A 72,089-nucleotide genomic window follows, 5' to 3' on the forward strand; every position below is an offset into this window, starting at 1 on the left:
TTCCCCCCCCCCTAACAGCTGATCTGTAGTCAGTGTACCCCTTTACCTTCATTAAAATGGTTTAAGAACTGACCTGGGATCAGGGAGATGGGGGTAAGTGTTACCAGGACTGAGCTCAATTCAGTTTCAGTTCAGCCAGTTTTGAAGTGAGCTTTTCCGTGATTAAATCAATCAATATGAAAAGAGTTATATATACAATATGTATAGAAAATAAAAACTAGTGCCACAAATGTGCTGCCATAAATGGACAAACTGCATCTTCAATTTATATTTTGAATCTAGCTGAAAGGAAAATGAATCAATCCCTATCCTGAGGTGTTAACTTCCGCACTTTTAAATAGTATCGTAATCAGAGAAGCAGCCTGGAGCTCTAAGGCTGCTCCCTGCACTAATCCAACTCTGCTGCTACCCAAAAGGTCAGGAGGACAGAGGTCAAAAGGTCAAAGATCACACAGAGTCTCTCACCTCTTTCCTCTTCTCCTTTAGTTCACATTATTTTCATTTTTTTTTTTTTTTTTAGGAGAAGTTGCCCCAAACAGGACACCGCTTACGATATGCTTTTAAACTTGGGTCAATCCCGTTTTCCCCTTGAAAAAGCCAGAAAGTCAATTTATGAACACAGATGAACATAAATTGAATGTGCCTTCGTATGTAAGGAGTTACAGGTACAACTACAGTGATATGTGGTAAAGTGGATTTGGGAACAACTTCTCCATCAAAACCGACCCTGCTACACACACTGAAACTCTCACAGGGCTCAGGATTCACAGTTCAAAGGCTAAAAGTTCACAGTTCACAGTCAAAGTTTATCAAACCCCCTTTCCCTCCCGGTAACCCTGTGTGTCCCCTGCTTTTGTTTGAACTCCCCCTGTATTTCTCATCATCCTTCTCTTTATATACTCTGATTGGGCGATATCTGCAGCCAGCACCTCTCAGACGGGCGTGGTCCTGCGGTTGGGGTCCTTGCTGTAGTCTTTAGTGAGCGTGCTGCTCTGGAGGAACTCCCTCTCTGAGTTGAGCAGCCCGCCCATGCCGCCGCCAGATTTGGTGCCGGCGTTGCCCGCCTCACGTGGGTTCAGCGTGTACATGGGCATCTCGGAGGCGGCGGGCCCTGTGTAGCCGCCTTTCCCCAATGGTGAGGTGTCGCGGCTGGGGGCCTCAGAAGAACGCACGCTGGAGCGACGCCGGAAACGGTAGCGATAGGAGGGGATGCGGCTGAAGGCGGACTTTTTGATGAGCTCAGTGCGGGACTTGGCTCGTAGCTTGCGGTGCTTCTCGATGAACATGTGCACGGCCAGCACGCCCACCATTTCTGCCATGATGAAGGAGAGGGCGCCAAAGTAGAAGGACCAGCCATAGGAGTAGGACTTTTTGCTGTCGCTCTGGCCCGGGTCACCCGAGTTGGCCGAGATATAAACTATAATTCCTATGATGTTACTGAGCCCTGTGAGTGGAAGAGGAAAGAAAGAGAAAAATTTAAAAATATGTATACTCATCCAGACAGAAACAATGCAAAAAATTGCACACGATGTCAAAAACTGTAAGCACAAGAAACATAAACACAAGACTATGTGTCTATATCTGTGCTAGTGGCTATGTGACTTTGGCAAAGCAGTGCTAGAGCTAAATGCTAACAAACCACATGCTAACATGACAATATTTACAGGAATAATGTCACCATAATAAACATAGTTTAGTTCTGTCACAACTAATGTCGTTAGTTTTGCAGGTATTTGCTCATAAACCAAAGTAATGGACAAATTAAACCTTTGGACTACTGATGGTGTTATATGGGTAGCTGAGAGATCTGCACCAAATTTCATGACATCTAGTAGATATTTCAGTCCAAAGTGGTGGACAAACTGAGGGACCAGCATTACCATCCCAGGTGCCACTCTGCTTTTCACAAAGTTAAAGACACATAAAATGGAAAATCTGAGAAAGGACAAATATTAGAGCAAAGATTTGCGAGAAACGGGCGGAGAAGCGGAGTGACGGGGACGGAGCCAAATGAAATAAAGCAACCCAACGGGAGGAAAGCATTTGAGAGGGGGAGTGGAGCTTGACGGAAACGTTGGACCGAGTCGCTGCACACAGCTGGGCACTCTTATTCCATATCATTAGTCCAGAATACAGTGCTTATGTAGTGTGGTGGAATGCACAGAATGGGGACAATTAGCCAGCTGTAATTAACCAGAATAAGCCCCACACTATTGTGGTAAATAATGACCAATTTGGCTCCATGAATTTACTACAAAACCAAATGGGACCCTACACATCCCACTAAACAGCAATTACAACCCTTTGTGTTTGTCAGGGGCAAGAGTGTAAGTGTGTGTGTTTATGAAAGACTGACTATCAGCATCCATGTGACAGATTATGTATGTGAGTATGCGTGCATGTTTACACTCTCACACCCGTACAGTGCATCACAGCGGCATCGTGGTATTCTTGCTGATTGATTAATCAGCTGCTGTGCCCAATTTCCACACTCAGGCTTCTCACACAGGCACTTCTGTGTGCTTTAGATGCCTAAAGGGCTTCTTCTGCAAATATTTGAGAGCTGCACCTCCTCTGTTGGCTCCACAGTAGCACAGCTACACACTCTCACAGACACATACACGCACATACCCCCTCGTTGCTATCTCAAATGCAGTGGGCATCCTCATGGTTGAATTTAAAGTTATAGAAAATTCCTCAAGGTCAGACATATTTGAACCGGCTGCACTCCTCCTATCAGGGTTTGGCTGGTGCTGCAGCTAAGATGGCTGCTATAGCGTGTTTAACAGTGTTGTCATGGAGATGGAGATCGGTGCACTTAAATATTACAACGCACTGCACCTCATGCTCACAAATGAAACAATTCTCATTTTCACTACAACAATGTAGGAAGGAAGGAGATTAAATAGAGTTCATTACTTTTTTTTCCTTCATTTTTTCGTCAATACTTTATAAATAAATATTAAAAATAAAAATCACATTGGACAGAGGTTTTTTTTGCCACCGGAGGATGCTAGCGAGAAAGCCCACATCTTTATGAAGGTTTTATTTCTGAGTGATGCTCCAAAAAACCAGGACGAATCCATGACATCCAATATGAAGTATTGATAGATCTTTTAGGATGCACACTATATGGATTTTCTTCACTGCTCTACAGCAGGGTCAGTCTGTAAAAGAAGAGCCTTTTACCAAGGAACAACACCTCCCTGATCTAAACAGAGGACCTACTTTATCTACACTGGTGCTCTGATGACCGATGACCACTGTACCTCCACTCTGGAAAGAAAGAGGACCTGCACAGTGCAGACTAACCTGCTGAGACAAAGAAGATTCCCGCACTGAGGATAACGTTGTGTCGGCTCCGGTAAAACTCACTGGCGGCGACACAGAGCCCCCCCAGGAAGAGCAGACCCACGCTCATGATGGGGAAGATACTGGAGGCGCGCACAGCACCTGTACACACACAAACAGACACACACACACATGCACGAAGAAGAGTGGGAACACATGTAACTGAAAGGTACAAACATTTTTGAACGTTTCAATTCATTGTTGACCGAGTCTCTCAGTTTTCTATGTGCCTCTTATTTGTACCAATTTATTAATTTGCTTTTTACTTTCTACACTATGTTTATGTTCCCAGTGACCCAGAAATGATGTAAAGATCTACCTTTTCTATAAAATCAAAATGTTGCCTGCAATCAGTACTGTTCTATTGCCGTACTGTAACTACAATACAAAAGCAAGATCATTAAAATGGATGTGAACACCCTACAACACTCTTGAAATTTAGCATCTTAACGTCATAGTCGTCGTTTCATTTCACATGCACTGTGCTGCAGGACAGAGCTAAAACAATGAAAGATATGTCACTACACACACACACACACACACACACACATACATACACGCACGCACACACACACACACACACACACACAGAGACACACGAACATGGGCTAGTGTGCTGCTACATGCTTGACTGAGTCTGAATCCAGAACATGTTAAAGCATTCAGAGGCCTTGCTGGAGAGGGAGAGATGGACAAAAACCAAGACAGATGGAGAGTCACGCTGACACATATGCAAGGCGAAATAATGAATAGCAGAGATAAAGAAAACGAATGCAAGGCTGCAGTGGGAGTGAGATATTTGTCAGAACCCCATATGTGTACATGATGTGACAGCACACCGAAGGATATTTGCAAACAGCCTGTCATGCAGAACTGAGCTGTGAGGTATTTTTAGATATGATGAAAAGCAGATGCGCACCCTTACATCACAGGTGTATCATTCCAAAAAAAAAAGTGAAATCGCCCAGCGAGTAACGTATTTGTGTGTCTGAATGTGATTCTGTTTTCTTTTGCGCATCAGTCTTCTTGTGTTCCCAAACATTTCCAGCATGACTGACAGCCGCAGTGACCAGTGGCGTTGCGCGGCTAAGCGTATAAGCCCCGCCCCTGTGGCCCACACCCCTGGGCTGTACGAAATGCCGGTCACTAGGTCCCAGCTCCCCATTGGCTGGCCAGCTCTGAGGCCTGAGACCTAATTGGCTGCCTCTGGGGATGTTGCTCTGTGTTCAGTGGAGCAATGAAAAAGAAGCGCAGGCTGAATCCATTTTCCCTTTTTTTTTCTTTTGCTGTTGCTGTTTTCTCGCTCCGTCCATCTTTACTCTGTGTTTAATGTGGGAGGAAGAACAGACAGAGCCCCCTCCTCTCCACTAACCCATCCACTCTCTATCTATGTGGCCGCATCCTTCTTACCTCTGTCCTATTACTCTCTCTGGAAATAACAAGGTGCTCCCTCCCTTCTCATCGTGGCAATGTTTTTTTTCTCATTTTTCATATGTATTTGCTGATAAAACCCTGACATCTGTTTATATTGCTTGTTCTTTCCATTATACTCTCTCTCTGTTCATCTGTCTCCTTGTTTTTTTGCAGGTGCTACTCATTGTTCTCAGCCAGTGTTGCACAAGACATTTCTATCTATCTATCTATCTATCTATCTATCTATCTATCTATCTATCTATCTATCTATCTATCTATCTATCTATCTATCTATCTATCTATCGCATCTGCAGCAAGTTCTTCTCAAAAATACAAGAATATGTAAGCTAAGCAGCATAAACAAGTTTATGTTGGAATGAAGTAAGAGTCTGGTATTAACACGAAGCTAATAACATGAAGAATAAGTAGCTGTACATGCCAACTGGAAGTTTTTTTTAAGTCTGACAGAGACAGACACTAACTCAGCTTAATTAACTTGGCACAAACAGTCTATAAAATCTATTTGTGACTGTTACATTTTAGCCAGCAAATAGATGGCCGCCAGGGACAAATGAGGAGCCTGCTGTCTGAAATCAATGACCCGTTCCTTTAAAAAATTACTGTAAGGTTTCAATCGTTAATTTTCCTCTATTATCACTGTAAATTGCAGAAGTGCTGAAGGGGAAAATTTGACAGGTGTAGCAACAATAACTAAGGGGGGGGGGGGGGGGGACGGGGACGGAGCTTAGGGGACGTTTAATTCAATTCAAGTTTCAACCTCTTTTAATGGGAGGGATTTTATATACATAAGATATTTTTAGATTTTACCTAAAAATGGGGTCAGAGCCCAGTAAAAGCTGAGGCAGCATGCATCATACTCGTGTTGGTATTAAACTTACGGAGGAGGTATTCAGCTGCATCTGCTTCATAGTCAGCGTCCTCTGGGAAGTGATCAATCTTCTTACATACACCTCTGAATGTCCCTGCAGAGGAGAAACACACATCGGGTCAGTTCAGTTCAGATCTTCACTGTTCCACAAGAGAAGTTAAATACTATTTGTTGTACTTAAAAAAAAATGGATTACTACTGGGCATGCTGGCATGAGATAGATAGATAGATAGATAGATAGATAGATAGATAGATAGATAGATAGATAGATAGATAGATAGATATCAATCATATAGAATCAGTCAATTGTGTTTTTGATTAAACGATTCATCACTTAGTCATGAAAATGTCAAATACAATAGCAAAACAAACACGGTACTGGATCTGGATTTAAGTACTTTTTTTTTAGGCAATTAATGATCTGCATCAGATCACATTTTCAGGAGAGTGATGTACACATCTTGTATGCTGACATGAATATACATCAAGACAGAGAGAGAAAGAGAGAGAGCGAGAGAGGGAGAGAGACGGAAAGAGAGAGATGACAGATGATGCAGGACAGAGCTGTAGCCTTGAGGGCATGTGTGGGAAACACCAATGAAAAGCCTTATCACATCCAGCACACACACACACACGCGCGCACACACACGCACACACACACACACACACACACGCAGCCACTAAAATACAGACATCAGTGTATACACACGTCAACCAAGCTCATTAAACTGATACATGAACACTATCAATCATGCATGTAAGTAAAAGCTTTTATATCAGTGTATGTCAGTTGGTGTCTCTCTTTGTGTGTGTGTGTGTGTGTGTGTGTGTGTGTATTTGTGTTGTATTGACTAGGATGCAGTCTCTTACGAGTGTGCCGTGTGTCAAGCAGAGAGTGACTCATCCTCCTTAGTACAAGTCCTCCTCAAACACACACACACACACACACACACACACACATATGCACCCTCATTCCCACCCATCATTCAGACCCATTCACACATGGTCAACGCCACGGGGGATGTGAGAGAGAGATGGGGGCAGACTGAAGAGGGATGAAGGGGAAGAGGAGAGAAAGGGAGATGAAGGAGGATGGAGAGCGAGGAAGTGCTGGCTGAAAGGGGTTTGGTGGTAAAACTGCACGGTAGAATCAGAGAGAAATGGGGGGGTAGAGGCTGGCGATGAACAACGAACGACTCAGCCCAATTGCTTATTTGCATATGAAGAGGTTCTTTCCAGTACCCACACTCAGAAAATCATTCAGAAATTGATTCATCCGGCTGATGCAGTCAGGGATAGTGAGTCTGATTGACAGAAAATACATTTATAAAGTGTTTAATATATCAATTTAATAAAGTAGTTATTTGTAAAATGGTCATATGAATCATAATTTGTTTGTACATTCAACAAATACACACAACTATATATGGAATCCTCTTCGCACACCCTCTTTACTGCTGTAATCCTCTCCTTTTCATGCTTTCATTAATGATTTTCGGCTTCTTTTTTTTTTAAGCTTTGATTTTCTCACTCTACACTCACACATCATTTCAAAATGGCTGCATATACGAAATCTGTGTCTGTATTTCTTTTTCCTGCTCTCCCTCCAGCGTGAGTTTTCGTGTTTCCGGACAAACTTTCTGAGGAAAAATCATTCCAGATCTGTCACGATTTGTTAATTAATAGAACGACAGAGGATTAATCATACCTATTTTGACATTCTTGTGAAAAAATACAGATGTTCTCTAGTTCCAGCTTGTCATATGTGAACATTAGCTGGGTTATTTAGTCTTGCATGATCGTAAACTTAATATATTTGGAGTTTTGGAGCTGTTTATTGTCAATATTCTTGACCAAAATCAAGAATTCATTACTGTGTTTCTTAAACCTTTCTCACTTTCCTACCTTGTTGGTGGCTCTCAACTCTACACTAATGAAGATGTACATCTTTAAAAACAAATGACAAGTATATAGATTCATTTCAAAAGAGGCACCATAGTTTTCATTTTACAAAACTACTTACTCAAACAGGAGAGAATAGCAGAGGTGTTGGGGATTACTTGCTGCCGAGGATTCATGCATGTTTGGTGAGCTTTGGCGAGTATTTTATAGCAGGAAACTACATGTGTGACTCAAAATAAACTACAGTGCCCATGTTCATTGTAATGAACAAAAAAACATGTCAGCCAGAGCAACAGTATGTCTCACTGATGTCTCACTGTGCTTTTGGTCAACACTGGAGCTCCACGGCACTGAGGAATAAGATATATCAGACTTTGGCTACACTGACAACACTTGTTGTTAGTGCTTAGGATCAATTCATTGGTGTTTTTGGTCTTTTCATGGGACTTATTACTAAAAAAACACAATGCCGAGTGCTTCTCTCTTTATTCATTAATGTGGCTTGGTTTGACTGGAGCCACACAAGTTAATTGTAGCCTTCGCTGTTCCTGTTAGACGCAGTGAAGCAGAAAGCATTATCAGTCAGAGCCAGTCTGCCGGCCGGGAAATTTATTATACCTCCTGCCTTTTAATGTATCGAACCATTCTGATGTATAGAGCGCCAAATGACAATGACAACTGCTAGTGAAGCGACGCTCACATGTACACACACACATTCATGAACACGGAGGACGGTGTGACAGGACCAGAGAGATAGATGGCTGCTTTTATTTCTCTCTCAGTGGCCGAGAATCTAGATCACAACTGAGCAAAACACAGTTAAAGCAGTAACACACACACACAAACACACACACACACACACACACATGTGCGCGTATGTGCTAATTAACACATACTTCTGTTAGTGTACCTGATGACATCACACTATTACTTTCTGGAAAGTAAAGACGGTCTGCTAAAAATAACCTTAACACACGCACACACACACACACACACACACACACAAACACACACAGACATACGGACACACACACAGGGAGAGTCATTCTGTTGTGCTGGACCTCCACGTCAGCGTGTTCATCATGATGACTTCTGAGTAACAAACAGTGCACTAGGAGTCCTTAAAACAATAAGACATGGACAGACAGACACACACACACTCATACACAAACAGAGAAGGAAGGTTATATGGAAATATGTGGTAAGTAGTATAAGCTAAAATATTGCACCTTTACTTTTGTGGCAACAATCTTACAGCACATGCGACTGACTGTATTTAAAGCTTAAAAATTAGAAATGAAAGACATTAAAAATTTGACGATCTCATACAAAGCACTGTTAGTGTGTCATTTGGTCATTTCAACTACCGACTGTCATTTCTTTTGACCTTGAAAACAAAACTTGAAATTGTTTCAGGAAAACAAACAAGCTCCTGAGCCTCCGTGAAGCTCCTTCTTCATGCAGAGTACCCAGGTGAGATTCAGTGCAGGAGAAGTGCACTTGATTCTTTATATGACCTAATCTGCCGGAAACCTCTCAGTTTATTTTCGATTTCCAAGGGGCCTCTGGACGCAGCTGGATATATCTACAACCATTCAGAGCAATGAAACGTGTGACTTTGAGCAAGCGTGAATTAGACTTTTACCAATTCCTTATCCTGTCAGACGGTAAATACATCTGTCTTATCGACTAAAACTTTAAGTGCAGGTGTTTGTTCTTCTGTTGAGTCAACAGAACGTTTCACATCAACGGCAGCCATCTTGTTTTTTTTTTGACAAAAAAGCTTCCATATTAGTTTGAGACTGGCCTGACGCAGGGCATGATGGCTGTAAATCTGTCTGACCGAGAGGGGACTAGACGCATCTGCCGGAGCAAATAAAGCGTGAGTTTGCAGTTTTGTCTGGTTCCCAGCCTAAATCTGATCCCTGTGCAAGTTTTAAATATATTTTTGGAGCTAACATTCAACTGCTATTAGAGGAACTGCTTTTTCTGAGATGTTTCCACTTGGTGGTTTATCAAACCTCTTTTAAAGGATGACCTTGGTGATATATGTTTTGTTATAAAAACTCTGCATTGCCAAGCTTTTCTGTGATGTTATTTAGCATCATGTAGACACAAGTTTTTAAAGTATATGTTTTTTTAATCAAGTATATCTTCTGTAGGAATTAATAGATTAGTGAGATGAATGAACGTAAATGCAGAATGTTGATTTTGAGATTTGCTGATATAAATATAGAAGATCAGCCTTATCCTTTAATGTGTTTCCCTGTTTGAACTTGTATTGCACCACCAAAGAAGTTGTGTTTCTAAATTGGGTACAGTACAGCTCAAATACTTTTACATTGTTCGCTATTTTTAATGAAATTTAGTTTGAAATTAGGCCTCAGCTGGACAAAATGGTGAATTGTTTTTTGTGTTGATCCACAATTTGTTTCAACGGATTTCAAGGTCATCAATGGAGCATTTGAAATATGAAATATTGCACTTTAGATTTCCATTAGTATTCAGCACTACATGATTCAACATTTAACATTTAACACATTAACATTTATTGTCATTGAGTATATTCTACTATAGACTGGGCTTTTGGTGGGAGTAAAGAAACAACACGGACATGTTGCCAGCCTATCAAAGGATAAATATGGTTTATAGATCACTCTAAACAAATTGGCAAAAAAAGGGGCAGGTAGCATCAACTGGACAGACAAATTGTACACTGTGACCACATCCCACCTATCCAGCCAAATGTGTGTGTGTGTGTGTGCATGTGTCACACATTTCTAAGCCCACACTGAGATTTTGGAGAGCTACCTCCAAATGCTGTGTATCAAATCAGTGAGTGATTCAGTAGCTGTCACACAAGCTTATGTCAAGTGTCACAACCAGCCTATCAAAGAGAAAGCCGTGCAACGCACACACAGTTACACGCACACAGGACCCAAACGATGTATGTAAATGAGCAACAATTTACGAATGAATTAATCATACAGACTGCCTTGAAGAAGGTGGATAATTTCGTATTATGAATTGAAAAGCAAACCCAGGATACAACAGACTCTAAGTTTGATCTAAGGTTTTTTTTCCTGTGGAGTTTTGTCTTACTTTCAGCCTTTTTTCTTTGACATCTGCTTACTCAACATCTCCATTTCCCATTCATCTTCTCAATCCGCTTTCCTTTCTCTCGCTCTCTCTCTCTTTCTCTGTGTGTTTCTGTGTGTCCCAGCCATCGTACTATGTGAACGAATGTTAATTCAGATTGATTATGCTGTAAACCTCAACCTCAATGATATTAGCCCTCCAGGTTGCAATGGCTTATTTGAATATCACTAAGCTTTACAGCTCAGAACAACACCTCCAGAGGAGACAGAGGGAGGCAGAGATAGAGAAAGACTACCTAAACCTTTCAGAAAAAGTGAATGGATTATTTTAGTGGAAGTGTAGGTCTTAAATTCAATGTCGCCATTACACAAACGCTCCTCCTTGAAAGAAAATGCATCACCACTCAGTATAAAACAAATGCTAATAGCTAGTCCATAACACAACACATTTATCAAGAATCTTTCAAATGGAAAAATACGGTACATACAGGAGGGGGGGTGTGGCTTATACAGTAAAATCAACTGGAAGACACTCAAGTGGTAAAAATTAAGAGCCATCATTACATATGGGCCATAGTCACAAAATGTTACACGACATCATTAAAAGCATTGCCAACATTTCCCATTTAAGACATAAACAGATTCTAACATGACCAACAAAATAGACCCGCACAGGTTAATTATTCAATAGACAATTATTTACCATTCACATTTCATGGCTTTAAGTCTTTCAAGTCTTGAAATTTTACACATCCCAATCTTGCCGTGATGGGCCTTCAAATTAATATCTCAAATCAAAATGCAACACAAGTAGTAGATATTGACAAGCCGTTCACCGTAGCACAGGTTATTGCAACGATTAAGGACCTCTCCCATAGACTTCACCAAGCAATACATCTCATACTGAAGGACAAAGAACAATCATAGTGCAGTTCCTGATGAAAACTTCCATTATTAAATGTGCAGTTCTATTGGTTGGATGTGCCCCTTCTTAGTATTTTTTTCACCTGATCAGATGTGGTTCATGTAATAATGCGACTACTTGTAGAACATAAAGTTTTACATTATGTAGATGATATTCTTCTTTATGTCACAACCTACGTCTTCTCTGTCAAAGATCTTTTAACAAAGCATAAAGTACTAGGACCTCAAACTATCACTAATTGGCTGAACAAATACTATCAAGATTAACCTAAAACCAAAACTCCAAACTGTTTAGTCATCATTTTTTGCCGTCTAAAATAATGTCAACATGTGCTTTAAATGTATTGTTTCTTTTTTATTGATTTTAATGTAAATTTACGTTATGGTTTTGTATTACTAAAATGAAGAACAATGGAAAATATTTTTCCTACAAAATCAGGTCAGAGGGATACATGTCTGTAGACTGGCTTGACCTCCCATCTACACTCACTTTCTGTTCTGTTTGTCAGTTCCACAATAGTAAGGCTTCTATACATGTTCACGATCATGATCATGATCATGATCACAAGAAATTCACACAGTTACAGTCACACAATTAGCTTTGCAGTTAGCAAAGCTAATTTGTAATTGGATCTGACTACGTCACACTGCTGGTTTATTTCTCTAATTCAGAGCACCTTGAAGGTCATGTATGCGTGCGCTTGGTCATTCAAGTGTGTGTTTGTGTGAGTGTGCGTGTGGACGTGGGTGTGTGTGGTGGATACAGCATGAAACTGCAAATTTGCTGTTGGTTTGTTTTTTCCAGTTTAATTAACAGCAAACAAGAGAACACACACACACACATACACACACACAGAGGGAAACAAAACGACATACATACTAATATGGCAAAAACACACAAAAACTACTTTTTCACACACACACACACACATACACACACAAAGTCAGGAGACATTTGCCTCACAAAGGTCAACGTGGCCTGAGGGCAGCTGCAACCACAGCCACAGCAAGGCATTATGGGACACAGCGAATGGGGATGGGAGTCCAGTGTGTGTGCATGATTGCCTGCCCGTGTGTATCTCAGTGTGTTTCATGTGGTCTGTTTTCTCCTACTGGGCCCAGTAGTCTGCCGCTGTCACTTATGTATGAACACATGCACATACATATGAATATGGACATACACATATGCAGTCCCTCTTGTGTGCTATTGTTTCTTAGTAAGACATAAAACCATTACGCCATTATAAAGTTCATGGCATATTTAGAAAGCACAGACCCAGATAAAACACACAGCAAAGAGAGAGGAACACACACACACACACACACACACACACACATATACATATATGCATTAAGGAGTGTTTTCATATTGAAAACCTTTGTTTGAACACTATAAAGTCATACTGTAGTAAACAGCAATGTAGCAGCCTCCATATCTGAAAAAGGCTATTGAGATAAAACACACAGTTGAATAAAAGCACACATTTTAAAATTATGTATGAAAACAGTAGTACAGCAAGTCCAAGCGCTCAAAGATGAGAGGTAGAGGAAACACTTTCCATTTCACTGACTCCTTACTAACTGTTGGCTGTTCTTAAGAATTCAGAGCTACAAACACACTTCTATTATTTAGTTTTACCCCACATTTTACTGTTGCTTTTTTGCACCTCTACACCTCCTTTTCACTCTCTCCGCCCCGAAGTTATTCATTCCCTGCTATCCTAAACTTTCCCCCGCCTGTCTGCCTGCCATCTATTGAATTATCTTGTTTTACTTAACGTAGCTAAATCTTTCTCTCTGCACCTATTTCTATCCAATACTCTTATGTATGATTCTTCTCTTGGCCTTCTTCCTTTGGCTGAAACTGTATTTTAAACTTCTGAATAAAATCCAAGACAACTATTAAAATATTCTACAACAATGCTCATATTTGATGACCCATATCAAAATGTCACATTTGTAAGACAATTCTGGTTCAACCTTTTCTATATAGAAGCAGTGTTTATTGATCAATAACATCAACGTATATATTATATATATTGTCACATTAAACTTGAAAAACTTTGACTTCTTAGCATATTGTATGATTTTAAATAAAGCACAAGTATCTGCCTGCTGGATCAGTCTAAGTAAGTAATGCAGAATGCATACTAAACAGTAGGAATGTTCCACTAGAAAAAAAAAAAAATTGTGCCTCAGATCAAGGTTAAAAAAGGAGACAACACAAACAACACTGTGGGTCCAGATGCCCCCATGATTGTGACGAGCCGGCTATGAGGTGCCAGCTGTTTGTCCTTGATCTAACTTTCTCCTACACACACACACACACACACACACACAGTTACAGGTCAAACACCAAAACACCACAAATCATTGTAAATTACAAGACCCTGGCAAAAACACAGAGTGCTCTGATTTAAGCAAAGATTCAGGTTAGTAAAACATTTTCAGAGATAAAAGCAACAAATACAGTACAAGACGGACACATTTTTGATAGGTAGGGGGGATGAGTCAGTCAAATCTGAAATATTCCACTGACATGAGAGGTGTACATTTATTTTCGACTTCCAAAGGGAAGCATGACAGAAAACATAAGCTTAATTAACAACTATGCCAATCACAACCTGACCCCAGTGAAAAAAATGAAGGATTTAAAACACAGTTGGGGCACCGATTGCTTTCACAGCAACAAATCATTCATATAAGATGACAAAACAGGTCATTTGTCCACGCCTTCTAAAATGTAAAAAATGTATTCTGATCTGATGCTTCCAATGGCCAGTCATTTGTCAGTTCTTTTCAAAACCATTACGAAAGGCTGTTACAAAAATTATCAATATTTCCCGAGGTTAGAAAAAAGATCATGGTTATGCCTCTTGCTACAAATGCACAAGCTCTGCAAAGCTCAGTGAACAACTAAGTAATGTCAGTAAGATAAAACTACAAACAACTTTTTATTAGGTTGCCAGGGTCAACGAGCTAGACTATCACTTCCTCTTCCCATCCAAAATCTGATGTAATGTCAAATGTCGTGACGTACGTCCGTGCGTGACTGTCGGAGGCTGCGCAGCCATTGGCCACTACCTGGGCCAGGCTGCGCCGATAGAAATAGTTTGTGAAAAACCCTACTGGAATCGGCCAAACCGATTAATCTGTCGACCTCTAGTTTGGAATAAATCATAGTGTATCTGTAAGGCAGCGCTTTGAGCTAAATGTTAACATCAGCATACTAGATGTTTGCATGACTAAATGAACCCCATGTTTATCGTGGGCAGGAGTCGGTCTCATGCTCTTTGGGTACTCTACCCATCCAACATCACACTACTCCCTCCTTTGCTTCTGACAGAAATCATGTCTGTGTCAGTAAACACTGTTCGTTTTAGGCATTTAAACAAATGACCAATACTGTAGTCACAGTGTGGTGAGGACAGCCTTGTTCCCATGGGCGCCGTCCCTAATCAGTTAATGTGCAGTCCAAAAGCTGCATGTGATTGGCTCGTATCATCTCAGCCACATGCGCACACAAACGCATGCACTCGGAATATAAAGCGTTTTGTCAACTAGAAAACAGAGGAGAAGAAGAGGAGGGAGTGAGCAAGAGGGAGGAAAGGAAGTTGAAAAGCAGAGCAAATTGGACTGCTTGTTTCCTCAGAGCGCCTCTGACAGCTCAGTGTGGGTGACTGTGCCTCACCCTCTCTCTCTCTGTGTCCCTACCTCGCTCACTCTCTCTGATTACCTCTTCCCAGGCGAAGGAGAGAGAAGATGTGGGAGAGGAAAAGAGGGAGAGAGAGAGAGAGAGAGAGAGAGAGGGGAAGAGGCTAGTTTCCACGGTGATGGTTGATGAAAGAGAACAAGACAAGTTCTGCTCGGTTGCACACCTCTCTTCTTTCCCCCTTTTCTCGGTTTGCTCTCCCCCAAATGCCCATGTTCCCTTTCTCTCCCTCTCTCTCTCCAAAACACTTCTCTGTTCATATTTCAAATGCTCTCCTTTACTCCACCTCGTTTTTCTCTCCTCTCATTACCAAAGCATCCATTCATTTCTTTCCAATCCCTCATCTTCTCACATCTCCTCTCACTTTCATGCATGCTTGTATGTTCAGACACACTGCATTGCCAAAACTCTCATTCCAAAACCACGCATGCATTAACGTGCTGCTACTATAACACCCTCCAACTCTTCTGGACTTGGCTGCAGGAATTTGCTCCCATTTAGCCACAGCATAACGTTAGTGAAGTCAGGCAATGATGTAGGAAAATAAGGCTGCGTTCCAGTTCATCCCAAAGGTGTTTGATGTGCTGGAGGCCGGAGCTCTGTGCGGGCCAAGTTCTTTATGGACCTCACTGCTGGAAGAACACTACTGTCTCAAACATCATTGTATGCTGCTATATAAAGATTTCCTTTAATTGGAACTAATGACCCTGGCCCCAGTAAGAGTGTCCACATACTTTTAGCCACATTATTTCTACCTCCACCCTTCTCTTTTCTTTTCAAACAACTTCAATATATATATAATTTTTCTTGGCTTCCTTTTGCTTTCCGTCTCTGCGCATCTCATTCCTTCCCTTTTTCTTCCTTCTCTTCTTCTTCCTCCCGCAGCCACCTGGGTGTCTGTTTAAAACCCTGCTCCCCCTCTCTATTACCAGGTGATCATTTAGATCCCCGTCGTGGTCAAACACTCCCCAGAGATACACCTGAAACAGAGGCCGTGCACAGCTCATCCATCACTCTCTACCCACCACCCCTCGTCCCCCCCCTCCTTCATTCATGCACATTCTGGTCCCTCTTCATTCATGCTCTGTCTCCATCCGCTGCTACCCCCCACCCCTCCTTCCTTCCCTCCTCATTTCCTTGCTCTCTCGTGCTCATTTATCACAGAGGGAACGTAACACTTCAGTACACCTGCACAGAAACACAACAACACATTCACTATATGCCAGAAATCCCTACCTGACCACACGCAGTGGGTAGAGGAACCACAGAGATACTCTTACGAATGAAGGGCACATTAAAGCGCACTACACTTACAGTAGCATAGACCCCATTTGCACCCAGTGTTCACAAGTGATCCATTGTGCATCTGGAAACATTATGAACAAGACATAAATTCTTGTAAAGTATGCAGATTTAGTGGAGAACTTTACTTTGAAAAGAACACTCTTTTGATGTTTTGTTTCCTGTGCTGTTAATATGTTTTAGTGGAGAAAGTATGTTGTCACGTGGATTCATAAACTTCCCCATAAAAGGAAATAACCCATGTTTTAACAGGAAGTACAGTGCTTGTTTTATTTTACTCTCCTTGTGGCTCATCTGGTCTTTTCTCTGGGAAGGTATACATTTTCTTTGATGTGTTTCTATTATGTGTGATGTCAAGATATTCTGAGAAGGTCTAAAGTAAATGTACAGTGTTTATATTTTTACATTTTAAATAAATATGTTAATAAGAAGCATTTATTGAAGCATATGTGTTGCAGGCCAGGGGTGCCGTGTAGCTTGCAGAACTAGGATGACCCTGTGAATGCTTTGTTTCTCTACAATTACAGCAAAGTTATACTGGTGCCTTGCAAAAATGGCTAAAAGACCCAGATCTCATTTTAAGATGGCAGCCTTCATTCCAGGTCAAGTAAACCAATGTGGCTGTATGGGCTCTACTTGGTTTTCCTCTGCAGAAGAGGGGGTCATTTGTACTGCGCAGCTTGAGCTGGAAGGATGAGGTGATGAGCTTTGGATAAAGAATTTGACGAAACTGTACAAACTGCATTCACACATGGCTGAAGTCAGATCACAGTTTGAACCTGTTCTTCCGTTTCAATGCGTTTTTCTCAATCCGGATGATATCCTGATACAGATAACACGTTTGGGTGTAAATGGAGGTCACAAATTGACGTCATGCACAAGAAGCAGCATAGAAAACGAACTATAACTCATCAATCTTTATATTTTCTTTGATAAAATAAGATAATTCTTAATGTTTTCCTACTGTCACACCATATTGTCTGTGATAGAAACTGTGCCACTGTAAAATGTGCTGCATGCTTCATTCTGTACAGTACATATGCATGACTGCTCTATACATTTACTGTAAGAACACTGCATACATGATGTTTTTCTACCCCCCCTCTCTCATTGTATCTCTCAATTCACTCACTCTCTGATGTCAGGCAGAGCACAAGCCACATGTACATGAGTCAGAGACATCCATTTCCTGTCAGTTTATGAGGCGTTTATGAATTATAAAACTGTGACAACCAGGGACCTGGAATGAGTGAAGGGCGGATAAGATGGGCAGAATGAGAAAAGAGATTATTCACTTTAGCGGTGTTATTGTGTATGCGTGTGTGCATGACTGGGTATATGTGCCTGTCGCATGTTTGCCTGCACGTGTGTGTGCTTGTGTGTGCATGCGCTGACATTGTGCTGACATTGTGTTAACTTGGCGTACTGCTCCCGCAGCTGTGCTTATTTGGTAGCTTGGGAATATCCTTGAATTTGTCTATTTATTCATTCAATTACAAGTGTGTGTGTGTATGTGTGTGATTCACCGTGTATGTAAATGAGAGTGTGTGCTCAATAAAGCCTTATACCTGCGCCATCTGGCCCTGTAATAGCCTTCTATGCCCCCCAGAAGGAGATGGTTATGTCTGGCTGAATCACACACACAAACACACACACACACAATCCTACTAGAGGCAATGTGTCTTTTTAATGGTAATTGAAACTTAAGTTTGCTTGTCCCTACGCAGAGAATTTTCAGATGATCAAAGTCAAATCACTTAAAGTGAATTACGTGTCAAGTGGAAGGAAAAACTTGATTATCATCTTATCTCTGTGTGTTCAGTGGCAAAATTTGGTCCAAGACATGTTGAACCTAGCTTCGTACAAAGAATAGAAGCAGGAGGAAAAGGCTAGCCGAAAACACCAAGACACGCTAGAATCACTCTGCAAAGCAATGTTACCCCGAAGACAGGACTGCGTCCAGCTACTGCTGGTCAGTAAACAGCTCCAATGCACGAACTGACTGCTCATTAAACCACAGCGTGTTTCTTTCTGTCTATATGTGCCAAAAACACAAGGTATAACTTGTATTATTTGACAGTTGGAGTTGTCTGTGTGCCTGCTGATACCAATCTTTTCACTTTATATCTGTTCAGAAAGTAAAAATGTGATTTCTGACAGTGAGTTTTCTCCAAGAGATATAAAAAGCCACAATCTAAAATAGTGTCATGGCATCTCTTGGTTCATTTGAGATATTACAGGGAAGGAGGAAAGAGACAGAGGACGACATGCAGCCAAGGTCAAAGCCCAAACTCAAATCTATGACACACACACACACACACACACACACACACACACACACACACACACACACACACACACACACACACACAAAATACTGCAACCTTAGACTTCTTCCCATGGGATGCACCTCAGTCTGTTGAGCCACGAGATGCCCCACAAACAGGTTTACCTGTCCCTGTGCTGTTCCCTTCAGATATCAGTGCTTTTATTCAGGTTTGCAGCCACATAAACATGCTGCCATAAAGAAAGCTTTAACTGCTTAACAACTTAATGAAACTCAAATGAAAAAGGCCACTTTACCCATTTCAATCGATCTATTCTATCTCATCTTATTTGTCAGCTGCCCCCTTTTTACCCTTGTCTCCGGCTAGGCTCAGGTTGACTGGATAGCCACAAGGCTTGCGGATTGGGAATGAGATGGCTTCATGAATCAGAGAGCGGATCCAATACTGTAGTCAAGGTATGTGAAGCTACAGATAAGACATGGGGTGGATCTCTGAACTCAAGTGCCTTCGGCGGCGTTGATGGAAAAAGCGTTGATTTAATGGGGAGGTCAACCTGGGTTTTTTGCGGGTTTTATGTTTTATCATCACGTGAATAATCAAATGATGCCAAATGAGGATAAAGCTCAAACAGGAAGTGCCAGAAGCAGCAAACGTGCAAACAACAGAGTTTATACCACTGAACTCACTACAGACATTAATATACATCTGATTGGCAGCATTAACTATGAAGTTGGCGCTAATGTTACATTCTTACAAGTGAAGCTGCACCATTGTCGCATTATTTCTGACTGGTGGAGCCGATTTGTTGAAGTGAGAAATGGCTCTGGTGCAGCTGGAACAAGCAACAAGCACCACACCTGTGTGATGAATGCGTTAAGATGCAAAAACAATGGCAGGGGGGGTCAATAGAAAGAATACAAAGCCAACACACGTTTTTCCTCAACACATTACTTTAAATAGTCTGAGTGCTCTTATGATGAGATTTAACTTAAATCAGGGTGTAATTTAAAGGTGTTTCAATAAATCTCCAGGTACAGGTTGCATTTGCCAAATGTGCACCCGATCCCAGCACCAACCTCGGCTACTCCACACAGCCCCCAGTCAGTATTTTCTGGCTCCCGACAACAAGATGGCTTCAAAAGAACAAATTCCTAACAACACTGTGTGCGAGAGTCCCAGCAACAGTGTGCAGATGCAGGTACTTGTTAGTGGTGCAGCTGACTGGCTGGCTTATAACACTGCCAGCTGTCTGTGTGTGTGTGTGTGTGTGTGTGTGTGTGTGTGTGTGTGTGCGTGCCTGATAGTGCTTTATTTGTCCCTTCAGCTACTCAGAGCGATGACAACAAGAGCGCAACTCCCAACGCCGGCGTGATCAATAAATATTCTGCTTTTCTGTGTTATTATGTTGCAGGGGAAAAGATGCGAGGGTGAACTCAGGAAAGGACAGCCTCTTAAGAGCTGAGTTTTGGGGATTATGGGATGCTTTCACACTCACACAGTCCCACACACACATGCATGCACACACACTCACACAAACTGGGTGTGCACACCAATGTTAGATAGACAGAGGCAGACAGTAGGAGAGACAGGATGTGTGTGTGTGTGTGTGTGTGTGTGTGTAGAGAGAGAGAGACTGGGGCAAAAAGAGACTAACACACACATGGATACACACTGGGAAAAGACAGACAGAGAAGACAGACAATCACACACACACACACACACACACAGAGAAAGAGAGTGAGACATGTCCATGCGCTCACACACACATAGACACAGAGATGCAGAGAGACAGACAGCCAGTCAGTCAGACTGATCACGTACCTTCCAGACAGCAGGTTCGCCAGAGGCCGGAGTGCGTCATCACCTCCTCGTTCTTGCGGCTCGTGTCGTTGTCGCCGCTGCTCTTCACGCGGCAGACCCCGCGCGAGTACAGCCAGTAGTCGGTACCGACGGCGATGGTCATGAGGCTGAAGGCGGCGAACGCGCCCACCGTCGTCACGAGCATCTGGACGCCGCGGTCACACATCAGCATCTTCATATAGGCGGCTCCTGTTTGCCTTAATCTTTTTTTTTTTTTTTTTTCTTTCCCTCCTCTCTTTTTAGATTCACCCTTTTATTTCCTTTATATCCCGCGAGACTTGGAGAGTCAGAGTGAGAGGGTTCAACAGTCAGGCACTCAAAAATAATAATAATAATAATAATAATAATAATAAAAGTATAGGAAGAATAAATGTTAGAATTAAATGTGGTGGTTTTTTTTAGAAGTGTGGAGCGGAAAATGAAGTACTTGGCTGCCTTGGCTGTGGAGTTGACAAGAGGCTCGTGGCAAAGGGCGGGAAGGTGGGAGGGCGGCACGTCACTTTCTCGCGCGTCAAAAATCGGTTTTCACCACCGCCAACACCACCCTTACGCACACGCGCGCACGCATGCACAAACATACACACACACACACACACACACACACACACCAGAGGGAGGAAGGAGGGAGGAGGGGGGGGTGGGGGGGTGTAACGACCACCAGACACTGCCCTCACTCAGTCAGAGCGGAGGGTGACGGCGATGCCACATTGTGCCTCTCCATCCCGTCTATCAGTCCCGGGGTTAGGCAGCAACCGTGGAGATCTACTCCTCTCCCTCCTCTTCCTCCCCTCTGCCTCTTCTTATCTTCCTCCCTTCGCAACTTCTGCTGCTCCCGCTGCTTTCCCCAAAACAGCCTCCTTATTAAAGTGTTCACCATTAACAGCCGAGGTCTGCGTGGGGGGACTCCATCTTTAAAACAACAACAAAAAGGGGGGTCAGCTCGGTCTCCTGACTGGTGTAACCGCGCAGCATGAGTCGAGGGGGAGGATTTCTCATGTGTTTCCACTAAAACACCATTTTTTTTTCTCAGGCGGCTCACCCCTCACTCACCGCTGGATGTCTTGATCTCCCTCCTTCGACAGTCTCTGTCACAGCAGCGCCAAAATCAGAGGCGGTACACTGGATTTTTTCCTCCTTGCCCGGATTCCTGCTGAACTGCTGAATGAATGGGCGAATGAATAAAGCCCCATACGTCAGCTACGGAGAGAGAGCGGACGCTGACCGAGATCCGTCGTGTGTTTGCCGCTCCAGCTGTTGACTCACTGTCATGTTTTTTTTTTTCTTTCTTCTTCTTCTTTCTTCCTCCTCGATGTCCAGGCCGCAGAAACTCGTCCAAACACGCAGCTGTTTGATGTCAATTCAGTTTTTTCTCACACATTCTCTGCAGTGTGAGAGACGCGCAGCGCGAGTAGTTGAACGGGATCTAAATAGGCACCAAATAAAAAACAATATTAAAAAAAAAAAAAAAAGAGAGAGAGAGAGAGAGAGAGAGAGAGAGAGCAAGATGATGAATCAAATTTCTCCTCCAAAACTGCCGTCTTTGCTCTCTGTCGCCGCCAAAGTTCAACCTCAAGACGCCTGCTGATGGAGCCTGTAGGACAGCTACACCCGCCTGGGTTTGCTCCCGAGAAACGTGCCCGTTGGTACAAATGAAAAAAAAAATGACAGCCGTCGCCTCCTCCTCCTCCTCCTCCTCCTCTTCCTCCTCCTCTTCGTCTTCCTCCTCCTCCTCCTCCTCTCGGTCCAACCAACACAAACTAAAACTAACCGCGCATCTCCTCAAACTCCGCCTGAGGCCGCACCGCTCCGCTCGGATTGGGCTCGTGGGTGACAGCGCCCTTCAGGAGCTAATCATGTGCAGTCACTCATGTATGTCCCGCCCACCGCCGCAACGCCGTCAGTATAAAGCACTGGAGGGAGGGAGTGGTGGTGGTGGTGGTGGTGAGGGGGTGATGCTTTAGAGAAGAGGGCTACTTCTCATAGTGGGGCAGTTATCAGGGACACATCTGTCAGAGCACTGAGCGCTGAAGATGACAGAAGTGATCAAACTAATTGTAATTAGATTTTGGACTGGTGTCATAGGAATAGTGCTGTTGAATCACCCGCTTCTATAACGTCTTAAATGCAGCTTTCGCACCCCCACCCCCCCACCCCCCCACACCGCTGTGCCGCGCCGCTCGCCGCTGGCGCGTCAGGAGCGCCTGCCGCGTCTGGAGAACTGTCAGTGGTGCTGAACGCACGGCGGAGCGCGCAGTGCCGCTGTCCTTGGTGCTGACTCCGAGCGCAGCGGCTCTCTACCCAATGTTTCCCTCTGTCCTCCGCCTGCGCGGCGCCAGCAGCCCCTGCACCGCACTGATTAGTTAGAGGAGAGAGTAAAAGAGAGAGAGAGAGAGAGAGAGAGAGAGAGAGAGAGAGAGAGAGATTGGCAAGCGATGCATGAAGAATCGCGCCCGGGAGAGAAGCAGAGACGCCACTTAAAGAGCCACGGACCGTTTTTAATGATTCCACTCCAGCGAGGCTTCCACACAAGGCGGTCTGAGCTTCATAGTTCACTTAACACACTGGAGTGCGTGTGCGTGCACGTGCTGTATGAACATGTGTCATGTGTGTCTAGGTATATTGCGAGAGAGAGAGAGAGAGAGAGAGAGAGAGAGAGAGAGAGAGAGAGAGAGAGAGAGCTGTGTGTGTGTGTGTGTATTGTATTGCCTGTTTAAGCAGCAATGAATGGAAGCCTGTCTTCTTCATTAATACAAGTGACTGGATGACAGAGCTGCAGAGGTGAATGTATGCACGCACCCCCCCCCCCTCTCTAATTGTGTTTATTTACTGGTAGCTGTTACTTTCTTTCTTTTTTTCTACTTTTACTTTTTTCTATCTTTCTCTCTGAGCATGCAGACCCAATATTCACTAATCACTGAGGATCAATGAGTATGTGGCTCTGTAATATCCAGTGTGTGTTTGCTTGTGAATGAACACACCCACACTGATGCATGTGCACAAGAAACACACATTTCTTTCCCTCTTCCTTCTGCGCATGTTTGACAAGGTAACAAAAGACTGGACAATGATGGTTTGGTAACCAGTTAAGTGCTTTGAGTAACTGGGCCTGCAGCGTGGTAGGATTAGCTGTGTGCTGGTGTCACTCTGGTTCAACGTTCAAGTGTCAAAACTCACTAAGTGACTGATTTACTGACTGACTATCAGACTGTAAATGACTTAAAGATGCAGTGAGCGATGCGCTGACTGACAGGGCGACTGGCTGCGTAGCTGATGGAATTGGTGGTTGTCGGACAGACTACAAATCAAACCGAGAAGGAAACAGAGGAATTAAAGCGATCAAAAACAAACAGAGGCAGAAAAGTGAGGAGGGAGAGGGAGAAAGAAGGATTACAGTTAATAATTAAATAATTGCATGAACAGATCAACAGAGAAAGCAGTGACAGGTCCTATCATCCTTCTCACTTGCTCCGCCAGCAAGTGTGTGTGTGTGTTTGTGTGTGTGTGTGTACGTGTACATGAGTGTGTGTGTGTGTGTGTGTGTCCGAGGCCTTTGCTGCCTGCGTTATCTCACAAGGAGACTCATTAACATAGAAATGACTTCAGGAAGAGAAGTACAGCGTTTCACCTCTGGTGAGAGACAGGAGGGAGGGAGGGACGCAGGAGAAAGGAGGGAGGAGGAGTGACAGCACAGGAGGAGAGAATGGAGGGAAGAGGTGAGAGAGACTGTGGGAGGAGGGAGGGAAGGAGAGTGGAGAGATAAGGAAGGGAAAAGATGGGAAGTGGGGACGACAGAGGGGAGAGAAGCATCGATGGAGGCAACACTTTCGCCGAGGAGGGAGGGAAGATGATCGAAAGAGGTGGTGGGATGGGAGAAGAGAGGATGGAGAACATGGAAGAAAGGATGGAGAAGAAGGAGATAGAGATGGAGAGAAAAAGCAAGGCAGTCACGAATCAGGACCACCCAGAAATTATGCTTATTACATACAAATATGTGTTGCCAAATAACGTTTTGAAGAAAACATATGCTGCCCGGATAATGTTCAGGACGTTAAGTCTCCATTTTTGAAATGCACATAATTTGTTGGGAGGTGTTCAAGGTAGTTGGTGGGTGTAGGTATAGGCAACAAAACACTTTTGTTAAGGTTAGGGAAAGCCCAGCATCTAACCACACCCATGATCTCTCCCTAACCTTTAAGATATAATCCACAAGATTTGAATGAAATCAAAAATCAGAATGGTTGTGCTGGGTCCCTAAATTCATATCATTCATTTCAGCTTCACTGTTAACTGTTCATTCTTTACACCTTGTCATAGCTATATTAGGTTACTGTTATTGCACACTGAGGGCTTCACATTAAAAGCATTCAGCACAGTGTATTTATTTCCACAGTTAGTGCTGACTGCGATCATTCATCACAAATGCCTCTACAAAGCAAGCATTGGTCATCTTTGTCAGTTTGTTAGCGGAATATTTGGAATTTTTGCAAAAAGTTGCAGTTTCTACGGAAATTTAATGTAAAACAACTAAATGAAACACAGGAAATGTATGCTGTGTTATTCTCCTTAGTGTGTCTAATTCTCTGTCCACCATGACTCACATAAAGCCACATTTATTGCAGCTATTCGAGAGAAAACTCACTCATTGCCTGAAGGTGGCAAAAGTTACAAAATTGCAGCAGCTATTATTTTACTTGCGTGCTGATGGCGCTCATCAACGTGTTAACACTGGAAAAATCTGCTGCTACTGTCACTTTTCTTGCCAGTTGCTGGTGTAGGTTTGATTGAATCTGCAAGTCCATTTGTTTCTGAGAAGTTTCATCACTGAAATGTTACCTTCTTTCCCCTGATGAGAACTTTTCCTAAAGATACAGCACTGACTTCTTTTCAAAGTCTGATTACCGTTTGGCTTATGAACTTGGTGTTGCTAGGCAGCAGGAGGGTCAAGGGCCCCTGTGGAGAAATGCATCATGGGAAATGCAGTTTCACACTAAAGTGTCTTGTGTTTACCCTTTCTCTCTCAATCTCTGTGTCTCTTTCCACGATTCTCGGTTATTGACTGTACAGCAGGAGAATGAGAGGAGGAAGATGGGGTGGCTCTTGAAGAGAGGAGGAGGAGGAGGAGGAGGAGGAGGACTGCAGGGTTTCTGCTCACTGAGCTGGAACCTTCTCACGCCTCTGGCCAGTGCTCAGAGACTGGGAGGAAGAGGAGGAGTAGGAGGAGGAGGGCAGTCAAGACAAGAGGAAGAAGTTAGAGGAAATACGAAAACCACAGAGAAATTAGAGAGTGAAAGATAAACTGTTTGGAGGAAGAGAGAGGAGGAGGAAGTCAAGACGACTGACAACACAAATATACTGCAAAGTGAGGGAGCCGGATACATTTACAGACAGAGAGGGGGACATGAACACATACATAGACGTGCACATAGATGAGTTTTTAGAATGAGATAATACATGCAAGTAGTTGTGTGTGTATATTACAATGCATATATCTGACTTTGAACAGTGTGTGTATGTGTGTATGTGTGCGCATCTGTGCTTATATTTGTTTCTGTGTTTGTGTGTGTTTTACCAGATGGGAATGACTCCAGGGCAAAGATAAGACATATGGTGATGTGGCATGATTCTGGCATGACGCTAATATGTCAAAACTGTGATTTATGACTTCGATGTCCACAGACACAGCCCCGGGAAATTCTCTACGAAAGAGGGAGCGTGTGTTTGTGTGTGTGTGTGTGTGTGTGTGTATTGAAAGTGAGACATTTTCTGATGTGTGTTTTCTGGCCAAATTTGAATTCCCAAATTTGTGAAGATTTTGTCAAAGCTTGTTCATTTTGCTCATAATGTGAAGTGATAATGTGTGACTGCAATGTGTAAGAGAGGACACTTTTAGACAGACATGAAGTCAGCAATGATGAGGAAGCGTTTCTAATGTGCATGCATAATGAAAATGTGTCTAAAGGTGTTTGTGTGTGTGTGTGTGTGTGTGTGTGTGTGTGTTGGACACTGATTGGGCGAAGGACCGACAGTTAGATTGATTGATTAAGAGAGAGTGGAGGTGACGAATGAATGAAGTGGAGACTCACAGAGAAATAAATGTATCTTAATTGTGAGGGCACATGTCTGATGGTGTGAAAGTGTGTCTAATATGTTTGCCTAATGAAAATGTGTGTAGGGCTGCATGACAGAGAGAGAGAGAGAGAGAGAGAGAGAGAGAGAGATAGTGTGGAATAAATCCAATAAGCTCCTCCGTCATGCTCCCCTCTTGAGCGTTTTTAAGATCCACTGAATGAAATAAATAAGAGATTCTTTTGCTTTTGTCAGTTTCCCTTTTTCATCTCTCTCGCCAGTGTGCTGCAGTGCCCTGCTGTCGTTCACTTCAGCCCTCATCTTCCCTTCATCCTTTTCTTCTCATCGACAACACTAGCTAACTTCTTTGCTAGCTAGTTAACCACCGAATCGGTGCCGAGCCCCATAAATATGGCAGTCATTGATAACACGTCTCACTGACCGCTCGCTTAACCCTGCTTCTGAGCAGCGATTGTTCAAGTAACTCCACTCGGCATGACAGGCCTGCTTTGGATTTCTCCATCTTTTGAATCAGTTGATTAGCAATATGAAGGGTTTGGAAGGTGGCGTCTTTTTTTGTTTGTCTTTCGAAAACCAAACCGCATTTTTAGTCTGCTGTCTTCCTTGGTTGACATTGGCTCAAGTGAAGATGTTGATATAGTTCTAAATAATTTTAATAACACTTGTGCCCAGATCTTGGACCAAATTACACCATTTAAGCTGAAAAAAACCTTCTAAACGTCTGCTGTAGTGGATTATTGAAAGCATACATGACTGTTGTAGGACAGTGTGGAAGTGGAAAGTGCAGTGCACAGTGCACCCTGACATTTTAAGAGATTCTGTAAAATAAATTGAATACAGTGGTAAAAAAATGAATAATGAAAAGAACTTAATGAAAAGAACTGACACAACTCCAGGGGTTGTTTCATAGAGGCTCCTCCAAGTGTCAGTATGAACTCTATCCTTCATCATCAACAAAGTCTCCAGCATCACAATGCACATTCCCCCTCCTGCGCAGGATACTACGATTTCTTTTCAAACTACTGCCGTCTTAGTGTCCTTTGAAACAATACGCGCTGACACTGTCTCTGAGGTGATTAATACAATGAAGACTCTTTGTGTACTTTTTACATCTTGCCCGTGAGTTTTCCAAAAGAAGTATGTTCTGTCAGTCCGTATATTCTCTAGATAATCAACATTATTATCATCACTAGTAACACTATTGACTGGTTATGTCCTTGCTTATTTTAAGAATGCTATTGGTCAACTCTCTCTGAAAAAACCCACTTTAGACTCTAAATTCAAACCAATTTCCAAATTGCCCTTTCTTTCCAATGTTCTACAAAAAGTTGTTACTCAACAATTGATTGCTTTTTTAAACAGAAACAGACTCTTTGAGACATTTCAGTTTGAATTTAGAGCAAACCACAGTACATACACTGCATTCCTTAAAGTGATGAATAAACTGCTGGTGGTCGCTGATGCTGGAAAATCTTCAGTTTTTCTTGTGGTAAATCTGAGTGTTCAGGGTCTGTTTTAAAGTGGTTTTATTCTTACTTACAAGGCAGATCTTTTAGGGTAGCCAAGTCATCATCATCTTCTGTGAAGATGGCCTGTGGAGTACCAGACCTGGGGTCTGTCCTAAGATCACTCTGTTCACTGTTCTTCCCCCAGGCGCATGTCATCTGCAGTGAGCTTTCTTTCCTTTGCAGATGACACTCAACTGTACCTTGCTTTTAACCCAAATGATTTTTCAAAACTAGTGTGCTCAACAACTGCACCCTTGACCTCAAATGCTGCATGGCCCAGCTAAATATTGATAAGACTGAGGTAATTATGACTGGCCCTAGCTCAGTTAATACTTATACTTCAAAACATCTGGGCACTCTGTCTAACAATATCACCAGAAATTTTGAGTTAACCTAAAATTAACTTATATGTCTTTGGACTGTGGGAGGAAGCTGGAGTACCCGGAGAAAACCCATACAAGCATGGGGAGAACATGCAAACAAAATAAAGGAGGCAAAATAGCCTACAAATTGTCCAATCTGGACAGTAAGCCTATAACAATGGTATGAACATCAATACAATGTCAAAATTGATCTGCCAAGTGTATCCCATATCCTTAAAGCAGGGCTAAATGGTCAATCTGCCATTTAGCGTTATGTGGCTTGCAGCTGGCTAAAGCTAGTTATTAGATAATATTAAAGCTAAAGTTTAAGCTGAACTCGTTTATCTCCACCATTCAGAAATTGTGTGTTGGTGTGTGACTTAGGTCTGTTTGGAAAATGTCATCATCTTCAGGGAAAGTACCTGTTTGGCAGGACTGAACATAGTGTTTGTATTTGTACAGCTCTCGGTGAGTATTGTCATATGGAACAAATGTGTGTCACTGTGTTATTCTATAGTACTATGAGTACTGTTTATGCCAAGTGTGTAGGCAAGGGAAGACAGCAATATATTAGCAACCCACTGTGTTCCTGTCTGTTCTCCTGTATCCTCTATTTCTCATTTTCCCACCACGGCTTCCTTCTTCTTTTCCAATCCTCATATCCATTTTAAATTTCATCTCGCTCCCTTTGTCCCTCCGACTTATCTCATGCTCTGTCTGGCAGAAGAAGATTATATGGATGTTGTCATTATGAGAAGTCTGATTATTATCATTATTATCAAAGAGGCAGATGAAGCCAAGCATGGCCATATGGGATATACACATAGAGGTTTGTCTAAATGCATGAAAAGCATACAGTGATTGTAGCCTGCCAATTGAACAGCATGCATGATAATAAATATTTACTCTACATTTAATGTCAAACCTGCACAATGTGCAACGCATAATTTACAAATACCCCATTAATCTCTGTGAATCTAGTTGCACACATACAGATTTACTGTGTCAAATAAACAGGCTAGGAAAATCCCATGACTTTTCTAATTGTTGGAAGGCCTTTGAGAGCATGTTTTGTTTTAGCTTGATAAGATTTCTTGATCTAAACAGTTTGATTGGCCTGAAAATAACCGAAGAAAGAAACAGGACTTTAAATGTAAATGTAAATTAAAACTTAACTCAGTTATAGCGTACTGTCAGTTTTTAAATGGAGATTTAACCAGATTAAAACAGGCTGCACCACACAATCCAGTTCTTCCATAGAGATTAGCTGTTAATAAATAGACCAAGGCCTACTGCCAGGTGTAACTGTGGCATCGCTAAATGAATTAAGTATGTATGAGTTGTTTTATATATATGTGCATATATACATATGAGTCTCGATGATGGATGACACGTCTGATATGATGCTGGATTAAAATGCTATTTGTGATTGACAATAATGTTAGTATAAAACCAGAAGTTCAAATTCTGTCATTTATGTTAGCATTATGGGGCACTTCCCCTCTAAACTGCTTAAATACTAGTAACTCTGAAAGATATATTTTTCTGCATGTATGCGTATATAAATAAACAAGATTTACAAAGTATTGACAGTGAAGTTTTTTAGAAGTTATGTTACAGCTTGTGATGCTACAGTGACTTGCTTTTTTACATAATTGATTGCATTTAATTGGACAGCATTACAGATTTATCCTGGCAACTGAAATATTACTTATGTCTACTCGCTTAGACATTAAAATGTTTAAAGTAATAGAGGTAAATGAGCAACACTGATATAAACTTTTAGTAAAAAAGACAGCACAAGAAGCAGCAACATCCACATAAGTCAGAAAAGTAGATTGGACTAGAATGAGACAATATTAGATCTTTCAACATGGTTTATTATTCTACAATCCAAAACGTCACAATACACATTTTCTTATGCATAAACTATCCAACAAAACATATTCATATAGTCTTCTCTTGCAATATCTTTGCTGTTCTCTGCATGTAAAAATGAGAAAATTATCTTCAGGTTATTGTTAAACTATTTGTGGTTTAGCATGAAAGCCCAGCTGAAATCAAAGCGGAGATCTTTCCAAGCAAGCATCAAATTTTAATTATACTTATAGCTCATCAGATTTCAAGTTTAATGTCAAGTAGCCTCAGCAAGGCAACGGATTGCAAGAGCAAAAGGGGGCGAAACATAAAAGGAAGCAGTGTGGGGGGCAAATCGGGGAGAGTGAGAGGAGACAAGAATGAAAAACAAGTGAGAGGGAAATGGATCTTAAACGGAAGAGAAAAGAAGGGAAGAGAAGGGGTAACGGTGGAGAGAGTGAGCCATGTAAAAAAAAGGCTATAGAGAAGGGTAAAGGTCAAGAGAAAAGAAAATGAGGTAAGAAAAAGACAATGAGGGAGCTGAGAGAGCGAGGAAGAAGGAGAGGGAAGGAGGATGGGGAAAGGTCAGAGGAAAACATAAAATGACAGAAGGAAAGGCATGATCAAAGTAAAGGTATTGTATTTCAGTCCTCAGATATTGTTTCTGCCCTATTTGCATGTTTTCTATTGCAACTCATACAGGTAATATTACCCTTAAACACACAAACATCTCTATCGATAAATGCAGTTATGGAGATGGAAGACTTTCACCCCTATAGACTTGAAAAATATTTATATATGTACAAATGAAGCAGAACATGGCCCTTGTATAATATTTCATAAATAGGTAACAATGACATGAGACATACTTAACATAACCCCTATTAATGTCTTATAAAGTAATTATCACACACCAGTCCACCAATCAACACTTAATATAGGATAAATCCATATTATATGGAACAAGATATGAAAGCGAAAGAGAGACATGCATGCATAGTATAATTCTTTATAGTCCTGCTCTGGGATTTTTAACACCAAACATAACCATAATAAGTAACTGGCTGATGATTATGTTACCGGTTCTTAAAAAGACTGAGAATGGAGCTTCATGAGGAAAAGAAACGTGTTCATATGTGTGTTACTGTAGATGAGCTGCAGGTCTCATTTCATGTTAGCTCTCTCAAGTCAGAGCTGTTTGGTCAGATGCAGACAGAGGTTGTTAGCTTCTGTCCAAAAAAAAAGAGATTTCTTATAAGATTTAAAGAAAGACTTATATTAGATTTTACAGTAGGCCTACTTAACACATCTGATTTACATGCATGTACAGTTACACACTCATTCATTCACTCAAACACACACACACACACAGGTAGACACAGCTGTTGAGTGCTATTGACTGCTTCAGGGTCTATGATTCCCAACAGCAGATGTTAAGAGTAGGCGTGATTAAAATTAGGAGGTATTTACACACTTGACCTGAGCGATGTACAGCTCTATGCTTGAGAAAGACCGACACAAACTATACTTTATATTTTACATTATACAACATCTAAAACAGAATAGGACTACAGAGTCAAATCCAGTGAAATTTCCTCAAAGGTGAAAGAGTTAAGAGGGATGCTGTGTTTTTTTCCATGCTTATATATATATAAATATGTACAATATATGCATAATGCGCTGTATATAGTATACATGAGGGTACTGTCTGTGCTGATTAAAGAAGGGAAAAATAATCTAGGCCTGCGTAATGGACCTACAGTATATGTCTTGTGTGCCTCCAGGAGCGAACATTTCACAGTCATTGTCCGCCTTGTTACGCTTCACCTAATAATTCCAACCCTCAGTCATGGATTGGACTGTACGGCTGCATGTGTGTGTGTGTGTGTGTGTGTGTGTGTGTACGTACAGTAGACAGAGCTAGTTGGCATTATAGCAAATGTAATGTGGTTTGAAGCTGGAAGGCAGATTTGCTGAATTTGAGCTGAATTTCAAATAATTGGCTTTATCCAGTGAAGCCTTATATACCACACACAACCACACACACACACACACACACACACACATATTTTCTAGCGTATGGATATTTGTCGAAACACACACAAACACAGCACTGACACGCACATACGAGGGAAGTGCAAAATAAATGATTGAGAAAAGCAGCATCGCTGTTATTATTGCTGTTTGTGAATTCACTCACTTCTGGGTTGTCAAATCAGCTCCTCATTCATTTTGTGTGCATCTGCATGGGTGTATGTTTGCATGCTCCACAAATGACTGCCACATTACCAACCCTGTGACATCACGTCACACCAGGCTCCCAGTGAGGCCTTGTCAGAAGTACGGATTAGAGCCAAAACAAAAAAATAAATAAAAGGAGAAACAACAGGGGAAATGGGAAGAGGGAGGTGGGCAAGGAGAAAGGAAAGCCATGAGCCTAAGGAAGAAAGAGAAGGAGGTTTGACAGGCTGTGAAGTTTGCTCATTAGGCATATTCCTCCGTGATGGCCCAGTGTGAGACACCGAGCCTAAGAGTGTGTCAGCGCTTCCACAGTGCAACACATGACAGTGTGCAGGCTGGCTGAAACAGGCAACAGTGGTCAGGACACACACACTGAACTGATACATGGTGTTCCTCATGGTGCGTGTTAAGGCCTGCACACTCTGCACTGGTGTTTAAATGGCTGCAGAGGACACTGCTGATACTATGGATGCAGATGTGGATGTAGTTAGCTTCAGGAAGTTCTCATTTTTAATCCTATACAGTTTTACAAAGTGATGGTAGTAACAAGATTAAAATGAACAAAACAGCTAGCAAAAACAGCATTTTTCAATTTGGTCCTGAAACATTTGCTAATCTAGAAGCAGCCAGGGTACAGGGTTTGCTTTGGTCCCATCGCTTCATGTTGCCTTATTGAAACTTAACATTATCGAGGAAAAAAAATCATTTATCCACTTATGGGCAGTGATCAAGACTCAAAATTAAGACTGGTAAGACTCCCACATATTTAAGACAATGCTCCTTTACTCTTGAATGGCAGCCAATTTAATTGCATCAGGCAAATCACACCCTAGATACTGAGACTGCGGCTTGTATCCATTCATATTTGTTTAACATGGGTTTATGTCATGTCACATTTTAGCGATGAGTTACGCTCCTCACGGTTTAGTTTGTGATGTCACAAGGATGCGGTTAAACTTGCAGAACAACACTAGAGAACGTATCACAATACTTAAATTAAGAAAGGTGAAAATAGATTTCGTTATAGTAGGGTTTAAACAGACTTATGCAATAAAGCAAATTCTATTTTTATCATAATTGTGGCATGGAATTAAGAAAAGGGAATGCTTGTTCAGCTGGCAAACAGGACTGGAGCTGTGTATGGTGTCTGGGCTACACATACCATTGCAATGCATTGTGTATTTAATTAGGCAATTGTAGGCTTTTGGAATCGCTATTTTCCTATGAATCTAGCATGCCACACATGCTTTTGTCCTGTATACGAAGCACATTTTGACACCGAGGGAATTTTTGATACAATACTTCAAAATCTTTGGTATCCAGTCTATTGTGCAAGTTTGGCATTGTGATACCTTCATTATGCTGAAGTATTGGATAAGGTTTGTGGCCTAAAAGGAATGCAGACATTATTGAACATATACAAAATAATTAGAACAATCCCGGTCTTGGAGGCTCACTTCCCTACATATTTTACATGTTTAGATGCTCTGCTGAAGCCTGATAATGTGCCTTTCATTTGAATCAGGTGTATTGGAGCAAGCAAACATCTAAAAGATGCAGGGTGCAGGCCTCCAGGATCAGGGTTGGGACGTCTAGCGCTAGTTTGCCTTCCTATCTGCTTTGAAACCTTGGTTTCTACCAGTCCACCACTGTGATTAAGTGCATGTTAATTTGCAGGAGCAACATATTCAGGGTTAGTGTAGGAGAAGCCGAGGAAGTCGTCCTGGTCCAGGTTCATGATGACGAGCTTGTCTGTCGGCGTCAAGTCCACCGGCATCTTGGTGAACTCCTTGTCAAAGTTACAGGTGTCCCGACGGTTCCTCTGCAGGTGGAGTTTATGAGTTTATGAAGGGAAGGGGGTATGAAAGGCAGGAAAGATTAAAAAAAAAAATGATAGGAGTAGAATGGGATGGATTGGAAAGGAGAAAATGAGAAAGCATTACTGTTAGATACCGTTTGGTACAATGTCAACTGCATAAAAGCAAAAGCCATCTTCATTTGGCTGCTTCCTCATATTAGTGGTACATATTTTCACATACTTGAACCATACAGTCTAGTTACAGTTCCATACAAAGGGCTTTCTAGGCATATGCAATAGATTTTAAATGCAACTGTATTGTCAAATAAACTCATTGATATGACCATGAACAAGTGCCATAATGATAATAGGAAGAGTTCAACATTTTGGAAAATATGCCTATTCATGTTAGAGACGATCAGCACCACTTTCATATCTGTCTGTTCAATATGAGGCTGGAACCAGCAGTCAGTTAGCTTAGCTTTGCATAAAGACTGGAAAACAGCTGGTCTGGCCCTATCTGAAAATAAGGTGCTGGTAGGTGGATTTTAGACAAACTGTTTCCTCCTTGTTTCCAGCCTTTAAACTAAGCTAAGCTAACCAGCTTCTGGCTGTAGTTTCATATTTACTATTTACATCTAGCTCTTTGCGAGAAAGCTTAAAAAATGTCATAGTCTTCCATTTAAGGGAATCTTTGCTGATTTAAAGTGGGTTAAATCGCAGGTGACAGGAAACAAGTAATTTACTGGCTCTGTGACTATTCTTTGACTGAAAAAGTGACTTAACAAGAAAATATTACTGTTATTTTATTGTTAAGTCGGAACAACAGCCAAAGAGCTGCTAAATGTCGTGTCATGACATTTTAAAAAAGCTATGGTACTGTACAGAAAATCGTACAATAAGTTATAAGCAAAATCAAAATCCCAGCAACTCGCACAAATTTGGAATAAACATAATAAATGAATAAAGAAGGAACCCTCAAAAGTGATTATAGTCATTACTTTACTATATGTAAAGGCAGTCATTGTACACATCTATTCATTTCTCGGTATCACAATTTTGTTATTTCCTAAAAATGAATACCGCCATCTCCTTGTGAAAGTGGTGTCTGCACTATCTGACAATGCCGGATGGTGCTGGATTGGATGGGCCTGAGGGATGCTCTACCGTGATTGGTTGTTATATCATCAGTTGCCTCACAACAAAACAACCAATCACAGCTCTTCTGCCAGAAACCTGCCGTTTGTGTCTCATGTAAAAGCAAAAGTCCATATTGAATTATCATTTCAACCCAAACCACAATCTTTTTCTAAACCTAACCAAGCCGTTTTGATGCCTAAACCTAACCAAACTGCCACTGAAAAGTCAATGAAGCATAAAAATAAAACTTTGCCACAGGGCATAGTCATAGTCCTGTGCTCGACCAATTCATCCAACACAACCTCCCATCTACATACTTCCCTCTGGCCCATCCAATCTAACACCATCCCTACCAACGCTATGTTATAATACATAGCACTGAGTGAATTTAGATCGCTGTCCTCCATTCAGAAGACTTTTATGCCATTCCCTTTATTTCTCGCTCGAATATCCATCTAAGTCTCACCAATCAATGTCTTTAATAGTATCTCTGTACTGCCAGGACCGTGGGTCATAGAAATCAGGATATTTTTACAGCTCACAAATGAGACTCCCCTTGTTCACTGCGACGGTTACGAGACCACAGAAGACATACTACACCTGATAAGAAAGGATGTTGGTACAGTACCCTGGAGTTTCAGCACTGAAAAATAAAACAGTTGTTCTGTCTGCCTGCTTTGCTGCTGCTAGTGAGTGGTTTTATGTATGTAGAGGAACAGGAACACCTTCCTCTTGTCCTGTCTTTGCCGTGATTGCGCCTTTTTTGTAATACTGTTAATTGTCAGGTCTCAAACATGATGTGATAATGATGCTACTGCTAACGTTAAGTACCACCTGTAGCACCTGCAGTGGCAATGAGTCAGGACAGGAAAAAAGAAAGAGAGTACAGGCAACAGCAAATGTGACTTTGTGTAGGCGGTGAGGGAAATCTGTGTGTGCGTGTGTGTGTGTGTGTGTGTGTGGTAGTGGAGGGTGTCTCTGGGGCAGGGCATTGTTAATGCACTGCTTGGTTCAGTTAGTGTATGGGTAGAGGAAAGAAAAGAGCGAGCGGGGTGTTAAAGATGGAGGAGTGTATGGTCGTGAGTGGGGGAGGGGCGAAGTTAGATGCGGTAAAAGAGAGCGGCTGCCATTTGATTCACTGACACTGATGCACTCGCACGGTTGGGGATTTAATTCTTATTGGGGCAACCCGTGCTATATGCTCTTATGGTGCTGTAAGGCTCTGTGTATAAGAGCAAACACCAACGAGGAGGCGGTATAGGGAGTCATATCACTGTATGTTATATATGGCCTGTAGGATGCTCTCCAAAGAAACAGAGTCAGGAGAAGCATTGACTGTATGTGTTGTCATGGGATTTTGTTAAAACTCATAGAGCACAATTGGTTAGAGGCAACTGTATACTTCATGTCCAGGGAACACACACACACACACACACACACATCCATCAGACAGACAGCACATATAGATTCGAGATACATGTCAATCATTCGGACATTATCCCCTGTGTGAACATTTGCAACTCCTTGGAACTTGGAACCAAGCAAACACAGATGTTTTCTGTCAGCCAGTCAACCCTTCAATATAATTAAAGCCATATTAATGGATACAGTGTTTCATTATCACATCACATAACTATCTTGAGTTGTCTGATGATGTGGATGCTTGGGGAGAAACTAACCATCTCTACCGTCATCCCATGTGGCATTAATTCAGCATTAGGCTTACGTCTCAGTTAGCAATTATTATATCATCTATAATCTTCTTTTTTGGGGAGGGGGGAAATGACAAAATGTCTATTTTAAGATAAAAAAAAACATTATGGTAAACATCAGATTTGAATAATACATGAACATTCTGCACTTATATATCTAAATATTACTTTGAAGGAGCTGCGGGATGACAAGGTGCTCACTTTAATTTTCTCTACTTTATTGCCGTAAATTGTTGCTTATTACTGGAGGCACATTCTGAACTGTACTTAGCAAAAGAGAATCTGTGGCGACCAGGGTCCTCTTGCAGAAAGCTTTCTAGGACAAGCAGTTGTGAGCAGTCCTTCAAAATAAAACGGCAACGAAAAATATACATAATCATACTCACCATGAGGGCCTAAGATAGATAGATAGATAGATAGATAGATAGATAGATAGATAGATAGATAGATAGATAGATAGATAGATAGATAGATAGATAGATAGATAGATAGATAGATAGATAGATAGATAGATAGATAGATAGATAGATAGATAGATAGATAGATAGATATGCACATCACTAAGCAAGCAGCGACCAGAGACAAAACCAAACAAGGGGTGATCTCAGAAAATCCACAACCATACAAATACATCCACAAAGTTAGCATCACACCACATACATTTGAAAAACGCAAACAGCTGAAGCCATAGTCCAACTCACAGCACGAGGAGGAGGAGGAGGAGGAGGAGGAGGCAAAGAGACAGGACTAAAGAAGAGGAGAACCTAGCTAAATACTGTAGAAGTTGATTACAGAGTTGGTCTAACACTTCTGAAAGTAGGAAGTCAAAAGGTCGTACATCACAACAGTGCCTGTTTCTGCCATTTTACAAGAGAGAAGCAGGGGAAGGTAGGGTCAGAAATGACGACGAGAAAGTTAGAGAGGGACAGGAGAGCTTTCAAGATCACAAGAACCACAAGCCAACATCTCCTACCTTCATCTGCCAACTCTCCCATCGCCTGAGAGGAGCTCCCTCCTTCCACAGGGAGACACCTGCCACAGCTGGCTCAGATCCCCCTCACGTTCCTGGGCATGATATCCACTAGAATGCCTCCTCTCAAGAGAGGCCCGGTCCAGCGCACACATGGATGCGATGTAATCGACTTTGCAAATTGTATATCAGCGATGAAATTATGCTGGATTTGGATTTTTTCATCAATCCTCAGTCGGTGCAAACTCCTGCTGTACAGCCAAGTATGATTGATCCACGTCATTTTGTTTTAAACAGTAGCGGAGATCTCATAGTTTCCAAAGACACCAAATAAGTCATTGTAGAGTAGATGTAGATGTGCATACAATTATACACAAGGTGTCAAGAATATTTTCATTTGATGGAATTGTGCACCAATAAAGAAATTGAGTCTTGGGTTTGAATATTTCACTTGGTATAAACATCATATAGCTTCAGTGAAGAGATGGAACAAGCAGATACAGAATGTACATGATTTGCCTTAAACCCACTAAAGTGGAGATGCTATGCTAAAAATACTTTGGACTCACTAATAAATGTGACCTTTCAGTCAAATCTACTGTTAAAGACCCTGCACTCCCACACGGGGATTTTTCATGTGGTCGCTTATGTTGCTCAGGCTGAAGACGTGTGGAGCTGCTGGAGTATAAGAAGTCACTGGACTACACGCTCCTGAGAGGACAATAATTGACCATTTGCTAAACCCCGTGAACAGCATTTGTCTAATCATAGCTTAGCAACTGTAACTATGCACCGCAAACCTGTCAAGCTTCATGTCTGCACGCGTTTACGCGGTGTGATACTAGTTTTATATGGTGGTGTCCTTTTTTCAGCCTTCCCAAAACCTAGCTCTACACTACAATATGAGTACAATGCTGTTTCACTAAACTAATCAAAGACCCACTGTTTCAAATATTACTAAAGTACTTCGTGGTAAATCTTGTACTGCCACGAGTGTGCAGGGCCTTTAAACATAACTTTGAATGTTGGTGTCAAATAAATACAGCAGCGAGCCAACACAAGCTGTCATTATTACATCCCGAAGAAATATTCTATGAATACTCTCATCCACGTCGATACTCGCTATTGCTAATCGATGTTAGTGTCATGCTGAATGTCACTCAACTTATAACCTGCAGATAAGACGGTTCGAAAACGTAAATCCACTGTGTACACTGCAGAAGCCCGTGCATGCTGTTATTTACCAAAAATACACATATACACTCACACACACACACACACACTCTCACACACACACACACACAGCTGCCAGCCATGTAGGCCAGCTCATAATGTGTTCCATCTCAACACGCTTCAATTGCAGTCAATGCTGTAAGGCAGAGACAGAGATATGGAGAGAAAAAAGGGAGAAAGAGATGCAGCAAAGGACAAGCAGTGAGATAAATATCAGTGGCCCTTGGTAAAGATGTATAGATAGAGAGCTTAGAACATACAGTAGTATCAGGGCAAGCACGCACAATTGTTTTTTAAGTCACTGTGTTCCAGAGGCAGTGGTTTTTTAAAGAGAAACAGTCTTTAATTTAGTCTTTGCCTCTTTACACCTCCCTTCCCTCTCTCCCTCTCCTCTTCTGCCTTCCTGCCTCGCTCCCCCTCCAAATTTCTCTCTCTCCCTCTCTCTCTCACCCCATCTCTTTTCAGTAACGAGAGGATTAGCGGGAGACGAGCCGATGTCAGCTGAGGATGCGGGGAGAGTGGGAGGCACAGAGGAAAGGGGAGGTGAAGAGGAGAGGAGGGTGAATGAAAGGCGGTATCGAACGCTGACCTGTTTTGGGCTGATAAGCGCAGGCTGCTTTGTGCTGAAGCCACTGGCTTTAATTTGGGGGCCGCAACATTTGGAATTAATTATCACACACACTCCAGCACTGCTGCGGCTTACTGTGTACATGGCTATTACATCCACTCCAATACAAACTTTATACAGCTTATGTGCTGGAACTTACTGTTACACAGGAGTTTGTATTGCTGTTATGATAAATTTGCATAAAATACAGCTGCACTACAATGTTGGTATACAGTTAACAAAGATGGGTCTGGGGGATGTCTTATCAGGAGAACTCTTCAGGTTATGTGCAACAAAGGAACAGGAAGACATTTTTGAACACTAAAACATAAAGGAGAGCACGGAAAATGATCGTGTATCTACAAGTTGAAGCAGTAACCAGGTATTTGTACCTCACTGATAAAAATTCAACCCATATCTGAGGTCGAGGTGAAACCTACTCATTGAGTACATCGATCCTGAACTTTCTTTTAGCATTCTACTGTGAATTAAAGTGTCAGCCTTGTCAGTTAATAGGACAATTTCTGCATCTGCTGAATAAAGTTAAATTGATACAAAAACGAACCTTCAACAGTGTGACACAATAGCTCAGTATTCCTGACCAAGTATTCCATAAAGACTGGAAATGGGGCAACAGCTAGCCTAGCTCTGTCTCTGCAGGAAGTCCCTGCACCAGGGCCAAGAACAAGTCCCTGTAAAACACAAATTGCTGGTTTTACATTTTATTTTGTGTCAGCAACAAACAAGATACAAATATACCAACTGGTGAGCTTAAGAGGCGCTGGCAGATGGATTTTTTTTTTTTTCTAACTTTGGACTGAGTTCCCAGTGTTCAGTCTTCATGCTAATGTAAGGTAATAATCTCTTGGCGCTGCCATGCCAACGTTCTGACAGCCCTTTATTCCGAACCCCCGATAATCTGAAAAAAGTCTCGTTGGACTGAAAGCCCATTTGTCCAACAGCCCATTATCGTGAAAACAAGGCCCATTGCTCTAAAGATACAGACTGATCCGAGTCAAGTGAGTGCTGGACCCATCCGTGTTGCTGAATTGATGGGGGGTTTGCCGTTACCACAGTTGGTGCGCACCACAGATGTAGGTATAGATGTAGGTATAGTTAGATGTAGGTTCATCAAAAATTCAGTCGTCTTGGCTGTTCTTACAAAATCAAACACGTTTGATAGTTATAGAGAGGGATTTGTAAGTCTTAGCTCATGTAATGTGTGAGGTTAAGGGAATGATTTACAACCCCAAAGTACCAACGGTCGATGAAAATAACTGACTGGCTGATCAGTTAAAAACTAATGGGTATACGCACCATAGTGACCCTTACCCTAACGCTAACTGCAGGGAGAGTGTGTATTTTCGCAACGGGCCTTCAGAACAATTACTGCTTGTTTTCAGGATAACCGGTTGTCGGACAAATAGGCTCTGGGTCCGACGGGGCTTTTTTCTGACTAGTGGGATTGTGGGATAATAAGCTGTGAGAACAATGGGCGGGCCGCCTCTTGGTGGTAGCTTCGTATTCAAAAGACAAACACAAGAATGGCACTGGCCTTCTCATCTAACTCTCAGGAAGAAAGCGATCAAGCATAGTTTACCAAATGTCAAACTATTCCTTCGAGCATATTTCACAGTCTTGGTAAATAAACATGTTTCTGTGGAGGTGACGCTGTAGAGGTAGACTGTAATCAAAAATGCAACTCTGTTGTAAACATGTATTACCAATGAGCGCAGTGCCAAAGATTGCTGACTGATCGGGTTTAGTTTAGTGCCGCAATACTGATCTGTTATATCCGTGCTTGTATATATGAGATGGCTGTTACTGTTACTGCTTTAGAGTTTTAGAGTGGAAAGTTGCACGGTACATGCTGGATGTGCAAGTGCATGTTTTTGATTACTGTATCAAGGAATGAATTTTCCAGTTCTGACCCCTTGTGTACATTCAGTATCAGACCTGAGTTAAAAGGCAGCCAAGTATATTAATAATCCTTCTGATCTGAGCCAGACGTCACACTGTTGTGGTCATATACCTCGACCCTCCACCCAAACGGAAAGAACCTAAAGGCCATCTCAACACGTCTGACTAACTTCATTATGAGGTTAACCTCACTGGTATAGGTTTTTCTTTTCCCATCCATGGATTTTGAACCATAACCAGCTCTATGATCACACTCCCACATTCCCATTCCCGGTGCGTAATTGGTGTGCTGCATACGTGTTGTGTTCCATCACATTGTGCCGCGGCTCAGACGTGGTTCAGAACCACTGCACTACTTGTAAACATTACACTGTACCAGGAATAGTAAATGGTGCCAGATACAGTAACCCCTATTAAAAGTAAATGTACAGCTAGTAAGAGCAGCCGCAGCAGCAGCAGCAGCAGCAGCGGCTCGACAGTGGATTGGGAGCAGCTTTAGAGGCGGCTTGAAGCGGTTGAGTGGCTCAGCAGGGCTGTGTGTATGTAGGCCGTGTTCTGCATGTTATTTCCTTGAAGTCATCAGACCTACGCTCCCCCATCAGAAAAAGGCTCTTATGATAAGTGGCAGCCATGAAATATGCACAGCCTGTCGTAGCTGCCTGCCTCGCTTCACAGAGCCTCGCTTTGCCTCCTCACCCCTCCTCCCCCTCCCCTTCCTCCTTTCCACTGTCCCTTCTTACTACCTCTTCCTCTCTCCTCTCTTCATCGTTGAATTGCTTTCTTCTCCCTTTCTTTCATCCGTTTTCCTTTCTCTCTCCCATTTACCCAGAAACCTCCCTGTCTGTCACCCTCCATCACTCTAATCTCTTTCCCCTTACCTCCTTTTTTCTTCACTCTCCACCACTTTCTTTGAAGCATGTCAAAATATATACAATGAATATCATATAAACACAACAAACCTCCCCTAACACATCTTTTAAATCCTTTATTTTAGGTATGCCTGTTTTTTTTCCTGGAAAACAAAAAAGTTTGGCACATGGAAAGCATTGTGAAAAGCATTTTTTCTTTTTTTTTCTCTATAGATATATTTCATTATTTTCACACAGCGCACACAAGAGTAGCTCGGATCACACCTTTGAAGCACTGCTGACACAGAAAACATGAATCACCCTAATATGTTGAACGTTTATAAATTGAACTAACTAATAAAAAGGTAAAACAAAAGCATTTTTCATGCAGAGTTCATTTTGCTTCTCCTTCAGCAGGAAGGAATCATAGAAACAAAAACACAAATCTTGGAATAAGACTTCTCCTCCTCTCGTCCTTTGCAATACTGACCACATGGTGTTTAATTATATGTATATATCAACATTTGACACAGCTATATATGTGTTTATGTATTAGTCTATATAGTTATTTGTTGTTGTTATAATACAGGAGACACTGACTGTAATAAATACCGACAATGGAGGTACAACACAGATAATGGATTCACCCTAGTTGTCAAGACATAAAAACAGCAGTTGCACTTACTTTTGGACTCACAATGGTTTGAAAGCGCTAAAGCTGCACTTCAGTGCTGAGCTCATCAGCAGTTTGAAGACTAGAGATAGACAGAACGAACAGAATAAACCTTATCCAGCCGTTACTTCTGACTTTCCCTAAACCAGCGACTTTTTATTCCCTTCATTAACCCAATCAAAATGTCAAATTATTGCACATAACAGGTCTCAATGCCACCAAAAAAGCATCTAACATGCTTCCCATTCAAGGGCAGTCTAGATGGCTGTGTGTGAAACCATTCGGATCAGTGATGAGGCAACTAACTAACTTGGAAATCCTCAGTTCAGACTTCCCGCTCTTGCAATTCCTAATGGGATCAGGCCTTCAGTCTCCCGGCTGCCTGCTAACCCTTCACCATCTGTCCCACTGCTAAGGAATAAAAAAAAGAGCACAAACTGCCAGCGTCCTGCAGAAATTATCTTTCACATGTCTCTGTTGTTTTTAACTTGAATTGCAAATGACATTTTTCACGGGGTGTTGGGAGTGACTCAAATGTTTCTGAGTGATATTTAATGCTTATGCCAAATCTCAGCAGCACACGTGCATCTAAAGCGTCTGCATTCAAGTTGAAACAAATATTTCAAATCATCGGGAATACACTGATCTCCTCTTAACTCCTTCCATACTGTAGACACTCTAAAATATCAGTTACTGTCTTACTAATAAGAACAAATGTTCTTCTTCACCTGCAGATACGGTATAGACAACTTCATGCCACTCCTATTGATTAACACCAGTGAACCTGCTCACTTTGCTCACTCTGTGATGAAGAGGAGCGTGATATGAGGAAGCACTTCAGCCACTTCCACACAACGTTAGCTGCACTCAAGTGTATGAGGTCCATCTTCCTCTCTGGCTGAGATAAACATGCCTCATAGCCTTTTGTGTGTGAATTAATTGCAGTCCTAACCTGAGCCTCCTGAAGGTTGATTCACCACCAATTCTGCCTTCCTGTCAACAACATTATTGCTCGCTAGGGCAAAACAAAAGACAAAACAAACACACATTTTCTGCTTCGGAAGAAGCTTTGTGTCCACATTTGCTGCTGCTGTAGTTAGGATGGAAATTCTTATTGGACACGCAGATAGCCATTTGAAAAACACCAGACTCAGTGAGTTGAGCCTTAAATCCTTTGTCACATACCCAAAAAGAATGAGATCAGAAAAGTAGGGCTGCATGATATATTGGTCTTCTAAAGTGTTAAATAAAGCCAATGGCCTTCTTTAAACCACAGAAACTTTCCTCAGGTTTTGGGAACTTTTGAGATGCTCAGGTGCTTAACCTGCATTTTGAAAGCAGGAAACTGGGTCCGGTTTTTATTTCCAGGCCATGATGTCGAACCTGCAAAACATCCCTCGTACTGAGGTGGTGCTTTGCAGATATTATCAAGGTTGAATTTGCAGTGCTGAGCCAAACACAGTACACTCTGTAGTATCACCATTGAAACCTGTACCTGAAACTGTAACAGCTTTGTTCTTCTCTACTTCCATCTATTGACTTTTCTTCCAAAGTAAAGAAGTAAGTGGATCAAACCAATACTGCCTGATATGGAGGTGGGGGTGCAAACGATCACCATACAAACAAATGTTAACACAAGGCCTGGCGAGGCGCTGGGAAGGCAGGTATGGACACGCATAGAAAAAAACGCAAATGTGCCGTTTCATACACAGTATTCGTTCAGTCACATGTGAAACATACATGTGCAGACACACATATATGCTGTAAACGAACGCCCAGGTATCGAAATCATGCTTTTGTAAAACACGAAGAAACTACCTCCTAATCTCTTTCATTGCTTAAATACTAGAAAACAGAAAATCAGAGTATAAGAAGTAGTATTACCTATCTATTTAGCTGACTGAAAGCCCATGTAAAGACTACATTTCCCAACAGCATTTTACCGTCGTGATCTCGGCAGTGAACGGCAAATAAGACACATGGACAATCTCAGATATTTGTGCTCTTTTGTGGCACAAATTTCATCTTTCACTGTCTGATTGGGTAAAACCATGCTGTCTTTAATACATGTTTTGAAAACCACGAAACAGCCACGCAATGGCGGCAGAGGGGCGCGGAGATAAGACACCAAAATGCTGCTGGGAAACACACACGGGGCTATTATTGATCTCTTTCATTGCTTAAATACTAGATAACTCATGCACAAATATGAGAAGCATTCCAGTTTTAGCTAAGATAAGGATAAACATACAGACACTAATATTATTATCATTATACATTGAAAAAAAAAAAAAAAAGCACATCGGAATTACAGGCTGAACTCAGAATGTGCTGGAATAGCTGAGGAATGACTAAAAGAAAAGTTAAATCACAATTTCCACCAAAAGAAGTCGTAACATGGAATGCTCAAGATATGTTACATGTGAATGACGCAGTCGTGTGTTTCTGTGTGCTGGAGGATATTCTGTAGTAGCTTGTGAATGTACTGGCTTTGTATCACTTAATGGAATACTATGAAAATACCAATCAGTTATGCAAAAAGTCATTTTTGTCCCTTGATTTGAAAATGAGGATTTTATGCAATGCCAATGTTCACCACCAATTTTTAAATCCTTATTCTGAGAATTCTGATCACGTGTTTGCGTAAATTGAACACAAACACTTTGTTCACACTGTGAGCAACACATGTTGAGAATCATCCCAAATGCTTAAATGAGTCAGATTCAACGAGCTTGTGGTGATTCGCATTTCCAAGCTTCTCGTTTCTCAAAAACAAAAACAGGAAGAAGCTTGCAAACTAGTAACATTTTGATCCCGTGGAAGCATGGAAGAATACAGGATTTGTTTTTAAGTTAAGCTGAATTTCTCACTTTGGAAGCTGCACTGTCGTGCTACATGCATTTCGGGGTGCACCAGTGGGAACAACAAACGTGAGTATGTGTGTTTTGTATTGTGTATATGGTATTCGTGGCTCCTGTGACAGCACAAATCATTTCCAGGATGTTTAAAGTTGATATGATTGTGTGCGTGTGTGTGTTTCAGGGTGCACGGGGTTGTTACTGGGGAGAAGGATTATGTATGTGTGTGTGTGTGTGTGTGTATGTGTGGTTCCATGTGTCCATGTGTGAGGTCAAATCAAGCCTGCTCGGTGGCAGGGGTGGTAGCAGAAGTTCCTGGGAACTCTGGGTTGATAAAGGAGAATCCCTGGAACTCGTCCTGGTCCAGGTTCTGAATCACTTCCTCATCGGGCGGGGTCAGCACTGGCGGGTGGCGTGTGAAAAAGCGGTCAAAGTTTTCGGCATCCCGTCCACACTGTTGAGGAGGGATGGAGTACAGGGGAGGGGTGGATTGGGAGGGGGAGGAGTGGGGATGGAGAGGAATGGATGGATTGGGGTGGAGGGGGGGAGGAGGGGAGGAGGAGAGGAGAACAAAAGAAAAAGGGGAATGGCAGGTTGAACCAGGGTGTGCGATGACATTACGTGAACATAGTTTTAAATATCAGAACAAGGTGCCCGTACTTAGGGTGTGCTTGATTCAAACCCTGCACTGGCTAAAAGGCAATTTATTATTACCCTCACAGTGCCACAAAAATGCCAGCAGAGGATAAATCAAGCAAGCCTCAGGTATATGCCTTCCTTTTTCAAATATTTGAAACATATTCAACTCCAACTTTAAACAGAACAAGGTCGCTGAAGTCTCAAACGTCCTGTGGCAGTGCACTACATTGGATTGTTGGCAGGGCAAAAGTGTAATGCATGAAGCTAGAACTTCTGGGTGATGAGGATTTCACTGAAAAGCATGGATTTGTTTTTGGGTAATTGTGGGTTAATTATATAATGCAGCTGTGGAGACCTGTAGAGATATGATACGACTAGCTAGTGTGCAAGAGAGCACTGGGAATACGTCTTTAGGTATTTGCTTCAAAGCTGCACAATTCCAGGTATTCCATATGTGGTGATTAAATGTCATCACATTGAAATCATGTCTGCTAATTGAAAATGTTGACTCCTACTCCTGCTATTGAGAGTATTCATTTAGCCACTATCACTATCCAATCAAACTCTCGGCTATCTTAAGTGCTTACAAAGAAGTGACAGATGACTAAATGATTAGGTAGACTTTCTTTTCTCAGTAAGCAATTAGGCAAAAAAAAAAACCCCACAGAAGTCATTGTTTATTTCAGTTCATATCCTCGTTCTGACCAGTAGGAACCCAAAAAGAGCTTATATACCCGTGAGACGTGCGTCCATCTAAGTACATAAAACAAGTTATTAACTTGAAAACTATATTTTCCCGACAGTGTGCCTCGAGAGGACTTTGGGCTGAGCTACTCCTTTTTTCCCCATCTCCATCACTGCGCTGAGCTTTAATTAACACAACAAGGATTCAGTGTCCTCTGACAACATCACCCAGAGGAAAACTACAAACTCATTAAATCTCTGTAACTCAGAAAACCAAATGAAATTAAGCCAGAATGTTTATAGTTTGGGGAAATATGTGAAATGAGAAATACACCAGGGTCAAATAGTATTTTCACCTAATTACTTGCGTTTGTTTTAACTTGTTTGGGGAACCAGATGGAAAGAATTTGCCACATAAGGAAATTAAATAAGTGCCACAAAGTCTAGAAGTACTAATACAGACTAAAGCCAAGAATTGGCCATTAAAGAGGTAAACATCTACCATATCATGCTGAAATCAAAGGTTAAATACCGTCTTAATTCCAGGAATGTAACTGGATTGTTTTTAAATGTCCCTTAAAAAGGATTAGATTTGGGCCAGACTATAAGAGGAGAGGGTGAGATGTTTCTTTTGCATTTAAAAAACGTTGGTTTTTCTATAGTTTTAAATAAATGCTGCCATACTGTCAGGTTTCTGTTAACAGTAGTGCACTCCACGACAGGGTCCATTTGAGACTGAGCCCCAGAGCATGCAAATAAATGGAAACAAACGTGAGAAAACTGTGAACACAGAAAAAAGGACAAATAAAAATGCGTGGATGAAAGGACAGATGGGTTGATGCATGGCAGCAGTAAACAGTGAATGGATGGGTGAGTTGGTGGAAGGATGGATGGAGTCTGTAGGTGGAGGATGGGATGGATAAACGGATTGACGACAGAGTGCTTGATAGACAGACAGATGAACAATAATAACTTAAGACAAGTCCAAGGTGATAGCATGACCACTGTTTATCTGTCGGATTAATCGGCCAACAGGTCAGTCAGCCAGTCCCTTAGTTGGTCATTCAGTCACATGTTAAAAAGCTCATCTGATCAACCGTGGAACGGACTCCTCAAAGACTTTCACAGTGTGAAACCACAAGCAGACCATCATCACAAAGTTAGGAAACTAACTTCTGACCAAAGTGAGCCTGCCAATTCAAGCAGGGATATGGATTTTAGAAGCTTCAAACATCGTTCATAAAAAATCACATGTACAAAAACACCATCGCGCACACCTCTCTGAAGGAAAATAGTTTGAGGTCAGTCGGAGCCCTTCTTCAAAACAATACACACATAGCTCAATTAAGCCTGATAGCATAGCACCAAAACACATCAAAGAACCACCTTCAGGTGCTACACTGAAGCCTAAACTTTTATGCAGTGCAAACACATTGGTTCTTCAAAAAAAAAATCCGAACCTTTATTTGTCCTCAGAAGGAAGGAGAGAGAAAGAGAGAGAACACCAAGCGGCAGGGCAGAGAGAGAGAGAGAGAGAGAGAGAGGGGTGAAAGACAAGAGATGTTAGAAAGACGAGATCAAACGGAAAGAAGGGGCCGATGCGGAGGGAGAGAAGAGAGGAGAGGAGATCAGACAACATATGTTAGTAGTCACATCAGAAGACTCTGCAGAAACACCTCAGTGTTAAAACACTGCCAGGCCCTAATGGTGACCTCTAATACCCACACATGCGAAAACGTAGATCATATACAAACACAGGAGCATGCATACACATTGCAGCATTACCAATTCAGATAACGCGCACACACACACACACACACACACACACACAAACACGCACATACAAAACCCCAGCGGGCCAAGACAGCTGCATAAAAAGCTCAACTCAGAAAAACTCTTTAGCAGCAGTCTGGCCTAAGGCTGTGTGAGTGTGTGTACATATTATGATGCGTGTGTGTGTGTGTGTGTGTGTGTGAGAGATGACATCATTCTGACTCTACTTATGATTAAACTAATTTTGTCGTAGAAAAAGAAAAAAAAAAAGCACAGCTAAGAAAAACACAAACACGCAGTTGTTTCGGGTCACTTTTGCTGACACTGTGTGGCCGTTCCCTTGAGGTTCACTCTAAACTCGGTCTAACCCCGACGAAGACAGAAACTGCTTCAGCTCATGCAGAACGCGGCTGCACCAAACTCGGGACGCCAGTAAAGTGAAGTTAAAGTCTAAAATTCATCACCACCACTGTCGTTATCGCTGTCAGGTCTTTCTGTTTGTCGCCGTCGTTGCCAACGTCTTTCGCCACATTCAGTCTCTTCCTCAGCTGACCCACATTCATCCCTGCACCTTTCTCATCGCTACCATCGTCTTCACAGTCGCCATTGTTAGCGTTTCGGCCGTTATCATCATCACCGGCTGCCATCATCACCACCACACATTCATCACCATCATCACCGTTTCCTGACTTACCTGTTGTGCATTGTCCCACACAGAGGAGGGAGGAGGGACAGAAACATCACATTGGAAGTAAAGAGATGAGTAAGATAACAGAATCAGAGGACAGATAGGTGTTGAAGGAAAACAGAGGCAGCTAGAGGGAAAGAAAAGATTAAAACGCTTTCTGCAGTCACAACGAGACGTCGAGTTTACCAGGAATTTAACCACTGACGGGAATTAAACTCCTGGTCTCTGTTGTGGTGGGCGACCAATTTGCCCCTTACGCCACTAATGTGAGTTGTACTTCCTCACTTGGGGTCAGGTCGGGCTCAGCGGGGTCAGACTTACAGCTCTGGGTTTGAATGGCGGCTGCACCTCCTTGTTCTCCAGTTTCTCCCAGTCCATGTAGCGGAAGAAGCTGTGATCCCTGATGTCTCTCTCCCCCTCTGGACCACAGCCCAGTCGCTTCGCTGGGTGCTTCGTCATCAGCTGGACAGATGGAGAGAAGAAAGCGAATTACTGTATGCCCATCATTCCTATCTTCCCTCAGTCCAACCTTCAACCTTCCTCGTGGCGTTTTCACCTATACCCTCACGTTTGTTCTCGCCATGGTAGAATTCACAGTCTTTCTTTCACTGTCTCCCCCTATTCTCTATGAACTCCATCTTTCCTTCGCTATCTCTTCCTTCCATCCTGATCTGGAAACTCATATATTTATCCTTCTATCTTGCCAACAGTCTCAATACTGTAACAACCAACCAAGTGTGCAGCAATGCTAGAAGCTCAGTGAGGCTGTACTTAGCCACTGTCATGCCTTGAGCTAAATGCTAAAATCTGGCAATCCTTCCGATACTTAAGATTTTTCAGTCTGAACCAAAGTGGTGGACAGACCAACAAACAGGCCGACATTAAAACTGCAGCTCCACTAGTGTGCAAGTGAAACGAGCGGCTTGGTCATCAGGTCTGTAAGCACCTTTTCCGAGGGTAACACGAGCACCATCTGTCAACAGATTTTGACAAATCACATACAAAAGCCCTGCTCCACTACATTTTAAAAACACGAAACCAGCAACAAAAACAGACGAGGTCGAATGATTTATTAGCTTGCAAGAATATCACGGATTCTAATGGTTTGCTAACAGATAGCTGGCTAAATGCCTTCATTACATTTTAATGATGTGTGGTGTCTGGACATGCCATATTTACATAAAATGAGCTGTAGGCGTAAACCTAAATTACAAGAAAGGTCTGTATCGGATCTACGCTCAACAGTGTGCTGCTGCGACGCCCCAAATTACCCCTCTGGCAGCATTAAAGTTTCATCTCATTCATTTCTGTCTCTTTTCCTCAGTGTTTCTATCTATGATTCCTTCTTTCATTCATGTCAGTTAATAAATAAACATCATTACTACTATCATTATTTCTTTAAGTCATATTTCTTTCCTTCCTTTTAACCATCCATCATTTCCGCCATCTATTCTCTTAGATGCCTCTTCCTGGGGACCAAACATTAGCCACCAAACCGCCGCCTGCAGATAAATGAACAACTGTTGTTTTTTTTTCCTCTTTTACCACAGCAGTTTTTCCACAGGCATAATTAAGGACCGTTTACGATGTCTGTCCACACAAAACCTTAAGAACAGCATCAAGGCTAGTGACGTCAGTGTGTGTGAGTGTGAGTGTGAGTGTGAGTGCGAGTGTGTGTGTGTGTGTGTGTAGGTGGGGTGTGCCTCCCTCAGGAGCAGCAGTCATAACTCATTACATTAGAACTAAAATAACATTTTCCACGGGTCAGTCAACCTTACACTGCACACACACACACAAACGCACGTATGTGTGCACATAAACATACTGGCTGCTCACTGATAAATGTGCAAACACACACAGACACACAGACACACACTCGATTACTCATCCATACACACAAACCAAAATTAATATAGCCAAATGTAATGCATGCAAAACGTTAGCGCTTGTGTTCAGAATATCTTTCATTAAAAAAACAGGATCGTTTTTTAAATTATTTTCCACAGAAGCATCTCTCTCTCTCATCCACTCCTCTTTCTCACTCACCTCTAACCCATTGGTTAATGTCTACGTTGATATCTATCTTCCCCTTTTTATGGCCTAAGAGACTCGATGTTCCTTACTGACTAACTATCTGACACACATTGTTTAAATGTGCATGCACAACAGTTTCAAGGCGATCCAGAGGGGCACAGTTAAAACCACACCTGAGCTGCTTCAGTAGATTTGACATCTTTTAAGACCCTTTTAGAATCTTTATTTTACAAGAGTCTTGCAACAAATCTGGTGCCTTTTTTTTTTTTCAGCAGACAGTACAGTTACAGCTGCTACTTTCCTTTGATGAGAGTCTTTGTGAATCTGCAGTCTTCCTCACTGTGGCTTTCTGCAATCATTGAATGGGGGAGGACAGCACATCCAATACACCACAAAGCAGCCGGACTGAAACAGGTCACTGATTGCAGGAAATAATGGCAAATGTGAAAATGGCATGGTTTACTTGTTCTGGCCAGCGTGCTGCATTTGCCATCCGGCAAGACTGTGCTTTCCTAGTTCCTATACAGTACAGTTACAGTATTTCTTTTACTCTCTAGACTTGCTTTATATGCAGGCTGGCAGTAGGCTGGTTACAGTATAATGTAACCATGACAGGTATTTTTAAAAATTCATTCAATTTAAGAATTACCAAACAGCTGCCAGGATATAAAAGTAGCCTTGTGCCATCTAGTTTGTGGCTCCAAAAGAAGCTGCTTGCGTTGAGGCAGGTGCAGCGGTAGCAGATCAGGTGGTGCAGTGAAATTTTGGGGTCACATTTTGGCATATATATGGCACATATTGCATTCGGGTTTCCTAGTGTGTTGAATTTTTTGTGGCTTGAATTATTAGAGGGATGAGTAGTTACGCAGGTACGAACTGGTGTGCTGCCACAGCTCTGTCCTTAAAACTGAATCATGCTTCTTCCATTGCAGAATGCAACAGGGAATATAGAAAAGGGGAATAGCAGTGGAAAAAATGCTCGGCGTGTGTGTGTTTATGCATGTGTGTGTGCCTGCCTTTGCATGTATAAGAACACATTTTCACAATTACTCTTTGCTGTAGAGCCATGTGAAGTAGAATACAGCATGTACCTAACACTACAGCACTACAGAATGTACTGTAGTAGCAGCTTAAGTGTGCTGTGTATGTATGTGTGTGTGTGTGTGTGTGTGTGTGTGTGTGTGTGTGTGTGTGTGGCCCATTGTTGGCTATGAAATATGGATGCTGGTCAGGGTGGAAGCAGGCGAGTGGAAATGTCTCTGATCACTCCCTTTCCACACTCACACACACACACACACCATAAGCCTGCATACTGTATACATGAAGTCTACAGTACTGTGCAGAATGTTGGCAGAAATTAAACTCTTTCCAGTCCTAATTATACTAAAATAAGTATTCACTGGTCAAAGGATGATGTTACACCTTAGTGAAAGTTTTGCAGCATTTACACTGTAGCTTGATACTAGACAATGTTTTTGGTGATCTAAAAACACAGAAAAGACCTTAAAATGTGCTGGTGTCAATTATTCAGAACCAGAACACTACAACACTGCATCATCATTTTACAACCAAAATAAGCCTGAAAATACACACTAACTGTTACTACTAATAATAGGTAAGATGTTTGCAGTGTTTTAAAGTGTCAGTCAGCTATTTTTTCAAAATGCAATATCCAAGTCAACTAAAACAAGTGTATCTACGCTAAAGTTGGACACAACACCTTCATGTTCACAGACTGCACTGTATTCATTGCAGCGTACTCAAAAATCAACTTTACATGATAATTTTTTTTTTTTTTTTTCAAAATGGAAATATCTTGTAGGATTTAAAAAAAAAAAAAAAAAAAAGGAAAGCTTCATGTAGTCTTCACATGCGCACACACATACATTCACACACCGAGTTAGCCTCGGCAGTGCTGGCAGGGCGCAGTGGGAGCTGTGGGGGTGGACGGAGGCGAGCTTTCATGCTCCACTGAAGATCCACTGTTGTAGAACTACAACCCAGTAATCATCACTAATACATAACATAGCCTGTGTGTGTGTGTGTGTGTGTTTATTTCACTGAACATATGTGTCATCAATTTGCCTATAAATGCCATTGTCTTTAAAAATTAGTGGGAGGACGTATGACTAAAGTCTTGGCAGCACAGACGTTTCTTAATTTTAATGCTTGCATTGTATGTTGTTGTTACGTATACATATATGTGTGTTTGTGTGTGTGTGTGTGTGTATGTGCTTGTTTGTATGTGATCTTGTCTGAGAATGGAGCTTTAGAAACAATTCTTTTTTACTCTTTTCTTTCATGAAAACACCTTGTTAACGCACACACAGAGACACAGACACACACAGACACACACACGCACACACACGCGCACACACACACACACACACACACACACACACACACACACAGTCTGGTCCAGTTGGGAAGTGTCAGAGCATCATTTGGTGCTGGCCAGTCTTTTCTGAAGAGGAGTCTCCACAGTCAGCTGAGCACACTACACAGGCTTAGGCTATTAGAGCAGTGCAGTGCGCGTGTGAAGCTATGTGTGTGTGTGTGTGTGTGTGTGTGTGTGTGTGTGAATTTGTGTTTGGCAAAGAGAGAGAGAGGAAGAGAGTGCAAGACAGAGAGGGAGAATCTGCATGTGTGAGAGAGATAGAAAGAATGTACAATGAAAAAAGCGAAACAGGGGCTTAACAATGAACACTGCGGAGAGAGGAGAAGGACGGGAAAGTAGAGCGTTATGACAGAGAGAGAGAGAGAGAGAGAGAGAGACAGACAGAGAGAGAGATGGAAGCAGGACAGATAGCGAGAGCGGACAATGTTGTTTCACTCTAAATAAATGTTCCCCCACAATGGTTTTAATTATGCAGATAATTTTGATGCCCCTCTCTGCCTACTTCTCTTCTCCCCTTCCTCTGTTCTCCTCCTCCCTCTTCTTGTCCCTGCATTATTTCCTAAAACAAATTTAATACCCTCCCAATTCTCCCCTCTGCGTGCGAGTGTGTGAAAGAGAGGGTGTCGACAAGAGAGGGAGCGAGACAGAAACAAAGAGAGAGATTTTGCGAGGAGGGGAGCAAGGTTGAGCTAGTGAGACAGACAAGGACCCGTGTGTGTGTGTGTGTGTGTGTGTGTGTGTGTGTGTGCGTGTGCGTGTGTGCGTGTGTGTTTGTGAGAATGTCTGTGTACACTCACCCCTTTACAGATAGCGACAGCCTCCTTGGACATTGACTTGGGATAGGAGACGTGATGCTCCATAATGGACTGAAATAACTCATCCTCATCTTCACCGTCAAATGGAGGCTGGAGGGGATAAATGAGGAGAGAGGAGAGGAGGACAAGCACAGGGCAGGACAGGACAAATAGCCGATATTTAAATTGAATCATTAAAAGCCTTTTTTTGTCTCCTCAGAAGCAAAAGAGTGCGGGCCGGTGACGCTCACACATTCACAATATCCACTCCAAATGAAATATCCAGTATTTGAAATGTCACATCTCCTCTAACCATTATTAATGCCATGAGAGAAAAACTCATCAAAGGGTATAATTTAATAGCTAACCTTTCATAACACAATGTCAAATTTTACAGGCTGTGATCACAAGTTTTTTTTGTTTTTTTTTTCACATTCAGACATGAATATAAATGATGTTGTCTAGCATATTCGTGCTGTCTTAAAAGATTTTATTTCTACCATGTTTGATAATTTTATTTATGGGATTTGTCACACACACACACACACACACGCGTTGACTCACACACACAGACTAACCTGTCCAGCTAGCATCTCATAGAGCAATACTCCAAAGGCCCACCAGTCCACAGATTTTCCATAAGGTTGATAGGCTATGATCTGAAATATAAGAGACTTTGGTCAGGAAAGTTGCCATCATCATGAGGCAGGGCAAGAAAATATCAACTAAATCATAAACAAGCTAAAGTATGTATTAGAAATAGTTAAAAAAGAGGGGCAAGCACTTCTGAAGAAGCATACTGGCTCCTTCACTGGCTTATTATTGGGCAGCACATTACAATAATCTATGGCAGCTTTGTACAGTGGGAGTTAACACAACAGCATGTGAGCCACAGACAACAACAACAACAACAAGCAGAACACATGCACTCACACACACTTTACCTCAGGAGCGATGTAGTCTGGGGTTCCACAGAAGGTCTTGGTGGTGATTCCGTCAAGCATATTTTCTTTACACATGCCAAAATCTGCTATCTTAATGTGCCCCTCACAGTCCAGCATCACGTTGTCCAGCTTCAGATCTCTACGGGAGGGAGAAACAACGTTAAAGGAGAATGTCGCTCGGTTCATGACCCAACACGGACCGTGAAGGCTCATCATCTCATGGTTGGATTTTTTTATTCTGAAGTTTACTCTGCAATCTCCCTTATTCTGTGTAGTGGGGGTTAGACGGGGAATGATGAGGTGCTTATTGGAGCTACGCCAAAACAGGTGGCAGATGTGGTTCTGATTTGCAGTCGGGGGGAGGGGGGGCTGCATCATTTGTGGGGGTGGATTCTCTGCACGACAATATAAACTGCACAAGCAAGTTAATATTAGTCTTAAGGTCAAAACCTACTTGAAGTTTCTTCAGTGCCTACTACAGGTCTTCAAAAAACCTGTCCGAATATTACAAAATAATATGCATCATGCTCAACTGCTTCCCTAAAGAAAATACTCTGGTCCACTGTCCAAATGTGTTGAGTGCTAATTTGAGTTTAATAAAGCATTTGCAAAGCTGACTTAAAAAAAACAAAATAAGACCTGCATTTTTCCCATCCATGTTTGCTTTCTAGCAGTATTTTTCTTCACTGCCTGTGCAGGTGAATTGCTGCATTTGATACTGATGAGGAAAGAGGAAATTCAATCAGGAAGACGATCTTTATGCCGCATTATCTCTCTCTTGCTGCTGTCAGCTGTCATTTGAGCGTGAAATCGTTGTGATCCTCCTCCACCTGTTTCACCTCCAGTTCCAAATCGCATCCAGCGCCCGGGTTTGAGCTCATCAGAAGCCCACTCCTCATCATGTCAGTCCACATCTTCAGCCAGTCTCTTCATCTTCATCTACGACCGCTGGAGTCTAGACCCAATCAGGCGGTATTCTATACAACTCATGGCTTCACCTCCACCCCCCCCCCCCAAAAGTATGATGACATCACGATGGGGTCTAATCACCAAAGACTCATGTCAGAATTGTGTGCACATGTCAATAATACATTTCTATACCTTTAATGAAGTCTCTCCAGCTTGAATTATTATTGATCATAAAAAGCAGGGAGCCAATCATTAAGCATTGCTTGATAATGCTAGAAGAGTACCATTAATGAAAGCTACTACTACTACTTAAGATACTTATTAAACTAGTTTATCAATTCCAGACTTAACATTCCTGCTATGGTTGTTTATTATTTTAAATCTCTCTCTACTCAGATTGTGGTGAAATAAACCTGGTAAATCCAAAGAGTGTTATAGAGAATAAAAACCACAGTAAGAGGTGACTCAAATTTGTTAAAAAATGCTTTCTTTTTAAACTTGTATCATAGAAGATGTGAGACTGCACAATAAATGAATGGTGTCATAGATACATGTGTCATATTTAGGATTCTGCTTAAGCCAACTCTGTGACAGCACGTCACTGTGTGTCATTGAGAGTGGTAGAGATTACATTTATTGCATTATAAGCCTGTGGTGACTTTATCTTTTATTGGGGTATGTGACGATATTGTTGTATCCGTGTCACCAGTGCCCTTCCTGCCGAAGGCCCCGTGGGCCTGCATGGAGGTCACACCACAAATGTCTGCACAAAACAGAGCACGGGGCTGTCCACACCAAGAGAGATAACTACAACTGTAACGATGTGAGAATCCTCGCTGATGAACGATAATGTTCTGCAAACAGTGGTGCCAAGTGCGCGCTGCACGCTCCAGTTGTGTTGGCAGGGGGAGACACAGTAAATAAGGCTAATTCATCTAATGAAACCCATCTACTTTAATTAAACAAGGAGCTGCAGTGAACGATTACTTTTATCATCAAAAATGATTCACGTAAGTAATAAAACATCAGGAAGTCAGAGGACACAGAGACAGACAGACAGATTGACCGTCAGCGGGGGAATATGACAGGTTCAGCTGTCAGCTGCTCTTAACGTTGTGTAATAAATGTGTGTATGTTTTCAGTGAGTGTGGTCCGTGGCGTGCTCGAGACCAGGCTTTCTGTCAGAACTGGCTGGACCAGTGGCGGTGATCAGTGTCCTAATCCAGGTCTTCCAGAGTGAGGACTGCAGCTGGGGTGTCTGTTACCATGACAACACGGGCCGCGGCACGTCCGTGTGCATATACGCAGTTTCGTTTTATCAAACAGGGGTGGCTTACTATGAACCTAAAGGATGAGTCTCTCTGCAGTGGCTCCCTGCAAAGTCAGATGGATTTTGATCGGCTGTCAGTGTTTCTATCGTTTGTCAAATTGCCCTGAAAGTGATCCTGACGATATTGTTTGCCACTGTCGTTGTCGTTACATTTCTGGTGTGGACTTTCCCCTCCACTTGCGTGAGAATGATTTCTATAGTTATTTTTTTTCTTGGTGTGGATTGTCCTCAAGACTGGGACTCTTAGTTGCCCAAGCTTTGGTGCAAACATTTTATATTTAGTACGTTTTGGAATGGAGGTTACCTGTAGATGATGCCCTTTAGGTGCAGGAAGAACAGACCAATGGCTATCTCCGCAGCATAAAATCTACACACACACACACACAAGAAACAAAAGCAGTAATTAGAAAGATGCTGAGAGAAAGGACAAGGGGAAAACAGAGGGATAATTTGTGTGCGTACGCGCATGTGTGCATAAAGGTCAGTGCTGTCTCTTCAAGGCCAGAGAGCAGCTGATAAGATCAACAGGAGTCTGGACACACTGACCACGCAGTCAACTATGTTTGCGTGCGTGCTTGCGTGGGTGTGCACAATCAGTGTCTGTTTGTAAAGTGCACCAAAAAGCTGTCAGGAGGCATTTTGGAGGTGTGGAGAGCAGCGTGGAATATGCAGTCTGTTTAGAGCTTGTTGGAGGTTTTATCTGTGATCAAAATGACGATCGGGGTGGCCTCACTGCAGCGGGGAACTAACACGGCTTTAGATGCAAAACATAAACATACTGGAGTACAAAATACAAAAAGACAAGACACCGAGGCAAAAGTTCAAAGCATCATCCACAGAGCAGAATATCCTGACTGGTGTCTAATAAATAAATTAAGCAGAGCACACCGAGTTGATGGCTTTCGATAAACGAGTTCCTCACCCTGTTCTACTCGCCCTTCAGCAGTCTAAACCTTCTGCTGGAAGGAAGAAACACTAATTCCCCATAAAGTAGATGAGGGGCAAACTCCTCCACATCTCTCGTGTTCCTGCCAGCCCGCTTGTCAAATATGTCAGCCCGCTGGTTTGACTTGACACCAGTGATCTCACCAGCCACTTTAATTATATTCTGCAGTTTTGGAGGTATTCTAACACACAGTGAAAACCCGCAGGAGCTGCTGCATTACTTTCATTTCTTTGAAGTTCCTCGGAGCAGCAGCGTGCATCGGGGCGAACAACATATTTCACCCCCAGGCTCTGCTAGGGTTGCTCATCCATCACCTGAGCCTGTCAAGCTGCTGATGGCTTATTCAATATGATTTAAAAAAGCATTACCAAACTGTGTCATACCTGTAATCGTGGGATTAAGATCTTTTGTTATGATGGCATAAGAATGTATCTCAGCCTTTAGCCTACAAAGGATGCTTTGTGTGTTTGTGTAAGTGTGTGGGTGCACTCACACAGCATGGGGCTCTTTGAACTTGCCGACCTGCTGAATCTGATACATGAGATCTCCTCCATTTATGTACTCCATGACAAAATACAAACGGTCCTGCGAGGAGACAGAAGGGCAGACAGGGAGAGAGAGGTCAAAAAGTACGTGTGCGTGAGAGCAACCGAGAGGTCACAGAGAAAAGTGAGATGCTGTAGAGAGAGGGGAATTGTTCAAAGGTAGATACAGAGTGATGGGTCAAATGGGAGAAGATTAAAGGACTCGGGATATAGAAAAAAATGACACAGGCAGTGAAAATGGAGGGATAAGAGATAGTGAAAAGAGGAAGAAGACAGTGAGAAAGAGGAGATTGGATTGCACGTCCAATCAGTCTTCAACTGAGGGAACAAAGCAACATCAATTTAAGAGCTAATTCTCATCCATTATCTCCTGAAATTGCCAATAAGGTACAGTATGTGAGGGATTTGGTATGTGGCCATGTGTGTATTTGGAGAAAATATTGTGAAGTTGTGTGAGTATACTTTACTGCACCGCCTGATAGGTTCGTGTGCAATATGTGGTCCTAGAGTGTGTGTCTACAGTGTATTTGTGATTAAAAAGTATTTTTTGTGCACAGTACACAGCATATGCAATACGTATGGGTGTATGCATGCATATATTATAATTGCCTTTGTGTGCGAGTATGTGTGTGTGTGTTATAACTGCTTGCTAAGTCCCATATGTACGAAAGCCCTCCACTGGTCAGAGAATTAGTGCTGAGGAGGATTAACACACTCCCTTCTGGTTTGTTTGTGTGTGTGTGCATATATGTGTGTGTGTGTGTGTGTGTGTGTGTGTAGGGCCGGTCAACCGTTCTTGTCTAGAACCTTAGACCAAAACCTCTAAAGGATTCCCATCACATTATGTTCATTAATCAATGAAAACATGTACAAATGAGTGTGTTTATATAGCACGTGAATGTGAATGGCATGTGCTCGGTGTTAAGTACGAAACCAGTGAGCTATATTTACTCCTCTGTTGACTCATCTTTAGAGTAATATGGATTATACGTCAGAAGATGAGCATGAATCAAATATGAATCCAGCCTGTGTATTCCAGCTGTGAGCTGGTGACAGCGGGCAGGGTGGCTGCTGTTAAGACCACAGCGCTCACCAGCAGTGCGGCTGTGCCCTTCAGCAGGGCACCGCACTGTGACTCCCATCATATCAAATTTAATGTGAAGGAGTAGGGGCCTACGAAGGGTGTCAGTTCAGCTTGCAAATAATGCTAAATCTATGTTGTTTTAGTGCCAAGTCACTGTGCGTTTGTGGGTGTGTGTGTGTGTGTGTGTGCGCGACCAACCCAGCAAACATTTTCTAATTAAGCAGAACTTTACATGGACTCCACAGACACTGATCAATAACAAATAAAACTAAAAATAAAGTGAAAATACAATACATCTGTAGTTGCCTGCTAGCTGCATCAGCAAAGAAGCCCATACTCCTTGATATTCAACCTACTTCACTGATACAAATGGAGTGGCCAGAATAATAGATGAGAGATACATGACAACATACAAACATACGTTACCATTAAATATGAAACAACAGCCAGCAGTTGGTTAGCTTAGTTTAGCAAAATCTGCCAACCAGCACCACAAAAACTCACCAATTAACCTGTTACACTATGTCTTATTAGTGTAATCCATGAGAAAAATATATATATGAGTTGTGTTTCATGGAGGGTTATTTGCTAGATTATTTCTTTTCTTAATCTTGTCATCAACCATCGGAAATAGCACAGCAGAATCACATGCTGTTTTTACACTTTTTGTACACATGGTTTTTGTGCGGACCAAACTAATTACATTCCCATTAGCAAGCTTTAGATGTGTCATTGTGCGAAGCTGAAAAAAACCCATCTGGTGGCTGCAGTCTATATGAAATGGCCAGATAATGGATATGATATCGACTTATCTGGGCAAGAAACAAACTTCTTATAATGTTGCTTTAACCAAGGTGACATCAAAGCAATTAAGTTGTTATAGAAAAATATGAAATATGAAAATATTCTATATGATATCACGTAACTTTTGCAGCTGTTCGCCGCCCCACCTACCATGGTCTGGAAGGTGGAGTGCAGCTGTGTTAAGAACGGGGGCTTTCCAGCCAACGCCAACACTCTCTTCTCCACCATGGTGCATTCCACGTCATCATCCTGGATCACGACGTCCTTCTTCAGAATCTTTATAGCGTACAGGTCTTCTGTGCCTTTACGCTCTGCCAGCATCACCTAGTGAGAGGAGAAGAGGAAGGGAAGGGTGAGGACAAAGCAAGATAAATTCATCAATATTCAAAATCTTTATGGCACACAGCTCCTGTCATGCCTCTATACCTTCATCTATCTACCACCTTGGAGGAAAAAGGGGTTGCAGGGAAGGAAAGAAAGAAAGAGGGAGAAAGAGAGCAAGGAATGGAGGAAGGCAGAGAAAGGCAGGAGAGATAGGCGACATATTGTAAAAGGGCAGGAATAAATAAAATAATAAAAAAGTAAATAATAAGAGAGTGAAGTGATAAAGGAAAGCTTTTCTGACTGTTTTGGGTTATATACAGTCAAAGTCGAAATAAAGAGGATAAGGACAGGAGGGAAGGAGAGAGAACGCAGATTCATTATTTCTCAAGATGTCATCTTGAGAGGCAAAATAGGAGAAATGGAAAGAAAAAGAAAGGCGGCACAGAAGGTGAGGAGTCGATAAAAGGCTTCCGCATAGCGTGATTGCACGTTACTTTGTACGAGATAGGTCCAATACAGATCTTGTTTGCTGTTTGTGTCAGACAACACAATATCAATTTTGAGGCATGTCAAATTGTGAGATAAATGCCTGGTGAATCATAATGCTAAGATGTTGGTAAAAAAAAAAAAATATGCAAGCAGACATGTCATCAACTTGCATCAGCTCTATGTGCTACCCTCGCTTTGAAAATGCAGCAGAAATAAAAAAGCAAGTTTTGGCCATAGCACTGACACCGTTTCCATCTGCTATTTGGTTTTGCCTTTTGTTTTTAACATTGCAAAAATGGAGCTCACACTGTTGTGTTGTTCATGCATATTCTGAGTTGGTTGATTTAATGACATTGGCTGTAGCAGAGAATGGACTAAACCCATTGCCTAACAGTTATGGCCATATCCAATCCAATAGCTTTGCAAGTAATATTGGCACGGCAGGCCTGTTTGGATAAGTTGAAGCAGTGTGCATGGGGCTGAATGTTCGGCTGAATAACTTATAGTAGAGGCAAAAAGTTACTTCCTGCATTCATTAACTAGTGTTGGGGGTTACAGGTTATGTTATGTCTTTAATGAATTGGGGGGAAAACTCTAGAAAGCCCAGTTAACTTTACCCGAGATAGTGTTATGTTTATTGGTCAGTCCATATATGTTAAAAGCAAAAACAGCAAAAAACTTTTTTCTGTCTTTGCCTGAAATCTAAAATTCGCATGAACTTTGCCTGTTAATCTGTCACCAATATCACTGTAAACAGTGAATGTTGTACAAGAATATAACTATTTACCTAAAGGCAATGTAACTAAGGGGCTGGATGTTAGTGAATGGCCAATTCAAGTTTGAAAGTTTGGCTGTTTGGGTGCCAAGTCGGCCATTGGTTCTCACAGCGCGATCTATGGATTGCCCTTTTGTATTGACAAGCAAAGATTTCAGCCCAGAATTGCGCAGCATATAGAGGCTTTAATTAATCATCGTCCGTGAACTTAATGCCATGCAGCTCTGTCCAGCTTCTCTTTGCCCTTCAAGTACATCAAGGAGGAGAAAAAGAAAGAGTAAGAAGAGAAAGAGGGAGGAAGAGGAGATTATTTCACATTTTACTCTGTTTAGGACACACAGCGTGGGGGCGGATGGAGATAAAGGGAGGTGGATGGGTGAGGAGAGTGGGATTACAAAAGCGGGGAGAGATTGAAGGAGGAGGTGAAGGGCAGGAGGAGAGGAAGGACAGACGGCATGGCAGAGAAATAGATTGGCAGCAGTCAAGCAATCTCGAAATCCTATTTGTTTTAATTGCACATCTGTTTGTAATTACACCAGTGGGACGGACACACACACACACACCATGGATGATGGTTTCATATATAATCTGTGGCTGCTGATTCCTGATGGAGGTGGACAGACAGATGCCAAGAGTGAAACCACTATGAGTTGCCTCTGCGCCGCTGTGTAGATGTGTGTGCACTCGGCAGATTAAGTGTCTCGTGGCCAAGGTCAGGCTCGTGCTGATTGCGGCCTCTAAAACAAAGGAGTAAACGTTTCTGTCTCGTCTCCCTCTCTCAGGTCTCTAGTTTATCGTATCCCGTTCAGCTCTCCTTTTTCATCACCGATTCTTCCCTCTCATTTCTCAATTTCTCCCTTTCTGACTTTCCTCTTCCTTTCTCCCGTCCTGTCCTCATATCTTCTTTCCTGAAGAACCCAGCAGCTGCTGCAAATAGCAGGCAAAAATGTGGGTCAAGTCTCAGCAGGTCAGCCCATAAAAATTGAAGCAGGCTTGTGACCAGGTAACAAAAGTTCAACTCTCTGGACTGAAATCTGTATCGGGGAATTTTAGGAGCGAATGGAACTGTTGAAGGTGTCTCTGCTATGTGTAGAGCAAACCTTACCAAAGAGGAGCTCTGAAGTAATAGTTCAACATTCTGGGAACTACATCTATTCACTTTAGCTTAGCATAAAGACTTTAAATAGGGGGAAACAGCTAGCCTGACTCTGTCCAAAGGGATCAAAATCTCTAAAGATTGATAACTAACAAGATATAATCACTTGCTTGTAGGTGGTTCCTTTGTCTTTATGCTAAGCTAAGCTAACTGACCCCGAGCAGTAACCGCATATTTAATGGACAGATATGAGAGTGATAGAAATCTTCTCATCTAACTCTCAGTGGAAAAGCTGTGGAACAGTGTACTTCACAAAACGTTAAACTATTTTAACCTTGATTTTGTTATCAAATGCATGGTTCCTTCAAGAAATGACATATAGACATCAGTTTAAAGTAACTCTGACAACTTAGTTTTAAGAAGTCTCCACTTTTATGTTTTGATCAACTGTTACTGTGACACTAAGGTAATATCAGAAAGGTTAGGGCTCCGTGCTTCAGAGGGACACAAGGAAGGGGCCCAGGACAATTTTCAGAAACTGAGAAAAATTGTAATTTATGTAAACTATTAGCACAGATGGACTGTTGCACAGATCTGCTCTGCTGAAACCAGCCGACTGAGAGCGTAGCGCTCCACTTCCTATCACTCTGAAACTCATAAAAGTGCTCACCTTAAAACAAGCGAGCAGGCAAGAAGAAAAATGGCCGAGCTTTACATTACATGGCTATGCATGGTGTGTCTGTTGTTCCCACAAGGCTAATTGAGTTTTGGGACCTCTACAAAGGATCTTTCATCCAGTCGTATTTCATATTAAAACTTTTTATTAGGTTTCTTATGGTAATTTGCATAAAACACAGGGTGAACCTAGTGACTTGAAAAATTTTGCAACTGCTCGAATGTTCAAGTTAAGCTGAGTTTGATTGATTTATTGATGTGTTTAGCATACCGTTCCTCTCAGGAAGAAAGACGGACAAGATCTTAAAAAGACCAGTGTGTAAAGAAAACGCCACGGGCTTAATCTCCACCGTGAGCTGCAAACAGCGACGTGGGCTGTCAAGCACAGAGTGAGCAGAACCTCTACCTGCTCACTCATTAATAGTTGCTGTAGATTAATGTCAGCTTAATAATGTAAATGGAAAACATATCACACTCATTATTCTTTTTAGAACTGTCAAGAATATGAGAGTGACCTTATGTCCACTTCATACATTTTTTTTGTCCTATGAGATCAGAAGCTTAGCGGCTTTGCTGTTTATGCCTTATAAATATTCAGGCATGATAATGTAGAGAGGTTATTGGGTATGGGATACAACAGGGAGTGAGCACAGATGGACAAAGACACACAGGTATATATATGTGTGTGTGTGTGTGTGTGTGTGTGTGTGTCTGTGTGTGTAAATGTGTCTTTGCACAGAGGACAGCCACAGTTCAAGAGTGCATTATAATCTTCAGCACTGAAGTCTAGATATCCATTAAAGTTAGATCTGTGCTGGTGATATCCTTTGACAAGTGTGTGTGTGTGTGTGTGTGTGTGTGTGTTTTTGTTCGTGTGGACTCATCACATATGGTGGCAGTGTGACTCTATGTAAATACAAACTCTATAAAGTTGAAACAGAGAGAGGAAGGACACCATCTGGCCCAAAGCTCATTTTATGCAACCACAAGGACGAGGACAAGACCAACGGGAGAGAAAGAAGTCATAAAACCACAGGGTTGCATCCCAAATCAAAACACCTCTGCAGACAAACCGCACGGGACACAAAAGCAACGACCAGAGCTGTTTGGCATCACTACATAATGTCTGTGGTGACAAATCAAGATGAGCATATTAGGCCGTAACTTAACGCTATTAGTTTTATCGTCTCACTCAAGGTCATTTAGGTCACAGTGTCATTCATGAACTGGCTGCTCCACCATGAATGGTGGTGTTTGTTACTGTCGGCGACGCCCTCTTATCCAAGAAAGTTGTTCAGGGTCACTTGACAGAAAAACAGTCCTCAGGATATTAACTGTCATATGTCGTAAAGGATCCCACTGCGTTTTCTCCACTGACCTTGCAGAGTGAATTTACCCAGAGAAAACTAATGAAACCACACTCTGCTGCACTACATTGAACTGCATGACACTGCGCTATGCTGTATTACAGTGGGCTGTGTTGTATTATTCCAAACTGTCATATATCATGTAGTTTATATAGTGTGATCAAATCCACGAGGCGGTGTGTATTTCCTGCCCAGCCCCACACAGACAGCCACTGTTGGACACAGTGGGACTTCTTCACTGTGCCTAAGTGAAGGGAAACATTTACTGTTTTTACTCCTGCCCAAAAACAGCCTTTTCATGATTATTTTTTGGATTCATTAGACTTTATATGTCCCTTAGCAATAATTGAAGGCTTTGTATTTTGGCGTAAAAAAAAAGTCTGCCTAACACACAGTAACTATCGATGTTATCTGGCCAATCCATTTCCGATTTCTATTGCAGTGGTCCGAAGTCTTGGTCCTGATTGGTTCACACAGCCAAAGATACATTTCTCAAAGTTGGGAAAACACATCCACGTTTCTGAAGAGATCATATGGCCTTACACCAAAACGAAAAGTTACACATGGTGTTAACTAGCTAACTTATGAAGGATTGCTTTGATGCGTTTATAACAGATCCAAATGAAAATTCTACGTTGTGTCACAGTGCAACTAAAAGTTGTTCTCTGTGTTTTGGATGGAGAAATATTGCATCAGCAACAGGGTGCACAAGCAGCAGATGTCCACCTACACAACTCGACACATTCCCACTTCCAACTGCAGGAGGGAAGTTAAAGGACAAAGCAATGGAGTCGGAGCGCTGCTGAAACACATGAAGTCAAAAAAAAAAAAAAAATGTGATGTGGCTGTAATTCACAGAGCAAAATGCTCACAACCTGTAATATGTAAATACAGGAATGCACGGTAAACAGAATAAATACAACACACACGTGTGGTTACGTGTGTGTTTCTGCTTGTGGTGTGTGTACGGACGTGACATTACAGATCAGGTTGAAGCGCCGTGCGTGCCCGTGTCTGCCCACGAGATGTGAGTGCGATATGGTTATCATCGCACTGCGAGCATGTCCGCACAGAAATGTTAGCAGCAGCATTGTGATGCAGATGTCCTCAGACGCCGAGGCAGGAAGAGCAGCTCTGAAGGTACCAGCCTCCCACACAAACTCAGGAACCATTAAAATGACACACGCATCACGTGAACGGCTGTTTGCGCATGTGGCTGTGTGTGTGTGTGTGTGTGTGTGTATCTTGGTTTAGAAATACTGTGTGTATTGTGCGTTTCTCTTTCTAAATTCTCTGAGTCTGTATTAACAATACTGGTGTGCACTTACAAAGAATAGTCCTAAATGAGTAATGTGTGTACATATACGTGTGCATGTGTGTGTGTGTGTGTGTGTGTGTGTGTGTGTGTGTGCTGCAACACGGGCAGCACATTGTGTGTTTACGTTGTGTGTTTCTACAGATGGCGTGCCCTCATGTGTATCTGTGCATGTTTTAGGAAATCTGTGTGTGTGTGTCGGGTATTCCTGTAATGATCGACCCTCGGCTCAGTTTCTCCACATTGACGCATCAGTGTTGCTTTAAATGCCCGTTACCATGGAAACAGGCTGCCGGCACACAGGTCTGGTACACAGACAATGGTCTCCCTCTTTCTCTCTCTCTTTCGTTCTCTTTCTCTCCCTCCACCCCTGCTGCTCTACCCAGCGTTTACCCAATTTTCTCCCTCGCTCCCATCTTCCCATTCTCTCTGCTTCTTGCCTTGATTTTCATTCATTCACGTCAGTCTTCCCTCGCTGAGATTTGCCCCTCCTTCCTCGCTCTCTCTCTCTCTCTTTTCATTCAGTCTGACGTTTTACCTCTCTCTCAATTCATTCATGTCAACCTTTGCCGCCATGCTCCCACATCTCTGTCTCTGCCTCCTTTCATCACTCTCTCCACTTGTCACATCATCCTCTTCGTCTTTTTCCCTCCATCCATCTCTGTCTACCTGCGCTTCATCTCCTTTAATTCCCCCTGCCTCTATATTCTCTTTCTGTCCATCTTCTCTTTCCTCGAGGCTGAGTGTGTGGATACGAAGCTCTAATGCTCAGTCCAACACAAACACACACAAATGCTCACAGAGGTGTCCATCATAACACACAATTAGAAAACTATGTCTTTGCATACGCACCATGACTACCACACATAAATACATTCCTTGGGAGTGTGAAGAAACTAATGAGGTATGTCCATACTGCATTTTTTTTCTTTTTTTCTGCTGTGATCTTAAAGCCAGGCTGTAAAAATTACATCATAAGCAATACAACACACCCTTATTCAATACACACGGGAGTTCAGCAGCTAGAGCCTTACTTGGTCTGGTAAGACCAGAAGGATTTGGTGGCTAATGTTTGCAATCTTTAGAGCTTTAGATATATATTGCTGTTTAACTCACACAACTGAGCTACCATACTCCTTAAATTACCATCATGAGGCAACAGCGGCCTAAAAAGAACCTCGGCCTCCATTATGTTTCCTGTGCAAAATTTTGAATTCTCGCAAATATCCTGTTGTCAACCAGGAACGATCCATCCTTTATTGGTGAATATACATTTAACCCCTGAACAATGGCGCTAACATCACAGATATCAGCCTGTACCTATGCATTAACAAAGGTTATCATCGACACAGCAACATACTAAAATATGCACATGTGCCACACACACACACACACAACAGCAGATGAGGTACACACGACACATTACAACAACATGGTCTCACCTTGCCGAAGCTGCCCTTGCCCAGCACCATCAGGAAGTTAAAGTCAGACAGCTTCATGCGGTCTTGGTTGCCATTGGAGTCGAATCGGGACGCAGCATTGGCTGACTTGCCTTCTGTGTTCTTGCCTGGACCGATTTTAGCCCTCTAGATGAGTGAGAGAGAGGAAATAGGCAGCTACATTAGACACAACTGCCAACATTCAAAGAGACCACACGCTGAAAGTGGACTAATAGAGTGTAGTATAATCAAAAAGAAAGTTATGATAAGACGACTAGTCATATAAGACCTTTCAACAGTATTGTTGGATTGCTACCAGCAACAAAGGTGCTATTTGTAGCATTTTAACATCAATAAAAACAAATAATTCCCGTAATTTGATTAACTACATGGTATCATATGAAAAAGGAGCGGTGGCTGTTGTCTCGGTATTACAACAGTTAGAGCTTTCAGGGATCTGCATATTAGCAGATGTTTGAAAAAAGGCCTTGAAGGAATGAAAATCATTCATCAATCAGACTTCATCTCTTCAGCGTGCCAAGAACAGCATCTTTTTTACATTTATGTGAAATGTTGTAACTCTAGAAACTCCAACTGAAACTGTAAGAAATGCTACTAATTATCTGGGTCCAAGTCTTACTGCTCTTGGTAAATAAGCTAAACATGACAATCATATCAAGTCACTAAAATGTTGTTTGACAGTGAAACGCTGTTGCTTGAAAATACTACATATAAGAGGGTGATAGAATATTTCCCCCTGGGGGCAAAGTCATCCAAGATTGGATAACTGCCAACACTACAATGAACAAAAGGAAAACTTGAGAGAAAGTTGACTTTTTAACACTGACATTTTAAGAAGAAACATAAATTTCACACGTCAAAGTAACAAAACAAAACGGGAGAGAGAAGACAAAAATCACAGACGGCCATATTTTAATTGTTTATAAAAAAAAGATCAATCATGCAGTGGAAAAACAAAAAAATTTGAGGCATTTTGATATCACAGAGAAAACTTTTTTGTTGGGGAAGACACGACTGGAAGTGATGAATATGTTAAAAAAAGACCACGTTTTTAGCCGTTTGGTTCATTTATTCTGTGCAGGCACTTCATACTCCACTTCACACTTTCCATAACAAATATGGCCTCCCTGTGAGTCTGCCACTCTATTCAATCATGACTGTCACCACTTCCCTTGTTTTCTGTCTTTCAACCACTCTCTCTCACTCACTCTGAAAGTTTTTCGACCATCTCTCTTTCTGTATTTTCTCAAAAATTCATTTATGCCTCATCTTTATACATTTGGCCCGTGTCTTTGACTTTCCATTTATTCATGTCTGCCACCACTTCCCTGCCCCTCGCCTCTATTTAATTTCCAACTGTCTCTCTCTGTTCGTTCGTCTCTGCCTCGACCTTGTCATGCTCTCTCATCCCGCCTCTGTCGTAACAAAACTGTAATAATCTTACAATCTAATCTAATTATAATCTGATTCGACACTTTATTTAGAAAACAATCACACAGTCGCAGGCAGAGATGGAGGTACAGGGTGAGTACATCTTATCTTAAAGTGCTGATCCTCACCGAGGCTCTCTACACTTCTTCTGCCCTGTGCAGTAATTTCTCCACTGTCTTGTCCTGAAAATTGTCACAGTGAAGCATCCAAGTACTCTGCCGCTCCCCTGCACTGTTTGTTGTGTGTACGTCTGTGTGTGCGCGAGTGGTGCAACCCATACGGTTCTCAACTCATCAATGGATAAAAGGCTCTATCTGTCTCCATCTGTTCTGACACACACACACGCACACACACACACACACACACACACGCACGCACGCACACACAAAGGAGCAGTCGAGGTATTTGTGAGCAGCAGAGCATGCTGAAGGCAACACTCAACGCCTTCAGAGATTAATTCTGCTCTCTGACAGCAGAAATGTGTCCAAGTGTTTTTGTGCACTTCATAAACAGTGGGGGAAAAAAAAAAGATAAGCGGCAGCAAAATCAGATTCTTGAAAACCCCAAATAGTTTAAACACCAGCTCGAGTTGTTCTTCTGCTTTTGTGGATATTGATGTGTTCAAATAGTGATGGAAATACATCTGTACAATTCATTATGAAGTAGCAAACCATTGTCTGTCTCATCCCACTTACTAATGCAGTCTCTCTGTGGCATCCCCTGCTAACATGTAAGAACCGTGACAGCTTGACTATTTAAAAACTACTCCTAAAGACCTTCGCTCTCTTTTACTGCCACAGCTATTGATTATACAGTTAGCATCCGACATTATCAGTGCATTAACACCACCTCCATGACACATATAGCATCATATTTTGTTTGCTTTGACCCATAAAAATGAGGCACACACTCGGGTTTTTGCAAAATAGGACAACTTTAGTCAAAATGTTTTATTTGTATATTAATTATAGTAGATGGGAACATCTTTCTATTAATGTGAATAAATCCCCCACTCTCTCTCTCTCCGTACAA

At 42.1% G+C, this 72,089-nt stretch overlaps 2 protein-coding genes across 2 annotated transcripts in view; both read right to left on the reverse strand.

Annotated features, from left to right (window-relative positions):
• Positions 1-932: 932 nt before the first annotated feature.
• cacng3b (calcium channel, voltage-dependent, gamma subunit 3b) lies at positions 933-20,917 on the reverse strand. The gene is made up of 4 exons (XM_070848288.1): positions 20,701-20,917; positions 5,664-5,747; positions 3,313-3,453; positions 933-1,444 (listed from the first exon to the last, which is right to left on the reverse strand). The coding sequence occupies exons 1-4, from the start codon at positions 20,915-20,917 to the stop codon at positions 933-935; spliced, it is 954 nt and encodes a 317-aa protein (XP_070704389.1).
• Positions 20,918-46,339: 25,422 nt separating this feature from the next.
• The window catches only part of LOC139216302 (protein kinase C beta type-like), a 74,418-nt gene continuing 48,668 nt past the window's right edge, over positions 46,340-72,089 (reverse strand). The window contains exons 9-17 of the mRNA XM_070847393.1: positions 69,609-69,752; positions 62,276-62,449; positions 60,186-60,277; positions 59,051-59,113; positions 56,508-56,646; positions 56,142-56,222; positions 55,567-55,674; positions 50,659-50,799; positions 46,340-47,007 (exon numbers count right to left, since the gene is read on the reverse strand). Coding sequence (XP_070703494.1) covers positions 46,831-47,007; positions 50,659-50,799; positions 55,567-55,674; positions 56,142-56,222; positions 56,508-56,646; positions 59,051-59,113; positions 60,186-60,277; positions 62,276-62,449; positions 69,609-69,752 — 1,119 coding nt within the window. The 3' untranslated portion in view covers positions 46,340-46,830. The remainder of the gene's footprint in view (positions 47,008-50,658; positions 50,800-55,566; positions 55,675-56,141; positions 56,223-56,507; positions 56,647-59,050; positions 59,114-60,185; positions 60,278-62,275; positions 62,450-69,608; positions 69,753-72,089) is intronic.

This window comes from Pempheris klunzingeri, chromosome 17 (assembly GCF_042242105.1).
Source record: "Pempheris klunzingeri isolate RE-2024b chromosome 17, fPemKlu1.hap1, whole genome shotgun sequence".
Lineage (NCBI taxonomy): Eukaryota > Metazoa > Chordata > Actinopteri > Acropomatiformes > Pempheridae > Pempheris > Pempheris klunzingeri.

Bases quoted from the DNA above. Each gene is read 5' to 3' on its own strand.
- cacng3b (XM_070848288.1), bottom strand. From the start codon at position 20,917: ATGAAGATGCTGATGTGTGACCGCGGCGTCCAGATGCTCGTGACGACG. The intron at 5,748-20,700 runs GTACGTGATCAG...TCTCCTCTGCAG, and splicing joins GCGAACCTGCTGTCTGGAAG to GGACATTCAGAGGTGTATGT. The intron at 1,445-3,312 runs GTTAGTCTGCAC...TTCCACTCACAG, and splicing joins AATCTTCTTTGTCTCAGCAG to GGCTCAGTAACATCATAGGA.